The 72,089-nt window shown below is 46.5% G+C and overlaps 1 protein-coding gene across 1 annotated transcript; it reads right to left on the reverse strand.

Moving 5' to 3' along the window:
• Window positions 1-7,869: 7,869 nt before the first annotated feature.
• LOC144485344 (Fc receptor-like protein 5) lies at window positions 7,870-51,719 on the reverse strand. The gene is made up of 12 exons (XM_078203543.1): window positions 51,704-51,719; window positions 49,078-49,365; window positions 35,875-36,162; window positions 23,635-23,928; window positions 22,214-22,507; window positions 20,563-20,856; window positions 18,590-18,886; window positions 17,546-17,641; window positions 13,276-13,303; window positions 12,487-12,530; window positions 10,739-10,779; window positions 7,870-9,039 (listed from the first exon to the last, which is right to left on the reverse strand). The coding sequence occupies exons 3-12, from the start codon at window positions 36,155-36,157 to the stop codon at window positions 8,974-8,976; spliced, it is 1,737 nt and encodes a 578-aa protein (XP_078059669.1). The 5' UTR covers window positions 36,158-36,162; window positions 49,078-49,365; window positions 51,704-51,719; the 3' UTR covers window positions 7,870-8,973.
• Window positions 51,720-72,089: the final 20,370 nt, after the last annotated feature.

Raw genomic sequence — 72,089 nt, forward strand, 5'->3', positions numbered from 1 at the left:
ACATACTCTTGCAACTCGGCCAACGTTGTCTACCTGATACGCTGCAAGAAAGGATGTCCCGAGGCATGGTACATTGGGGAAACTATGCAGACGCTGCGACAACGGATGAATGAACACCGCTCGACAATCACCAGGCAAGACTGTTCTCTTCCTGTTGGGGAGCACTTCAGCGGTCACGGGCATTCGGCCTCTGATATTCGGGTAAGCGTTCTCCAAGGTGGCCTTCGCGACACACGACAGCGCAGAGTCGCTGAGCAGAAACTGATAGCCAAGTTCCGCACACACGAGGACGGCCTCAACCGGGATATTGGGTTCATGTCACACTATTTGTAACTCCTACAGTGGACCTGCAGAGTTTCACTGGCTGTCTTGTCTGGAGACAATACACATCTTTTTAGCCTGTCTTGATGCTCTCTCCACTCCCATTGTTTTGTTTCTTAAAGACTTGATTAGTTGTAAGTATTCGCATTCCAACCATTATTCATGTAAATTGAGTCTGTGTCTTTATAAGCTCTGTTTGTGAACAGAATTCCCACTCACCTGAAGAAGGGGCTAAGAGCTTCGAAAGCTTGTGTGGCTTTTGCTACCAAATAAACCTGTTGGACTTTAACCTGGTGTTGTTAAACTTCTTACTGTGTCACATGTCGGCCAGACCAGGTAAGGATGGCAGATTTCCTTCCCTCAAGGACATTAGTGAAGTAGGTGGGTTTTTACAACAATGGCCACCGTTAATTCCAAATTTTGAAGCAGTGATCTCAATTTCGATCGATCAATATCCTAATTTCTGGCCATAACTCATGACGTCCTCCATGAAATGGGAACCGTATGCCAACGTCCAGGCAGATGTTCCATGAATCACAGCTGCTGGGATCCAGTATAAATGCTCACTGGTGTGGCTATGCTCTGCCTCACCAGCCCAGCCATCTGTTTAGCTTTTCAAAATGCAATGCTGCTGAATATTGCACAGGAGGAACACCCTGTTTACCTTGTCAGGGCAGTTTGAACAGCTCAGAGCATTGCTTCATGTCACCAGGAAAGGTCAGAGATTGGAACTAAAACAGAGAAATCGTTTAACGAAAATCAGATGGATATATTGACAGTGAATCTCACTCACCTCTCACAGTGATGTTTATGGGGTCACTATCACCCGAGGTTAGGTTCCTTCCATTCACATCCGCTTCATACCGACAGGTATAATTTCCTATTTTAGAGTGATCAATATTCTTGACGGTGAAGGTGACGGAATGTGTGTCTGCAGCAGGAGACTTGACGCTGACTAATTCCATTTCTCCTTGTCTGTATAAGTAAAATGCAATGGCAGGATTGTCGCGGGGGCTGCTACAGTTAAAGGTGACATCTCCACCCTGAGCAGCAACATCAGAATCCACCCAGAAATGTGGCTGATTCAGAACTGCAATTGGAAAGAGAGAAGTGGTGACGATTGATTGCAAATTCAATGCTGAGTTCTAGGAAGCAGATTATTACTGGTCCTTTGTAATGGCCTCACGGTGGCACAGTGGTTAGCACTGTTGCCTCACAGCTCCAGGAACCAGGGTTCAACTCCGGCCTTGGGTCACTGTCTGTGTGGAGTTTGCACATTCTCTCCATGTCTGCATGGGTCTCCTCCGGGTGCTCCGTTTTCTCGCACACTCCAAAGATACGCAGGTGAGGTGGATTGGCCAGGCAACATTGCCCGTTAGTGTCACAGGGATTAGCAGGGTAAATCTGTGGGGTTATAGGATAGGGCCTTGCTGGGATTGTTGTCAGTGCAGGCACGATGGGCTAAATGGCCTCCTTCTGCACTGTGGGGATCCTATGAACACAGTAAGAGTTTTAACAACACCAGATTAACACAGTATCCTATGATGCATGGGCCCAAGATGTGCAGGTGAGGTGGATTGGTCATGCTAAATGCTAAACAGCGTCGCAGGGTCACGTGGAAAGATCAGCCACGCACTGAATGGTGGAGCAGACCCGAGGGGTCAAATGTCCTATTCCTGTTCCTAATTCTTCTGTTCTGATGAGAATGCAGTTCGGAAATGTTGGGGATTTGATTCTGAAGGAACAAAGGAACTATTACACATCGGGGGGACTTTCAGGAATTCAGCACAATCCCAATAATAAACTTTACAGCTAATGAGGTACTATTGGAATATAATCACTCTTTCAATGCGGAGACCCCAGCAGAATAAATGTACACAGCAAGATCCCATCAGCAAAAATGTGTCGTTGAGCTGATAATGTTTTAGCTCACACCCTGATGTTGATTACAGGCTGCATATTCACCCAGAAGCGCCGAGAACCAGCCCAGGAATTCAACAGAGATTGTTGAACTCGACTGTGGAGTTCCACTTCAATAGAGTGTCAGTGTGTCTCCGACAGTGCAGCGCCCCCTCAGTACTGGCACCGGGGGAAGTGTCAGCCTGGGTTATGGAGCTCAAATCCTAGAGTATATACATCTACCTCCAACACCAGGGCGGCACGGTAGCACAGTGGTTAGCACTGCTGCTTCACAGCTCCAGGGATCTGGGTTCGATTCCCGGCTTGGCTCACTGTCTGTGTGGAGTTTGCACATTCTCCTCGTGTCTGCGTGGGTTTCCTCCGGGTGCTCCGGTTTCCTCCCACAGTCCAAAGATGTGTGGGTTAGGTTGATTGGCTATGTTAAAATTGCCCCTTAGTGTCCTGGGATGCGAAGATGAGAGGGATTAGCGGGTAAAATATGTAGGGATATGGGGGTAGGGCCTGGATGGGATTGTGGTCGGTGCAGACTCGATGGGCCGAATGGCCTCTTTCTGTACTGTTGGGTTTCTATGATTTCTATGAACAGTGCAGCACTCCCTCAGTACTCACAGTGGGGTTCATTAAAAATTGTGGATGTTTAACCCACAGCGTCTGTCATGGGAGAGACATGGATACATGATCTGTCAAATTAGGTAGGTATTGAACCTGGTGGTTCCTCTCCAAGTCACTCACCACTTTGACGTGGAAATATGTTGTAATTCCTTCACTGTTACTGTGTCAAAATCCTGAAATTATCTCCCTAACAGCACTGTGGGTGTACCTGTACTTCAGGGACTGCAGTGGTTCAAGAAGTCATGATGTGGAGATGCCGGCGTTGGACTGGGGTAAACACAGTAAGAAGTTTAACAACACCAGGTTAAAGTCCAACAGGTTTATTTGGTAGCAAAAGCCACACAAGCTTTCGGAGCTCTAAGCCCCTTCAGGTGAGTGGGAATTCCCACTCACCTGAAGAAGGGGCTTAGAGCTCCGAAAGCTTGTGTGGCTTTTGCTACCAAATAAACCTGTTGGACTTTAACCTGGTGTTGTTAAACTTCTTACTGTGGTTCAAGAAGGCAGCTCACCACCACCTTCTCAAGGGTAACTAAAGATGGGTAATGAAGGCAAATGATATGTTCGCCTTCATTGCAATATCCTGTGTACATTAACATTTTTCAATCTGTCACCATTTAAACAATTCTCTGCTGTTCTGTTTCTCTGGGCAAAGTGGATAATTTCACATTTATTCACACCATACCTGTGCCTGCCATGTATTTACCCACTCATTCAACTTGGCTAATTCACCTTGAAGTCCTCCTCACTACTCACATTCCCAGCAATTTTTATTTTTATTGTAGTCTGAGCAGAAGCAGGCAGATTTTGATGAAACAGAATGATGACCTTGTGAAACTGCAATCTGTGCCTCGGAAGTGAATTCTATAATTGGTGCAGTGCTGTGTTGTGAATGGAATAACTTTAAGGTAGATTGGTCTGATCAACACTGGTGTTTGGGGATCTCAGCCACTGGTGATAAGATGAGCTCAGGTTCAGTTGTGGGTCAGGTTTCAGCGACCAAGCGGCACGGCTGCAGTTAGACACCAGCACCCTCCCTGTCTGAAAATATTCCCGTCTGCAACGCTGTAAAGATTTGATGATACGCTGCCGACATGTGGTGAAAAATGAAAAGAGACGATGGGTTTGGTGAGGGGAATCAAACAAGTGGTGATGAATGCAGTTTCACAAAATATTCTTCTTTCATCAAAGCTGCCTGCTTCATTTCTGACTCCAATAAATTTCCTCATGGGCAGTCAGCAGGCGACACTAAAGTTTGCAGTGGGAGCTGATTTGCAGAGGAACAGCGATGGCAAGAAGGTGGAGAGGTCTTGAGAAGCAACAACTTCCCAATTCCAACAGAAAGGTCCCATTGGGAATCAGGATTCAGGGAGTTCGACCTGGCTTTGTTTTGTCGAGTATTTTCTCAGTGACTATCCACGTTCATAGGTCGCAAATGTCCCAATTCTCCGACTCTAGCTTGAGGTGGGAGAGTTTTTGGGAAGATTAAACTTTTTGGGCAATTCCCAGTGGTCATCGCATTGGAATTTCAGCAGGTCTGGAAGATCTGAGTTGACATTTTTCACTGCAGTCATAAATATTGTGCAGCAATGTGATAGCTTTATTAAATGATGGAATGACACAGGGACAGGATCGATTAACACAGGTTGTTTACAATAGTTCAGATTTGACCAATGAAGCAGCCATTAGTTTCCTTTTTCAGAATTTTTGAGGTTTATTTGATGTGCTGACGGGCTGTTTAATCAATAATTAAATCAAAACGTGAAATTGACTGAAATTAAACAGCATTAGGAAGAATAATTTTCCCCATTTACATCACACATTTGTGAATTCAATCACATAAAACGTTAACAGGAGTTGAGCACAATGCTTATTGCAGAATATGCAGATGTTCCAGCCGCTGAAGGACCGGAACATTCTAATCACAGCTCAGTCTGTTACTTATTAACTAGAAATAATCCAAGATATTACAATCATTTCTCTTCCAAATGGGAAAATAACCTGTGATGGAAATTCTGTCAATTCAGGCTAGTAGATTTTGTTGACACACTGAAAAGACTGGACACTGAGACGAATAGTATTAAGATCCAAATACATTACAGCATAATTGATCTTAATTGATGCAGTGTTTGTTTTGATTTAAATTAATGCAGTGTTCTGTTGTTTTGTTTCCCCCTGGGATTCTGTGATGTTAATGTAATCCTACTTGTGATAATAAAGAAACTGAAACTGATTGGGATTATTGACAGGTCTGGTCATTGACTGGGTGAAGCTGGGTTTACACAGAATTTGCAGCTTCGATGTTGCTTTTGAGTTGAGAGAGACGAGTGCCTCCCTTTTCCCCTCTCTGCAGTCTGGAGACTGGGGCTGTCAGAGACTAGGTTTGCTCCTCTGAAGTTTTGTTGTTTTGAGGATATATCTTTCTCTGAAAAATGCTGTCTGGATCTCTGTCCAGAAGTGTTTAAAAAGCTGGAAATCTAGCCTCACGTAAGCACCTGTCGTTTCGGTGGGAACTGGTTCGACAGAAGGGGTTTATGTCTCTGGGGTGTTGCTTTAATTTGGAACAACAGAGATAGCTAACTGTTAAATCATAGAAATCATAGAAACCCTACAGGACAGAAAGAGGCCATTCGGCCCATCGAGTCTGCACCGACCACAATCCCACCCAGGCCCTACCCCCATATCCCGACATATTTACCCACTAATCCCTCCAACCTACACATCTCAAGACACTCAGGGCAATTTTTAGCATGGCCAATCAACCTAACCCGCACATCTTTGGACTGTGGGAGGAAACCGGAGCACCCGGAGGAAACCCACGCAGACACGGGGAGAATGTGCAAACTCCACACAGACAGTGACCCAAGCCGGGAATTGAACCCAGGTCCCTGGAGCTGTGAAGCAGCAGTGCTAACCACTGTGCTACCGTGCCACCCACAATGAGGATAATACTTTGCCATGTCAAAGCAATTTGATTTGTAAAAGTTATGCAAATTTTTTTGTTATATTTTAACATGTTCTCACAAAGTTTGAACAAATGAACAATGAAAATTACAGCACAGGAACAGGCCAATCGACCTCCAAGCCTGCACCGATCATGCTGCCGGACTTAACTGAAACCCCCGACCCTTCCGGGGGGTGTATCCCTCTATTCCCATCCTATTCATGTATTTGTCAAGACGACCCTTAAAAGTCACGACCGTATCCGCTTCCACTACCTCCCCCGGCAAAGAGTTCCAGGCACCCACTACTCTCTGTGTAAAAAATCTGCCTTGTACATCTCCTTTAAACCTTGCCCCTCGCACCTTAAACCTCTGCCCCCTAGTAATTGACTCTTCCACCCTGGGAAAAAGCTTCTGACTATCCACTCTGTCCATGCCTCTCATAATTTTGTCGACTTCTATCAGGTCTCCCCTCAACCTCCGTCACTCCAGTGAGAACAAACCAAGTTTCTCCAATCTCTCCTCATAGCTAATGCCCTCCAGGCCAGGCAACATCCTGGTAAATCTTTTCTGTACCCTCTCCAAAGCCTCCACATCTTTCTGGTAGTGTGGCGACCAGAATTGAACACTATATTCCAAGTTTGCTTTGATAAAAGCTTCCAATTGGGTCAACCGAATCATAACTGGAGTGAAACAACATCTGCTAATCCCAATGTTAAAATGAAATATAAAATTTAGTGTCCAACCTAACTTCATAAAATACCTGTGAGTTTCTGATGTGGTCTTCAACACAAGTCTGGCATCTTCAAACAGAATTAAGTTTCTTATGGCTTAAAACTGGAACAAAACATTTAACTCAGTTGAGTCAATTATCATTATGATGTCTTTAACTCTTATATCAATAGTTCTCCATCTGTGTGTGTGCTTCTGTGTGTATGTGTGTGAGTTTGTGTTAGAGACAGAGCATGAGTGCGTGTGAGAGTGTACGAGTGTGTTCACATGTGTGTGTGTGTGTGTTTGTGTGTGTGGGTGAGAGTGAAGTGAGTACGTGTGTACATGAGAGGGAGAGAGAGAGCATGAGTGAGTTTGGGTGCAAGAGTGTGTGTGTGTGAGTGTGTGTGTTCATAGATATGAATCCATATCCAGACGGATATGATACCTTTTATAACATTCATTTTTGTAAGTGATCGAATGCAGTTGAATTATCGCATTGTAACTGAGTTAAGAGTTTAAGTTGATGAACAATTTTCACACACAGTTCACCAATCTCAGCTGCAGGAATTGTATCTGTCGTTCAGGTTCATCTCATAACCTCGTGCTTCTAATTGGAATGTGCTTCACTTGTGTGTATTTATATCAGATGTGAGCTGTGAAAATCACTAACAGACAAATTCTCTCATTCAGAGAGATCAATTAATATTGAAATGTGGATATAAATGGACACACAGATATACAGAGATGTAAACATGTGTGTATATATAATGACCAGAACGAATGGAATAACTGAAATTGTTAATTTCAATGACATTCTGGGTTTTTATCTCCAGCTATTATTGATTAACTTTACTGTTTTGCTGGTGTTTATTTAAATAAACACTGACAATAGATTCACAAACACTGAGTCCAGAATGGTGATGAAGATGGACTCGGCCTGGGGTGGGGGTGGAGGGGGGTGTCTGGAACTTTCCTGCACTCAGGGTGTAGAGAGAGAAAATGTCTCAGCAGGTCTGACAGCATCTGTGGGGAGAGAGTCGAGCCAATGTTTTGAGTCTAGATGACCCTTTGTCAGAGCTCTAACGAAGGGTCATCCAGACTCAGCGGTGACTCTGTTCTCTCTCCACAGATGCTGTCAGACCTGCTGAGATTTTCCAGCATTTTCTGTTTTTGTTTCAGATTCCAGCATCTGCAGTATTTTGCTTCCCTCCCAATTTCACATCTCCCTTCAATGAAGAAATGTCTTCAATAAAACGGTCTAAACCCTTCTTATAAATGGTCCCAGAACTGCCCCCCCGCCACCCCCCAACCCCACCCCCCCACCCCGATAAACCTGAGTAACTAGAGCAACACCAGTACATTTCAATGTGAAACCACCATGTATTTATTGAGAAACTGAGAGAGCAGTGTTGTTTACAAACAGACTCGCAACAAATTATAAACCTATCAAAGCATCTTAAATTACTGGAACAGTAAAAAAACAGGGCTCTCCAGCAATAAACATGAGGAACAAATCCCTCAGAAATTAGAAATCTACCAAAGTGTCTTAAGTAACTGTAAGATCAAAAAAAAGGCACTTCCTGCAATAAACATGAGTAAAAAAATCATATCCAATTTCCTAATCCTGTTTCCCTCCACATCCTTTTTTCCCGTTAGCCTCAAGAGCGAAATCTAATTTCTTCTTGAAATCACGCAACGTTTTGGCCTCAACTACATTCTGTGGGAGTGAATTCCACACATTCACCACCCTCTGGGTGAAGAAATTTCTCCTCACCTCAGTTCAAAAAGGGTTACCCTCAAACTATTACCCCTAGTTCTGGACTCCCCGAACATTGGGAACTTTCTTTCTGAATCTACACTGTCTGATCCTGTTAGAATTTTATAAGTTACTACAAGATCCCCTTTCACTCTTCCAAACTCCAGTCAATATAATCCTAACCGATTTTGGTTAAAGAATTGAGGAGCGATTATTTGATGAGGAAGAGACAAATAAAGCATTTACTCTGATTGGAGAATCCATTCGGCAGAACACATAATCTTAAGCATATATAAAGACAGATTAGGAATAAAACTCGGGAAATTAGGAATTCATTGTCCCAAAAGGCTATTGATGAAGGAAGACAGTTTGCAAAAAAATGAGTTGATTCTTTTAGGTGTTGTCATCAAGGATTAGGGAGCAAAAACTGATAAAATGAAAAAAGCTACAAAAAGGCCCCATGCTGTCATTCACTAATAGCATCAGGATAGAGGGCTGAATGGCCGTAGAATCAGAATTCCCAAGGTGTTTCTTTAGCTGGAATGTGAGGTTGACTCATCGATGGGAGTGGAACCTCTCCAGCACTTTGTATCCCTCCTGTAAACAAAGCGTTTCCTTGGACCATTTTGGAAAGGGTGACAGGGCAATGGTCGTTGACTTGCTGGGACCCGGAATTCTTCCTCAGGATCAAGGGAGGTCCCCATCAGTGGTCTACAGCTTCACCTCTGCGTAGAGGGTGTTCTCCTCAACCTGGGCGATGTCTCGTCGACGCTGGCCCTGAAATGGACGGGGTGATGGGTCAGAGATTCGAGAAATTATCTTAAAAGTTGAGAAGAGTTCAGTGCTATCAGCTGATGAACGGGAGGGAGGGTACACGAGGAGGCAAAACATTCAACAGTGATTATGAACAGTTGTTGCTGGGGAGCGTGACTCAATACTAAATACTCTTAACTGGAGCAAAAGAACCTCATCCTCTGATGAGGCAACTTTCCAGCCTTCAGGATTCAACATTGGTGGCAGAGTGGCACAGTGGTTATCACTGCTGCCTCACAGCACCAGGAACCTGGATTCCATTCCTGCCTTGGCTCAGTCTGTGCAGAGTCTGCACGTTCTACCTTTGTCTCCGTGGTTTTTCTCCGGGTGCTCCAGTTTCCTCCCACAGTACGAAAGGCTGCTGAGGTGCATTGGCCATGCTAAATTCTACCTCAGCATCCTCAAACAGGTGAAGTGTGGCGACTGGGGGATTTTCACAGTGACTTCATTGCAGTGTTAATGCAAGCCTATTTGTGACACTAATAAATAAACTTTTAGCTTAAACATTGAGTTCAACAACTTCAGACTGAGCTCTCTCCTCTATCCTGACCACACCTTTAATCACATTATTTTGTACAACTGCCCCCCTCCCCCCACTCACTCCAACACCGCCCCACCCCACAGGACCATCTGTCACTTGTTTTTTCATTCTGCTTTTACACAGCTCTGACTCTCGTTATCCTATTAACACATTCAGCTATTTCACCCTTATGCTGCTAATAACATCTTATTTAGCCTATAACACTACCATTAACACACCTTCGTCTTTTCCCAGAAAGTCTTTTTTCTCCGAGTTCCCACCTTATGTCTGAACTTCTGCTCCGCTCCGACCTTCCGAACCTCTCTTAAACAGGACAACACCCACCACTTCCCCCTGCCTCCTCTCCTTAATTCTCAGGAAGTGTCATACTGACTTGAAATATTAACTCTGTCTCTCTCTCCCTCTCCACAGACTTTTTTCCAACGCTGCCTGTTTATTTATTAATGACTGTCTGCTAACGGTAACTTTTCCCAGTGATGTTATTGGCTGGGGTGTGGGATGAGTTGCTGAGTTTGGGAATAACAAGAAGGGCCTCACCAGCAGAATTTTGAGATGGTAAATGACGGTATCCAACCCTTACCCCTCCTTTCAGAACCCATTGACTTCAATGGGAAACGTCCTGGGAGAGACCAAGACCCAATCACCACGAGAACATGACAACACAGGAATATGATCAGGAGTCGGCCATTTGACCCCTCAAGCCTGCTCCTCTATTTGATAAGTTCAAAGTTTATTTATTTGCGTCCCAAGTAGGCTTACATTAACACTGCAATGAAGTTACTGTGAATATCCCCTCATCACCACACTCCGGCACCTGTTCGGCTACACTGAGGGAGAATTTAGCATGGCCATCGCACCTAACCAGCATGTCATGTACACACTCACACTCAAACACACACACTCAAACAAACCTATTCTCTTGTTCACACACTCAAACACGCACACACTCCCTCACACACACACACAATCAAACACACACATACACTCACAAACATTCTCTCTCTCACAAACACAAACGTACGCTGTCTGTCGCTCATCCACTCACTCTCCCTCTCTCTCTCCCTCTCTCTATCTGTCACATACACACGCAAACATACACACACACGGCCAATTAAAACTTACTTTGTCTCTCTTCTGCTTTGTCTGTAGGTTCAGAACGGCATCTAGAAAAAAAATAAATCAATTTGAAAACAACACATTGATGTTTGAATACTGACAATAATTCACCCTCGCCCTTTGCCCTTTGCCGCACTGCCGTACGGGGCCACCCTTCACTGGAACACTCCACTCCAACCAGAATATATCCACACAAATTCACCTCGCGACGCACAAACAATCTCACATCGATTCACAATTTCTTCTGTTCAAAGTATCTTTCTGTTATGTTCTCCATGTGAAATTCATCTGCTGTGATCACTTGTATAACACATCTCTGCTGATGGAAATTTGTCAGACTGGAATTAAAGTCAGCAAGCGGGATTGTCACTGCAGTGTCTGCACATTGCGAAGCACTGGCTTCTGAGAATAGTCACACACAACGTTTCTAAAATGTGGAGGTGGCCTATCTCTGTGTGCACACACACAGGCACAGAAAATAGGAGCAGCAGGAGGCCATTCGGCCCTTCCAGCGTGCTTCACCATTAATTATGATCATGGCTGATCATCCAACTCAATAGCCTGATTCTGCATTCCCCCATATCTTTTGATCCCCTTCGTCTCAAGACTTATATCCAACTGCTTCCTGAAAGCACAGCGTATTTTGGCCACAACTGCTTCATGTGGTAGTGAATTCCACTCTCTGCATGAAGACATTTCTCCTCATCTCTACCCTGTGGTTCTGGACACCCCCACCATTGAGAACATCCTTCCTGCATCCACCCTATCCAGTCCTGTTAGAATTTTATAGGTTTTTGTGAGATGCCCCTCTTTCTTCTGAACTCCAGTGAATACAATCCGAACTGTCTCAATCTCTCCTCATACATCAGCTTCATTGTGAGGGTCTCCCCATCCGCATTCAGCAGCTGACTATATATAAGATTGTCTGTGCTGGGTGAAGATCATCGCCTGGCATTTGTGTGGCACGAATGTTAGTTGCCACTTCTCAGCCCGAGTCTGGATATTGTCCAGATCTTGTTGCATTTGAGCAAGGACTGCTTCAGTATCTGAGGAGTTGTGAATGATGCTACACATTGTGCAGACATCAGCAAACATCCCCACTTCTGACATTATGATGGAGGGAAGGTCATTAATGAAGCAGCTAAAGATGATTGGGTCTGGGACACTATGCTGAGGGTGTCCTGCAGAGATGTCCTGGAGCTGAGATCACTGACACTATGTGCCAGGTATGACTCCAATCAATGGAGAGTTGCCCCCTGATTCCCATTGACTCCAGTTTTGCTGGGGCTCCTTGATGTCACACTCAGTTGAATGCAGCCTTGATGTCAAGGGCAGTCACTCTCACCTCACTGCTGGAGTTCAGCTCTTTTGTCCATGTTTGAACCAAGGCTGCAACGAGGTCAGGAGCTGAGTGAGCCTGGCGAAACCCAAACTGGGCGTCACTGAGCAGGTTATTGCTGAGCAGGTGCTGCTTGACAGCGCTGTCGATGGCCCCTTCCGCCACTTTACTGATGATCGAGAGTACACTGATGGGGCAGTAATTGGCTGGTTGGATTTGTCCTGTTTCTTGTGTACAGGACATACCTGGGCAGTTTTCCACATTGTCGGGTAGTCTGGTTGACACAAGGACATACGCTTATCAACCAAGTTACAAAAGCTGTAATAATTCTCCCCTCATGCTGATTCCTGAGATGCTGACAGATTCCGGAACATAAAGGATCATTCTGACTGCGGGAATGCAAAACTGAACTCACAAGTAAGGGTTTCGCTGCTGTGGTCAACAGAAGGCACTGTGTCCCTTCAAACAAGAGAAACAGTCAGTCAGTCATTTTATCTGTTGTGACCCCGGGTGTTAAATTCTGGAGACTGTTATCGAACTGACAACAGACGTGATTCCAGTGTCGAGTGTAAAATATTTCCCGATGGTACAGCCAGGTGCAATGTTCGTATTATACTGTTTCACTGAATATTTGTTACTGAGATTCAATTTAATAAAAACTTTGAAGGCTTTCAAAGCTGCACATTGATGAGTGTGTGTGTGTTCACTTTGGGTGTGAGATTGAGCGTCTGTATACTATTGAGTGTGCATGTGTTTTAAGTTTCAGTGAGAGCCTGAGTATGTTTGAGTGTCTGGGGTGAATGTATGTTTGAGTGTCTGGGGTGAGTGTGTGTTTGAGTGTCTGGGGTGAGTGTGTGTTTGAGTGTCTGGGCTGAGTGTGTGTTTGAGTGTGTGGGATGAGTGTGTGTTTGAGTGTCTGGGGTGAGTGTGTGTTTGAGAGTTTGTGTGTGCATGTGTTTGCCTCTGTGATTTTCACTGTGTTTGTTTACGGGCGTGTGAGTGTGATTGTGTTTTGTGTGTATGTATGTCTGTTAGTCTGCTTATCTACAAATAATTTACTCAGTGTGGGTTCGAGTTGGGGAACCGAGTGTCTTAAATACAAAAGATGCAATGCATCATAAGAGCACAAATTGTTCTGAACATTCAGTGATTGTGAGCATTGTGTAGAGAACAAGTCATTGAAATTTAACACTAATGGTCTCACCTGGGTTCACTGCTGCCTCCCCTCTTCCCTGGGAAACAAACACACGGGTTAGAAATCGAGAACCAGTTATTTGTCCACAAAATAGGAGCTTGAGAAATAATCAAAGAGCAGAGAGGCTCTCTGAGACTCCCAGTGGCCCATCGAACTGTGAATGGCGACTTCCTGGGTGATTGACTGGTTTACTGATTCCGAATCCTGGACTAAGTGCCTCGAATGATTAGTTAACCTCCCAACCTGAGTGGTTGCAGCTGAGGTGTCCATGGATGGTGCTGTGTGCGGCAATTATAAAGACAAATGTTTAATATTGACCACACAACAGTGTCATTGAGGGATGGGGGTGTGTGTAATGAAGGTGGAGATGTTAAAGGACAGAATTCAGAGTGTGACTGAGATCACTGTGCAGCCCAGGTTGAGCAAGTCATGGGGATCAGCATTGTGACCAGGAGGCGATAGGTGGAAGTGGCAATGGGAGAGAACAGTTCCAGGGAGGAGGAGGTCTGTTCTGCTCAGAGGTGGGAGGAATGTGCAAAGCATGAATGAAATGGAGAGTTCCGGTGAGTTAAGAATGACGATAATCCACGCTCGCACTCACACAAGAACAAGTCTGGAATATTTACAGAGTGGAAGATTGTTTGAGAGGCTTTGAACAGTAATCTTTGTGAGCAATGGGAACATTAATACAGCAGCCAATCGATCAAACACTCTCTCAATAATGCTGTCTGTGGATGTGGGGAACTGGGAAAGGAGAGAGGATTTCCTCAACACAGCAGCTTTGTTCATCAGATATAGGAGCAGAATTAGACCATTCGGCCCATCGAGTCCACTCTGCCATTTGATCATGGCTGATATGCTCCTCCTCCCCATAACCTTTCAACCCCTTATCAATTAAAATTCTGTCTAACTCCTCCTTAAATTCACTCACTGTCCCAGCATCCACCGCACTTTGGGGTCGCGAATTCCGCAGATTCACAACCCTTTGGGAGAAGTAGTTTCTCCTCAACTCTGTTTTAAATTTGCTGCCCCTTATCCTCAGACTATGACCTCTCGCCCGAGAAGGTCCCACCAGCAGAAGCATCCGCTCCACGTCTACTTTATCCATACCTTTTTATCATCTTGAATGCCTCAATTTGATCTCCCCTCATTCTTCTAAATTCCAGAGCGTGTCGGCCTAAACTGTTCAATCTCTCTTCATGCAACAAACCCCTCATCTCTGGATTCAATCTAGTGAACCTCCTCTGAACTGCCTCCAATGCCCTACATCTTTCCTCAAACACGGGGACCAAAACTGTGCACAATATTCCAGCTGCAGCCTCACCAATGCCTTGTATAGTTACAACACTGTCTCCTTACCTTTCTATTCTATTCCTTTAGCTATAAATTCAACATTCCATTTGCTTTCTTTATTATCTGCTGAAGCTGCATGCTAGTTTTTTGTGATTCCTGAACGAGGACACCCAGATCCCTCTGCACCGGAGCACCCCGAAGTCTCTCCCCATTTAGTTAATAAGTCGCCTTCCCATTTTTGCGACCAAAATGCATGACCTCACATTTCTCCACGTTAAACTCCATCTGCCACATTTTGGCCCATTCTCCTCCCCGATCTGTATCCATTTGTAAGGTTCTTATTCCCTCATTGCAACTTCCTGTTCCGCCTATTTTTGTGTCGTCTGCAAATCTGGGTATCGAGCCTTCTATCCCTGTATCCAAGTCATTGATATAGATTGTAATTAGCTGCGGCCCAAAGACTGAACCCTGTGTCACCCCAATAGTTACTTCTTGCCATCCAGAAAAAAAACATTTATCCCGTCTTTCTGTCTTCTGTCCATCAGCCGGCCACCGATCCAAGATAATAAATTACCCCGAATCCCATGTGAACTAACGTTGTGAATTAACCTTTTGTTTGGCACCTTATCCAATGCCTCCTGGAAGTCCAGATATATTACATCTACAGGATCCCATTCGTCACTTTGCTTGTTTCATCCACAAAGAACTCCAGCAAATTGTTCAAACATGATTTGCCTTTCATAAACCCATGCTGACTCTGATGGATGGTGTTTTGACTTTCCAAATGTCCTGATATTGCTTCCTTGATGATTGATTCTAACACTTTCCCAACAACAGATGTTAAACTAATTGGTCTGTAATTTCCCACCTTTTGCCTCCCTCACTTTTTGAACAAGAGAACATTCACATGATTCCAATCCACTGGAACCTTTCCTATGTCCAGGGAATTTTGGAATATGAGAACCAATGGATCCACTATCTCTACCGCCACTTCTTTTACTACCCTAGGATGTCGGCCATCAGGCCCGGGGGACTTATCTGCCCTCAATCCCAATAGTTTGCTCAGTACCTTTTCCCTATCAATGTTGATTATTCTAAGTTTTACCCTTTCTATTAACTCTGACTTGCCTGTTCCTATAGGAATGGTACGAGTGTCCTCCATCCTGAAAACTGAGGCAAAGTATTGATTTAGTATCTCTGTCATTTCAGTGTTCCCCACTATTAACTCTCCAGTTTCATCTTCCAAGGGACCAATGTTCACATTCTATTTGGTCAATGATTGACAAGAGCCATTGGCTCAGTGAATTGAAGATCAGAGAGTTGTTCCTCAGGGGATAGAGATGAAGAATTGGAGTGTGAGAAACACCTTCAGGGAAAGTGTCCATTGAGCAGTTTTGTTAGTCTAATGGAGGGGGTGAGTTTAAATGTGATGTGTGGGGTAATATCAAATAAAATGCCCATTTCATTCGATTAAACTAAATCAAATCAACTGAGAACGAATAAACATTCTGTTAATCTTTTTTTGGAAAACAATTAAACGAGGGATAAATCGGTAAATATTCTGTTAATCGTTTTGGCAAAACAATTAAACTAAATTAAATTAACTGAGGGACAAATCAAAAGGGGCAGTCCCCAAAAAGACAAAGTAGAAATGAAACTTAAAACATCAAACTAAAGTGTGATTAAAGGAGTCGATCATACACCCCAGTCCCTGCGGTGCCCAACGGGCACAGAAAGCCTCAACATTGCCCTCGAACACCGCATGCTCTCTCTCCAGGGTCACCTGGCCACAAATGTAACCGTGGCAGAGGGGCAGACAGTTGAGTCGGACGACCCCCCCCGGATGCCCGCTGCCTTGTTTATGGCAAATTCAGCCAGGCTCAGGAGCAGGTTCACGAGGAGGTCTTCCGCCTTCCCCGCCTCCTTCTGCACCGGGTGTCCGTCGATCAGGAGCGTGGGACTGAAGTGGAAACAAAACATCAACAGAAGGCTTTTCAAAGAACAAAAAAGAGTGTGCAGCCTGAGACACTCAACGTAGACATGACTCATGGACTCCACAAGATTGCAAAAAGGGAATCCTGGGGATCCCGTTAATTGGTGTAACCTTCGATTGTACAGAATTGCTGCCAGCATCACCCTCCACCTCAGATAGAGGTGGGGAGGAGGAGGTCAGCCGGGATATAGGGCGGGACATTTGAAAGAATCATTTTCTGGGCGGTGGTCTCAAGTGGGTCCACTGCCAGGAATGTTCCGCCCACCGTGAGCCCCTTTTCCAGGGTGAGGTGGATCGCCTGCTTGTCTTGAAGGAAAAGACAGCTTTGCCGTGCATTTTTGAGGCCGCTACAATGTCCGAGGGGCTGACAATCCCGGCCATTGCCTGGACACAAGCCTCGATGGCCATATTGGGGTGGGTGTAGCACTTCACCCAGAGTTTCTTGGTTACTAGTTTGAAAGTCCAAGCTTAATGTAAACCAGCTTGTTACTGCCTTGCTTTGTATTTCCTGCAATGTTCCAGATTCCATACCATCTCCTCTCTCAACAACCTGTATCAAACTATCTCTCCAAGCTCTCGCTCCATTCCTCATAACCTGATAGCTTTGTGGGGGAGGCATTCAAATGTGTTGGATCACCCTGTGTGACACTGTCACCAGCCAAGGCAAAGTTGAACCTGACTAAAATTAGCTGTATGGCTGTGGCCTGCATCACAAGCCCAGCCATCTGTTTAGCTCTTCAGAAGGCAATGCCGTTGAATATTCGATTGGCTACCTGACAGGTGATAGAGTTGATATTTCCTACTTTTCTATTGCACCCAAGTCTATTTTCGACCTACTATTCTTCAAACTTCAGCCTGAAATGGGGCTCCCCTACATCTGATGTCAGAGAGAAGAGGGTGGTTGCATTAGCCAATTGGTTCATAGTGATCATGAAGATACGACAGTTACCTTGGCATGTCTGACGACCAGTTCTTGCACTGAACCTGACCTACCTTTCCTCCAGAGGCAGAGCCCCAGCAGAGCGAGGATGAGAATCAGACCCACGGCAGAACCAATGCCAGCCACTAGGGAAGCCACAGAGCTATTTTCTGAATGAGATACAGGGAGAGAGAGCAGAACATTGTCAATGAACAGCTTCTACACGAGGTGAATAAGCTGGAACTGAATGCAGGACAGGAATTGAACCTGAAAAACTGCAGACACCAAAGTTAGCTCCAGACCAGAAGGAGAAAACAAAATAAAACAATGAGGTCGAATCATAACACCATCCAAAAGAGGAGGAGACATTTTGGCCCATCATGTCCGTGCTGTCCCATTAAATGCCCGACTCAATTAGTCCCACTCCCCCACCCATTTTTTTTGTTCCTCAACATCTGTTAACATTTCTTCCGATGAGTATTGTCAATTCTCCTTTGAGAGTTACCGAATATTCTTCCACTGTGATTTCTACAGGTGTTCCAGATCGCAGAAACCCGCTACATACAGGGAAACAAGAAACGAATATTAATCTCCATTCCGATTATTTTGTCAATTATCTTCAATCTATGTCTCCTGGTTAAAATCACCCTTGCCAGCGTACAGATCTCCTCAGAGTTGGCAAGGGAGCTGGAGTGTGGATGTGGGTCCCAATGAACCAGCTAAAGTTTGGCAGTCAGGAACTCAATTTCCATTGGTCAATGTCCTATATTTTGACCGGAATTCATGAAGTCCTTTGTGAGATGGTGACCGTGCGCCAACTACCAGGCAGATGTTTCACCAATCACAGCTGTTGGGAAGCTAGTACAGCTTTGATTCTCGATGCTCATTCATATAGCTGTGGTCCGCATCACAAGCCCAGCCATCTGTTTAGTTCTTCAGAACACAAAGCTGCTGCATACTGTACAGGTGTGGAGGGAGCACTCGGTTCACCCTGTCAGGGGAGTTTGAACTGTTCAGTTGCTCGTTAGTGTAACCAGGAAAGGTCAGAGATTGGAAGTGAAACAGGGAAACCGTTTTACGAAAATCAGATGGTTATATTGACAGTGAATCTCACTCACCTCTCACAGTGATGTTCACAGGGTCACTATCACCCGAGATTAGGTTCCTTCCATTCACATCCGCTTCATACCGACAGGTATAATTTTCTATTCCAGAGTGATCAATATTCTTGACGGTGAAGGTGACGGAATGTGTGTCTGCAGCAGGAGACTTGACGCTGACTAATTCCATTTCTCCTTGCCTGTATAAGTAAAATGCAATGGCAGGATTGTCGCGGGGGCTGCTACAGTTAAAGGTGACATCTCCACCCTGAGCAGCAGCATCAGAATCCACCCAGAAATGTGGCTTATTCAGAACTGCAATTGGAAAGAGAGAAGTGGTGACGATTGATTGTAAATTCAATGCTGAGTTGTAGGAAACAGATTATTACTGGTAATTCTAATGGTAGAACAGTGGTTATCACTCCTGCCTCACAGCACCAGGGACCTGGATTTGATTCTGGCTACAGGTGACTGTCTGTATGGAGTTTGCACGTTCTCCCCGTGTCTGCATGGGGTCCCTCTGGGTGCTCTGGTTTCCTCCCACAGTCCAAAGATGTCCAGGTTGGGGGGATTGGTCATGCTAAATGTGCGGGGTCCCGGGACCCGGGCATAAACAGTTTCCAAAGAGATTTTCTTGTTCTATAATGATAAGCAAGTCACAAGGCTAGACTGTGAACTAAATCTGTATTTATATTCCTGGGTGTGATTTTCATGTCTGTAACTTTAATCTGGAGTGAGACAATTTGATTCTGTTTCAGATTTTGGTGAAAGAATGATCAGGATTTCTGGATTTAAATAAACCCCCACTTCCAATAAAGTGAATATTGTGAGAACGATGTTTAAGAGGCTCTGATAGTCATTAGGAACTGTCAGTGTAAGATACACAGCGGGTGAATTCAGAGACCAATTTTAGAGAGGTTCTGTCAAAAGTTGTGCTCTGAGGTGAAAGTCAGTTGTGTTTAATTATTCTGCCCCAATATTACAGCAATCCTTTGTGTTACAATTCGGGCAACAGAGATTCGAGGAAGAAATTCAGGAAACATTCGAGAAATCTTTATTTCTCGTCAGTTACCCGCGAGTGTGGGAGTTACCACGTTGCTGAATTTTGATTTAACCTCCTTCCTTTGATGCTGTATCCATATCTGCATTTATAATCCACACTCATGTTTGCACTGTGTAGGTTGCACTGTTTTTTTTGTTGTAAAGGTACGGCGAGAGTACAGTGGATTATTATCTTTGAGAGAAGAAACATCTACCACCGACAGTGCAGCACTCCCTCAGTACTGGCACCGGGGGGAGTGTCGGCCTGGATTATGGAGCTCAAATCCTCGAGTATATACATCTATCTCCGACAGTGCAGCACTCCCTCAGTACTGACAGTGAGGCTCATTAAAACTTGTAGATGTTGAACCCGCAAGTCTGTCACAGGGGAGACATGGAGATCAGGTCTATCAAATTAAGTGAGAGTTGTGTCAATGCAGATAGTTTCACACAGTGTATTTATTGTAATATTCAGTGTGCAGAATGAATGTGGAAGGGTGGTTATGGCTGGATTTATTAACAGGTCCTCGCTCATTGTGATGAGGGGTCACCGACACTGTGATGTCCTCAATGCTCTCACTGGAACACTCGGGGGACACTGTGGGGTCAGGAAGGGCCTTTCCAAACAGGGCTAGAATGTGAGGCCACGGGACCATGCTCTCCCAGCTCCCTCTCCCTCAGTGACAGAACACTTCAGCTGCTGACTGTCCCCCTCACCCCCTCCTCCTGCCTTCCTCACCGGCCCCACCTCACCCCCTGTGACCACACTCTGTGAAAACGGGTGAGTTCCTGCCCAGTGTTCCAGAGACACTCTGAAGAGTTGTAGAGAGAGATGAACACTCAGTCACTGCTGCTCCCCAATGGTAACTCACATGTCACAGTCACGGCAGCCTCGATTTGGGAAATGAGTCAGAGAAAGATTCTGGGACATTCTGTTTGTTGTCACTTACCCGCGAGTGTGGGAGTTACCACGTTGCTGAATTCCGATTCCAACCTCCTTCCTTTGATGCTGTATCCATATCTGCATTTATAATCCCCTCTGATGTTTACACCGGTTACTGTGTAGGTTACACTCATGTCCCGTGTACTAATTGGTCTGGAGTGCAGTGGATTATTATCTTTATAAAAGTAGAAGGTTCGATAGTGATAATCTCCAGTCACGGTGCAGGTAATGGTAACCTTCTCTCCGACAATGTAGACCCCACTCTGCTGATCCAGAGACACCACTGGCGCTGTCAGGGGATCTGTGGTAGAGTAAATGTGAGGAACTATTAGAAATGGATCAGATGGGTCTGATGTACAGCAGCAGGTTCGAAGGTTGTTCCCTCAATAGCCAGTGATCTGTGTGGAAGGAAAGTGATTTGATCTGGATTTGAGATTCCAGTTAGGAAAGGTTGGGGATTTGATTCTGAAGGATCAAAGGAACTATTACACATCGGGGGAACTTTCAGGACTTCAGCACATCCACAAAATAAAGTTCACAGCCAGTGAGGTACTATTGCAATATAATCACTCTTTCAATGCATAGGCCCCAGCAGGTAAAAGTACACAGCAAGATCCCATCAACAAAAATGAATCACATTATCTCACACGCCAAAGAAGATTTACCCAGAGACACCGAGAACCAGCCCCGGAATTCAACAGAGCTAATCCGACTAGATTGTGGAGTTCTAGTTCCAGAGTGTTTCCACAACAGTGCAGCACTCCCTCAGTACTGACACCGGGGGAGTGTCGGCCTGGATGATGGAGCTCAAATCCTCGAGGATATACATCTACCTCCGACAGTGCAGCACTCCCTCAGTATTGACACCGGGGGGAGTGTTGGCCTGGATTATGGAGCTCAAATCCTCGAGGATATACATCTACCTCTGACAGTGCAGCGCTCCCTCAGTACTGGCACCAGGAGGAGTGTCGGCCTGTATTATGGAGCTCAAATCCGAGAGTATATACATCTACCTCTGACAGTGCAGCACTCCCTCAGTACTGACAGTGAGGCTCATTAAAATTTGTGGATGTTGAACCCGCAAGTCTGTCACCGGGAGACATGGAGATAGGGTCTATCAAATTAAGTGAGAGTTGTGTCAATGCAGATAGTTTCACACAAGTGGATTTATTGTAATATTCAGTGTGCAGAATGAATTTGGAAGGGTGGTTATGGCTGGATTTATTAACAGGCCCTCGCTCATTTTGGTGAGGGGTCACCGACACTGTGATGTCCTCAGCGCTCTCACTGGAACACTCGGGGGTCACTGTGGGGTCAGGAAGGGCCTTTCCCATCAGGGCTAGAATGTGAGGCCATGGGACCATGCTCCCCCAGCTCCCTCTCCCTCAGTGACAGAACACTTCAGCTGCTGACTGTCCCCCTCACCGCCTCCTCCTGCCTTCCTCACCGGCCCCACCTCACCCCCTGTGACCACACTCTGTGTAAACGGGTGAATTCCAGCCCAGTGTTCCAGAGACACTCTGAAGAGTTGTAGAGAGAGATGAACACTCAGTCACTGCTGCTGCCCAATGTGAACTCACATGTTACAGTCACGGCAGCCGAGATTTGGGAAATGAGTCAAAGAAAGATTCTGGAACCTTCTGTTTGTTGTCACTTACCCGCGAGTGTGGGAGTTACCACGTTGCTGAATTTCGATTCCAACCACCTTCCTTTGATGCTGTATCCGTATCTGCATTTATAATCCCCTCTGATGTTTACACTGGTTACTGTGTAGGTTCCACTCTTGTCCCGTGTACTAATTGGGCTGGAGTGCAGTGGATTATTATCTTTATAAAAGTAGAAGTTTCGATAGCGATAATCTCCAGTCACGGTGCAGGTAATGGTAACCTTCTCTCCGACAATGTAGACCCCACTCTGCTGATCCAGAGACACCACTGGCGCTGTCAGGGGATCTGTGGTAGAGTAAATGTGAGGAACTATTAGAAATGGATCAGATGGGTCTGATGTACAGCAGCAGGTTAGAAGGCTGCTCCCTCAATAGCCAGTGATCTGTGTGGAAGGAACGTGATTTGATCTGGATTTGAGATTGCAGTTGGGAAAGTTTGGGGATTTGATTCTGAAGGAACAAATGAACTATTACACATCGGGGGAACTTTCAGGAATTCAACACATCCCCAAAAATTAACTTTACAACCAATGAGGTACTATTACAACATAATCACTCTTTTAATGCAAAGACCCGAGGAGAACAAATGTACACAGCAAGATCCCATCACAAAAATGAGTCATTGAGCTGATAATGTGTTATCCCACACCCTGTGTGATGATTACGGGCTGCATATTTACCCAGAGGCACCGAGAACCAGCCCTGGAATTCAACAGAGATTGTCTGACTGGACTGTGGAGTTCCACTTCTACAGTTTGTCAGTGTGTCTCCGACAGTGCGGCGTTCCCTCAGTACTGGCACCAGAGTTCATTTAAACTTGTGGATGGTGAATCCACAACTTCTGTCACAGGAGAGACAGGGAGATAGGGTCGATCAAATTGAGTGAGGGTTGTGTCAATGCAGATAGTTTCACACAGTGTATTTATTGTAATATTCAGTGTGCTGAATGAATGTGGAAGGGTGGTTATGGCTGGATTTATTAACAGGTCCCTCGCTCATTGCGATGAGGATCACCGACACTATAATATCCTCAATGCTGTCACTGGAACACTCGGGGGTCACTGTGGGGTCAGGAAGGACCTTTCCCATCAGGGCTATAATGTGAGGCCACGGGACCATGCTCCCCCAGCTCCCTCTCTCTCAGTGACAGAACACTTCAGCTGCTGACTGTCCCCCTCACCCCCTCCTCCTGCCTTCCTCACCGGCACCACCTCACCCCCTGTGACCACACTCTGTGTAAACGGGTGAATTCCTGCCCAGTGTTCCAGAGACACTCTGAAGAGTTGTAGAGAGAGATGAACACTCAGTCACTGCTGCTCCCCAATGTTAACTCACATGTCACAGTCACGGCAGCCTCGATTTGGGAAATGAGTCAGAGAAAGATTCTGGAACATTCTGTTTGTTGTCACTTACCCGCGAGTGTGGGAGTTACCACGTTGCTGAATTCCGATTCTAACCCCCTTCCTTTGATGCTGTATCCATATCTGCATTTATAATCCCCTCTGATGTTTACATCGGTTACTGTGTAGGTTACACTCTTGTCCCGTGTACTAATTAGTCTGGAGTGCAGTGGATTATTATCTTTATAAAAGTAGAAGGTGCGATAGCGATAATCTCCAGTCACGGTGCAGGTAATGGTGACCTTCTCTCCGACAATGTAGACCCCACTCTGCTGATCCAGAGACACCACTGGCGCTGTCAGGGGATCTGTGGTAGAGTAAATGTGAGGAACTATTAGAAATGGATCAGATGGGTCTGATGTACAGCAGCAGGTTCGAAGGCTGCTCCCTCAATAGCCAGTGATCTGTGTGGAAGGAAAGTGATTTGATCTGGATTTGAGATTCCAGTTAGGAAAGGTTGGGGATTTGATTCTGAAGGAACAAAGGAACTATTACACATCGGGGGAACTTTCAGGACTTCAGCACATCCCCAAAATAAAGTTCACAGCCAGTGAGGTACTATTGCAATATAATCACTCTTTCAATGCATAGGCCCCAGCAGGTAAAAGTACACAGCAAGATCCCATCAACAAAAATGAATCACATTATCTCACACGCCACAGAGGATTTACCCAGAGATACCGAGAACCAGCCCCGGAATTCAACAGAGCTAATCTGACTAGATTGTGGAGCTCCAGATCCAGAGTGTGTCCACAACAGTGCAGAACTCCCTCAGTGCTGGCACCGGGGGGAGTGTCGGCCTGGATGATGGAGCTCAAATCCTAGAGTACATACATCTACCCCCGACAGTGCAGCACTCCCTCAGCACTGGCACCGGGGGGTGTGACGGCCTCGATTATGGAGCTCAGAGCAGTGGATTCGGAGTTGATATCCGAATCTGCTGATGTGGGAAAGAATGTTACAATTCCAAGTTAGGAGAGTTCAGGTGGAGATAATCCAACCCAAGTTGAGTGATTGGCTGCACCAGTTGGAGAGTGAAAGACAAGAGGAGGGTGGGGTGGGGGGGCTGGGTGTGGGGGTGGGGGAGGGGTGGGGGGTGGGGGTGGGGCTGTGGGTGGGGGGGGGGGGGGTGGGGGGTGATGTAATATGAACCACCCCCTGGGGGCTGTAGGAAAGGATTTGGATATTCTGTGACATATAACCTCAATGGTTGGTGTAGGTCCCTTGAGGACAATATTACATCATCAAAAACTTCGACCCAAGTGCCTTCAGTAGAGAATGCTGATTAGCTCCCCCAGTGAGAGAATACATCAGCTGCTCAGTGACTCCGCACACCCTCCTCCTCCTGCTTTACCACCGCCACCACCCACCCCAATTTTTATCCCAATTATCTCCAAACGCGGTGCAGGTAACGGTGACCGTCTCTCCCACAACATACACTCCGGTGGGTTCACTCAGGGATATACGTGGCTTTATTAGCTGCTCTGTGGGAAAACAAACGGACAGAACAGTTAGAGATGGATCGGAGGGATCTCATGTCCAGCCATTGTTAATACAAACACCATCCATTGATCTGTGTGGAGGGACAGCGCTCACATCCTGAACTGAGGTTCCACACACACACAGTTGGGAATTGTTTCCAAGCGAATGAACATTTGGAAGATGATTTCAGAAACTGGTAACACCCCAAAACAGCCCAGTGAGAGAATCCTTCATCTTCTGCCTGTGTTCCAAAGTTGAGTGGAATATTAGAATTGGTGTTGTAAAATTATTTTTAAAATTGTGAAATCAACATATTGGCTCATTCCAGAGGTGAGTGTCTCTGACAAGCCTGACAATTATTGTCCCTCTCTCATTGCCCTTTGTGAATCTGGTGGTGATCCTCTCTGATGTGAGGCTGCCCATGGAGTGTTGTTAAACGGAAAGACAATGGAAGCCCCGTCTGGACCAGAGATGATTGAAGAAGCACCGACATATTTGGCGTTTGGGTTTGTGTGGGACCCGGAGGGAACCCGTGTGTTGATGGTCTTCCTCTGCATCTGTTGTTATTGCCATCTGAATGACATACATGTTCTCTAAACACTTCATGGTCCTTGTCTCCTCTCTACCAGGGTGTGATCCTCTCGATCATGAAGCCTCTGATATCTCTATACTCGGATAATTGCTGCCTCGGGAACTCTCCCCCACTTTCCATCGCTCCACAATTGGCTCATTTAGCTGCCGGGGGCCTGAGCTCTGGAATCCCCTCCCGAAACCTCTCCGCCTGTCTCTCTCTCTCCCCCCCTCAATGATGCCCCTAAATACTGCCCCCCTTCCCCTGCACACAGATTTGGGTTGTCCACACTGACATCTCCACTCAGTGTTCAATGGATTATGTATCCCTTTGACACAGCGAGTAAGGAGTTCGCAGATTACAGGTGCTATATCAATGAAATGATGTTTCTGTGAGGATGGGACTAGTGTCGGGTGGACAACTGTGACTGTTTTTCAGGGACGGAGAGGGAGACCCTTTCTCTTGGCCGGGATGGGGCAGGAGGTGACAGAGATACAGATAGCCATTGAAAGTTTTGGACAGCTGGAGGATAGGGTAGGTGGGACAGGACAGATGTTTCTGAGATTGGACCCCAGCTGGAGTGATGCATTCGAATGATTCCAAGGTCCAATGGGGTGAATTCTGACAACGGTCTGCATGGACAGCGCTGAGTGTGGAAGAGAAACGGGTGAAATTGAATTGTTTGAGGGAAATTAATCACTTCATGCAGCATTCTGGGAGACTCTGTGTTCTTTCATCTCACCCTGGAGAAACAGTCAGCAAAATCTCAGAATTAGAAATCACCTTTTCAAGGGCGATGTTGGCAAGAAATTCCTCACACGAGGAGCAGTCTAGATCAGCTCAAACATTCCTCATTTCACAGCTGAGGTTCGGTCAGTTGTAAATTGCAGACTCGGGGGTGAAAGGTTTTTGTTATTTTATATTGTTAGAGGAAAGGTCATCAGGGTGTGTGAAATTAGAGAAGATTTAGATCTCTCACACTCCAACTGGACAGCAGAACAGACACAAGGACGTCCAATGGCAACTTTGGATATCCTCAGAAACATTCGGAGTTGTAACTGCAAATTTGGAATGAATGTTCCCATTCAATAGAACATTGGCCGTGGCCAGTGGGAATGCCGGATTGTTCCTGAGTTATCTTCCCCAGAGTGTGTTAATGGATGGAGCGCCAACAACAAGAATAAGTCTTTTCCCAAGGCATTGACAATCTAGGCCCACGTCACCAGTGTCAGTGTTACAACGCGATGGGTTACTACAATCAAACCCATCACCATATGAAAAAAAAAATTGGTTTAACACGATCGGAATTAATAATTCAATGTCATGATATTAGAGAGAAATGTGGACACTTTGAGAGAATCTCCCCTGAACAGGAAAAGCCGTTGAAACTGGAGACTATGAATGAGTGAAATGAAAACCACGGACAGGACAGATGTTACTGAGATTGGACCCCAGCTGGAGTGGTGCATGAGAATGATTCCAGGGTCCAATGGGGTGAATTCTGACAATTGTCTGCATGATGTGGAGATGCCGGTGTTGGACTGGGGTGAACACAGTAAGAGTGTTAACAACACCAGGTTAAACTCCAACAGGTTTATTTGGCTACAAATACCATTAGCTTTCAAAAATGAAGGAGCAGCGCTCCGAAAGCGAATGGTATTTGCTAACAAATAAACCTGTTGGACTTCACCCTGGTGTTGTTAAAACTCTTACTACAACAGTCTGCATGGACAGTGCTGAGTGTGGAAGAGAAACGGGTGAAATGGAATTGTTTGAGGGAAATTAATTACTTGATGCAGCATTCTGGGAGACTCTGTGTTCTTTCATCTCACCCTGGAGAAACAGTCAGCAAAATCTCAGAATTAGAAATCACCCTTTCAAGGGCGATGCTGGCAAGAAATTCCTCACTCGAGGAGCAGTCTAGATCAGCTCAAACATTCCTCAAATCACAGCTGAGGTTCGGTCGGTTGTAAATTGCAGACTCGGGGATTTTATATTGTTGGAGGAATGGTCATCAGGGTGTGTGAAATTAGAGAAGATTTAGATCTCTCACACTCCAACTTGACAGCAGAACAGACACAAGGACGTCCAATGGCAACTTTGAATATCCTCAGAAACATTTGAATTTGTAACTGCAAATTTGGAATGAATGTTCCCATTCAATAGAACATTGGCTGTGGCCAGTGGGAATGCCGGATTGTTCCTGAGTTATCTTCCCCAGAGTGTGTTAATGGATGGAGCGCCAACAACAAGAATCAGGCATTTCCCATGGCATTAACAATCTAGGCCCACGGCACCAGCGTCAGTGTTACAACACGATGGGTTACAACAATCAAACCCATCACCATATGAGATAAAAAAACAACTGATTGAACACAATAGGAATTAATAATTCAATGTCATGATATTAGAGAGAAATGTGGACACTTACTTTGAGAGAATCTCCCCTGAACAGCAAAAGCCGCTGAAACGAGAGACTATGAATGAGTGAAATGAAAACCGAGACCTTTCCCAGAATTCCAGAATCACAGGTTGTTACAATATTCCTCAAAGAGGGTCTTTCCTCACAGTGAACTCCCATCTCCAATCGTTTGAGGATCTTTGTAATTAAACCCACTCCCCCTCACTTTCTCAATATCCAATCTTTTCTCTAGGCAGGTAATTAGTTACCAACTATCATAGAATCATACTGAGCTGAAGAGGCCCATCGGCCCATCGAGCCTGCACCAGCACACGAGAACCACCTGACCTCCCACCTAATCCCATTGACCAGCACTTGTCCCATCGCCCTGAATGTTATGACGTACCAAGTGCTCATCCAGGTATTTGTTTGATGGATGTGAGGCAACCCACCTATACCACCCTCCCAGGCAGCGCATTCCAGACCACCATCATCCTCTGGGGAAAACTATTTTTCCTCACATCCCCCCGAAACCTCCTGGTGAATCTCTTGGGCACCCCCTCCAGTGCAATCACATCCTTCCTGTTATGTGGTGACCAGAACTGCACACAGAACTCCAACTGTGGCCTCACCAAAGTTTAATACACATCCAACATGGCTTCCCTGCTTTGTCATCTATTCCTCAACTGATAAAAGTAAGTGTCCCATATGCCTTTTTCACCAGCCTACGAACATGCCTTTCCAACTTCAGAGATCTGTGGACAAGCACACCGAGATCCCGTTGTTCCAGAGAAATTCTGGGTGTCAAGCTGTTCATTAAAAACTTCCTTGTCAAATTCCCTGTCTCCCGCAACTGGAATCGATTTTGGATCATGTGATGGATCAGAATCCTTCATGATTTAGAGAACTTTAGACACAGCTCCTGTGTGTGTGTGTGTGTGTGTGTGTGTGTGTGTGTGTGTGAGACTCTGTGTTCTTATCTCTGTCTGTTGCTTCCTGTCAGTGTGTCTCTCAGTCTTTCTGTCTGTGTCTGTGTGTCTGTCTGTGTCTGGGAGCACCATTATGGACTGGATTCAAACTTTGGGCTGTTAAACTGAACAAAATGAGGGTGAGATGATGAAATGTTGACCACAAACAGCAGCTGCTGTGATGTGTTTACTGAAGGACATTAGTCTCCACTCTCTGCACAGATCTCAATCTCAATGATCATAAAATCCGACAGTGCAGAAGGAGGCCATTCAGCCCATCGTGTCTGCACCGACCACAATTCCAACCGTACCCCCACATATTTACCCTGCTAATCCCTGAGGGTCAATTTATCATGGCCAATTTCTGGACTGTGGGAGGAAACCGGAGCACACGGAGGAAACCCACGCAGACACGGGGAAAATGTGCAAACTCCACACAGCCAGTGACCGGAGGCTGGAATTGAACCCAGGACCCTGGCGCTGTGAGGCAGCAGTGCTAACCACTGTGACGCCCCGAGATGTGACCAGCTCCAGGAGACTACAGGAGAAAGTGCCATTTAAATAATGAGAACTGAACATTGTGTCAATTCAGGGTAACAGGAAATAGTTTACAAACTGTCAGAGACGTCACAATGAACCAATTGTGGGAGAAAATTAAACATCAATAGATTTCCAAATCAATCTGGGTGCATCTTAGTCACAGTCAGTGTTTAGAAATATAGAAGATAGGAGCAGGAGGAGGCCATTCGGCCCCTCGAGCCTCCTCCACCATTCATTACGATAATGGGGGATCATCCAAATCAATAGCCTAATCCTGCTTTCTCCCCATAACCTTTGATCCAGTTCAACCCAAGTGCTGTATCGAGCCGCCTCTTGAATCAACTCCTTCCTGAGGCAATGAGTTCCACAGGCTCACCACACTGTGGGTGAAGAAATGTCTCCTCATCGCCTTCCTAAATGGTCGACCCCAAATCCTCAGACGGTGACCCCTGGCTCTGGACTCCCCCACCATCGAGAACATCCTCTCTGCATCTACCCTGTCTCGGCCTGTTGGAATTTTATAAATCTCTGTGAGATTCCCCCATCTGTCTGAATTCCAGCGAAAACAATCGTAACCTAGACAACCTCTCCTCATACATCAGTCCTGCCATCCCTGCAATAAGCTTGGAAAACCTTCGCTGCACTTCGTTACAAAGGTTTGTAACGGAAACCTGTGGTTTCAGCTCAGAAACACATCACTGAGAACAAATATAAAGTTAATCCTTGACAGAGAAAACAATGGATGAGGGAAGATGTGTTTAAATACACTGATAAAAAAGGTATTGTGAGAATGTCTACCGAATATTTTGAAGAAATTCAGGATTAAAATCTTGGATAAATGACCACCAATGATGGTGGACTGACAGACTGCATCGCCCTGCCCTCACTTATACATACACATCCAGAACTGCACTCGTCCAGTTAAATTCAAGCTATTTCAAATCGAAATAATGATGAAATATCCCACACAAATCTCAGAATATGTTAATGAGCAGACACGTTGCATCGTCACGAAATGTTGAGGATTCGGGCACGATTAAACAGTCTAAAAACAGACAGAAAATTATTTAATGGGAAAATGAAAAGTGTTCGAGGAGCTAAAGTGAGCAGTGGATTCTTGGGGTGTGGGTGGGTGGAGAGAGAGAGACAGAGACAGAGAGAGAGGGAGGGACAGAGAGGGAGGGATCGAGCCATAGAGAATGGGAGAGAGACAGAGGGAGATGCAGAGAGAGCAATGAATCGTAACTGAGGCAATAAGCAGGTCCCCCATTCTCTTGCTGAATGAAGGGCTGAATGGCCTGCTCCAGCTCCTATTTGTAATGACCTGATGATCTTACGATCTTGGGTAAGTATTTAAAAATGTACGGGCAGGGTGACATTGTGAATTAATGTTGAAAACGTGGTTGGAAATTATTCCATTTAAAGTTACAGGAGCGAGATATACATGTACTAAAGAGGACTAAAGTGTGGATTTGCGAATATTAAACTGGGACTGTGAATAGCCGAACAACTGGTGTCAAGGATCGGTTAAGCCCGAGACGCTACATTAGATTTTCCCTACCTCCTTTCTCCTCGAACCAAATAAAAGGCACTGTGAGGAGGACACGCAAACTAAAAGTAAGGTAAGGTTCTCATTCCATGAACTTTCTTAAGTGTACAAGGGCAGAGATGGCAGTCTGGGCAGTGATATGTTCCTCCTGCCAGGTGCGGGAGGTCAGGGAGCTTTCTAGCGTCCCTGATGACAATGTCTTTGGAAAGTATGACCAGCTGCAGCTGCTCATAGACCGCGTGGTTCAGTTGGAGCAGCAGCTGGACACATTGCAGAGCATACAGGGGTCAGAGAGTGTGACAGACACTAGTTTCCGGGAGGTGGTCATACCACAGGTTCAGAGAGGTAGATGGGGGACTGTCAGGAGAGGCAGGCAGGTAAGGCAGGATTTTCCTGTGGTTATTCCCCTTTCAAACAGGAATACCGTTTTGGATATGTTGGAGGGGGGACAGCTACTCAATGGAAGATACCAGCAGCAGCCAGGCTTGTGGCACCACAACTGGTTCTGTTGTAGAGCAGGGTCGGGATCAGTGCAAGCGAGTGATATTAGTAGGAGACTTGATAGTCAGGGCTGTGTTGCCTCACTGGTGCCAGGGTCCTGCATGTCACTAAGCGGGTCCACGGCATCCTGAAACAGGAGGGTAAACAGACAGATGTCATTGTCCACATTGGCACGAATGACATCGGCAAGAAGAGGTCCTGCAAAGACAATTCAGGGAGTTAGGGAGGGAGCAAAAAAGCAGGACATCGAGGGTAATAATCTCAGGATTACTCCCCGTGCCACGTGCTAGTGAGGCTTGGAGCAGGGAGATCACACAGTTCAACATGTGGCTAAAGAGCTGGTGTGGGGGGAGGGGGGTTTAGATATATGGATCACTGGGATGTCTTCTGGGCAATGTGGGACCTGCACAAGAAGGACGGTTGTACCTGAACTGGAGGGGCACCAATATCCTGGGTGGGAGGTTTGCTAGTGCTCTTCGGGAGGGATTAAACTAGTGTAGCGGGGGGTGTGCTTGGGGGTGGGGCGGGGTGGTGCGGGGGCGGTGGTGTGAGGTTGGATCTCGAACAGCAGGCCAGTAAGTGTCAGGACTGGGAATAAAAGTGAGACTGAGATAAACATAGCGCAGAGTAAGACCAGGCAGAGGGAAGTCGCGGGGCCTGGTGCAACTGGAGGTCTTGCTGCATTTGCTTCAATGCAAGAAGGTAAGAGAGGTGAACTGAGAGCCTGGGTTACTGCATGGAATTATGATGTAATTGCAATTACGGAGACATGGTTAAAGGAGGGACAGGACTGGCAGCTTAACATTCCCGGATATCATTATTTTAGACGGGACAGAGGGGGAAACAAAAGGCTTCGGGGAGTTACATTGATGATTAGGGAACACATCACAGCTGTGTTGAGGGAGGACACATTGGAGAGATCTTGGAGTGAGGCTGAAGTTAGGAATAAAAAGGGTGAGATCACAATGTTGACAGTGTACTACAGATCTCCCAACAATCTGCAGGAGACAGAGGAGCATTTGTGTCGTCAAATCCTGAAAAGGTGTGAAAAAAGCAGGGTAGGTATGGTGGGTGACTTTAACTTCCCCCATATTGACTGGGAATCGCTTACAACCAGGGGCTCGGATGGAGAGCAATTTGATAGTTGTGTCCAGGAGGGCTTTTTGATACAACATGTAGATAATTCAACCAGGGAGTGGGCCATACTAGACTTGGGATTGGGGAATGAGCCAGGCCAGGGGATCGATGTTTCAGGAGGGGAGCATTTTGCGCTGAGCAACCATAATTCCATAGGTTTTCGGGAAGCCATGGATAAGAGTAAGAGTGTCCCTCGGGTGAGGGTGCTTAATTGGGAGAGGGACAATAACATCCAAATTAGACAGGATCTGGGGAATGTGGATTGGGAGTGACTATTTCAGGGCAAACATGCCTGACATGTGGGAGGCTTTTAAAGGCCAGTTGATTGAAATGCAGGGTAGGAATATTCCCCCAAAATGATGGATACAAATGGCAGGATTCAGGAACCATGGATGACAAGGGAAATTTTAATCTGAGACCCAAGGAAAAAGGAAGCACACGATACATCCAGGCATCTAAAAACTGACAAAGCCCTCGAGGAGCACAGTGAAAGTTGGAAGGAGCTTAAACGTGGAATTAGGAGGGCGAAAAGGGGGCCATGAAATGTCTTTAGCAAACAGGGTCAAGAAGACTCCCAAGGATTTTTATGCAAATATTAGGAGCAAGAGGGGAGCAAGAGAAAGAGTAGGCCCACTCGAGGATAATGGAGGGAAGTTTTGCGTGGAACCACAGGAAGTGGGTGAGATCTTTAATGAGTACTTTGTATCAGTGTTCACCAAGGAGAAGGACATGAGGGAGGTTGAGGTCAGGGATTGGTATGTGAACGCTCTTGAGAACATCAATATATCAAAGAAGGATATCATGGGGATAAAGGGATCAAGGGATATGGGGGGAAGGCGGTATCATGATGTTGAATTTGATGATCAGCCGTTATCATAATGAACGGTGCAGCAGGCTTGAAGGGCCGAATGGCCTACTCCTGCTCCTACGTTCCTGTATCCCAAAGAACTGGAGACAAACTAATTCTGTGCTGAGTCTTTGAAATGTCAATCTAATTATTCAATCCTGGACTATGTTGGTCCCACAGCCCCGACAGTTCAGGGGCACAAAGTGATTTTGTGACCGAGTGAATCTTTGACTGAAAGAGAGATGAAAATAGTTGGGGTTCCGTGTGAGGCATCGATATGGGGCTTGTGTACAGATAATGTCCAGTACAAGTGGTGGAGTTCCATTCTGGAGTGGATGGAGCTGTGAACGGTGACAATTTAGATGGTTAAAGGTGGAGATTGACAGATCAGTTCTGAGGAGAGCAGGAAGCTGATGTCCTGTTTCTAATAAAAGGCTTTAGTCTCCGCCCACTTGTACAAGTCACAGCTCAGAGATGTGCTCATCTCTCACACAATGAGTGGGGAATAGAGTCGGTACGAGTTCCCAGATCTGGAAGTTGACAGCATTACAGACAACTCGCTCGCTCGCTCCCTCCCTCACTCACTGTCACTCAAACTCTCACACACACACAATCACACACACAAAATCAAACAACCACAATGATCACAAAACATCTGAAATGCTGTTGCAACATTGAAATGGAATAAAAACAGAATGATCTGAGCAATGGAGAATGTCCAGCACTGAGGGGAATATTAATAGTGGCGAGGTGTTATAATGGAAAGCAGTGGTTACAACTTGCAAGAGGTTCAGTTCAAAGAAAGAGGAACTCAGACAGCAAGAAGCAGAGGGTCAGATTGAAACTAGTGAAAGATAAATTCACTGGAATATCCACTGAATGTCGATTCTGTCTTTTCCATCAGTTTAAATGGTGGGACAGACCCTATCAGACAGAAACAGCCCCCGGGATCTCTCCCCTTCCCTCCCATCTTTCACCCGGCAGCGGAATGACATTAACCAAATATCTGCTGCCCCCCACCCCCTCTGGCCGCCGCCCTTGTCCTAATTCAAAACAAGTCCCATTCACCACCCCCCCCATAACTACTCCCCCCACCGCCCCCCCCGCCACAAACCACCCCCCCTCCCCCCCCCCCCCCCCCCCCCCCTTCTCACAGAAGTCCCCCGGCACCATCCCCATTGGACTGAACAAAAGCTGCATTTGAAAAAATGTTCAAACATGTTCTCCAAACTCTCCATGGTCCTCGACTCCTCTCTGTCTGTGTGTGATCCTCGAGATTATGAACCCTCTGATATCTCTACACCCGGATAATTGCTGCCTCGGGAACGCTCTCCCACTTTCCATCGCTCCACAATGGGCTCCTTCAGCTGCCTGGGGGCCTGAGCTCTGGAATCCCCTCCCTCAACCTCTCTGCCTGTCCCTCTCTCCCCCCTCAATTACGCTCCTAAAAACCTCCCTCCCTCCACACAGATTTGGGTCGTCCACACTCACATCACCACTCAGTGTTCAGTGGATTATGGTTCCCTTTGATATGACCGGTGAGGGGTTACTGCATTACAGGCGCTATATCAATAAAATAATGTTTTTGTGAGGATGGGACTGGTGTTGAGGGGACAGCAGTCACTGTGTTTCAGGAACAGAGAGGCAGTTCATTGCTGTTGGATGGGGGGTCGGAGGTGACAGAGAAACAGGTCGCCAGTGAAAGTTTTAGACAGCTGGAGGATGGGTTCGGTGGGACAGGGCTGATGTGTCTGAGATTGGACTCCAGCTGCTCCCTCCTCATGAGGGTGGTGGGAGACACTTTCACTTCATCAGCTATTGGATTCCAACACCCGGGGGAGGCGGGGAGTGAGGAGGGTGGGGGGTGGTGGGGGGGGGCGGGGGGGTGGTGGGGTGGTGGTTGTTGGGGCAGTGACCCCGGCATCAAACATTTCGTGAACCAATCCTGGTCAGACTGTGCCATCATGTGGCAATGATCAAAACCTGCCTCCCAGTTACAGGACCCTTCATCTGCGGACTGGGCCCTTCACACCTCCCCCTGCCTCAATGCCCTGGTCACCTCTGACCCTTAACCACAGGCCAAGAATATCGGCCCCAAACCCTCAGGAGTTGAGGAATGACCGGGAAGATTACTCAGTTACACTCCTCCCTCCTCATATCTAACCTTCCATTTTCTGACAGTGGATAATACCTGATTTGTGAAAGTCAGAATGACTTTGAACAGATATGTTCACAAGTTCCGTTCCCAGTCCCTCACCTGCTATTGTCACCCTCACAGATTCACTCAATGGGGAAGATGACTGATCACTCTGACACCGATAAACACACTGATAACGGCCTCTTTGGTTCAAAGCAGTAAACGAGAATCTTGCAGAGTTGTCCCGTGTGGAAACTGGAGGAAGATTGGAAGGTTGATCATTCTTGTAAATGCTGAAGGTTTTACCGGAACAATGTGTCTCCACATTGCAGGTGAGGATGACATTCTCTGTTTCTAGATACACTCCAGTCGGTTGATCCAGTGATATCTGCGGCTTTGGCATGTCCCCTGTGTTGGAAGGAATGGAAATCTCTGTTAGGAATGGATCTCCAGGGTTTCATGTACAGAGGGAATGAGCTAACTTACTAACCATTGTACTGGTGTTGAAGGGAGATGTTTGCATCGGGAACTGAGGATGAAGAAAAGGGAGTTTTCGGATGAGTTCTTGAAGAAACAGTGAGATATTGGAATTTACACAATGGATTTCAGTAACTCAGCTCATTAGAAAACGATCCACAGCTAACGGTGTAAATGTGAAGTGTAACTCGTTATTTAATGTAGAAAGTCAAATCACAACACTGAATAAAATAAACCAGCTGGGATTCCCACTCCAAAGTGAGATGTTTAATCAGTAATTGTCCCCTGGGTTACAAGAGAAAGAAGGATATGGTTTAATTTGCGGTCAGTATTTCTGTTCAGTGCAGCTGATTTGAACATTTGATTTAAAGGGGTGAAGATTTCCTTTAATCTGTGTCTTTTCAAACAATGGAGTCGCTTTGGTGAAATCAATATATTGGCTCATTCCAGAGGTGAGTGTCTCTGACAGGCCTGACAATTATTGTCCCTCTCTCATTGCCCTTTGTGAATCTGGTGGTGATCCTCTCTGATGTGAGGCTGTCCATGGAGTGTTGTTAAACGGAAAGCCAATGGAAGCCCCGTCTGGACCCAGAGATTATTGAAGAAGCACCGACATATTTGGCGTTTGGGTTTGTGTGAGACCCGGAGGGAACCCGTGTGTTGATGGTCTTCCTATGCATCTGCTGTTTTTGTCCATGTTAATGAATTCACTCCCCCCACATCCCTTCCTCCACTCCTCCCTATAAACTCATTCCCCAGTCACGACCTTGAGCCGGCTCTGTCTGAGGGGTGGCAGAGGCATTTCACAATCTTAGCAACCGGTCAGACCCTGAGTGACCTTCTGACCCCCTCACCTCCACCGCCTCTCAGTCCACCAATGTCCATCTCGCTGACATTGCCTGACTCCAGCCCCATTTCTCGCTCTGCCTCCAGATTTGTGTCTTCCAACTCTCCCATCCGTCACCCAACATCGGAATGACATGAACCAAATACCTGCTGGTTCCCCGCCTTGTCCTACTTCAAACCAAGTCCCATTCATCCTCCCCGCTCCTGTTCTTGCAGAACAACATAATCCCCCAGCCCCTCTCCCACCCCCGCCACAGAATCCCCTCTCCATTGAATAAAGGCTGGATTTGAAAAATAAATCATACATATTCGCCATGGTCCTCACCTACTCTCTGTCTCTGTGCAGTTCTCGAGCTCATCAAGCCTCTCACAGCTCTTGTGATGATAAAGTGTCTTCAAGAAAGGTTTTTGAGTAACGTTGCTGTGCAGGATTTTTCTCAACAGGCAGTTCGAAAAGCCCGGTGAGGGGTTACTGCAAATAATGTGAGGATGGCGCAAGTGTTTGATGGACACCTGTGACTGATGTTCAGGAACAGGGAGGGAGCTCATTGCTGTTGGACACGTGAGGGAGTGGGAGGAGGTGACAGAGAAACAGATAGCCGTTGAAAGCTCTGGACAGCTGGAGGATGGGGTGGGTGGGACAGGACAGATGTTTCTGAGATTGGACCCCAGCTGGAGTGATGCATTAGAATGATTCCAGGGTCCAATGGGGTGAATTCTGACAACAGTCTGCATTGACAGCGCTGAGTGTGGAAGAGAAACGGGTGAAATGGAATTGTTTGAGGGAAATTAATTACTTGATGCAGCATTCTGGGAGACTCTGTGTTCTTTCATCTCACCCTGGAGAACAGGCAGCAAAATCTTAGAATTAGAAATCACCCTTTCAAGGGCAATGTTGGCAAGAAATTCCTCACACGAGGAGCAGTCCCGATCTGCTCAAACATTCCTCAAATCACAGCTGAGGTTCGGTCAGTTGTAAATTGCAGACTCGGGGTGAAAGGTTTTTGTTATTTTATGTTGTTAGCGGAAAGGTCATCAGGGTGTGTAAAATTAGAGAAGATTTAGATCTCTCACACTCCAACTGGACAGCAGAACAGACACAAGGACGTCCAATGGCAACTTTGGATATCCTCAGAAACATTCGGATTTGCAACTGCAAATTTGGAATGAATTTTCCCATTCAATAGAACATTGGCTGTGGCCAGTGGGAATGCCGGATTGTTCCTGAGTTATCTTCCCCAGAGTGTGTTAATGGATGGAGCGCCAACAACAAGAATAAGGCTTTTCCCATGGCATTAACAATCTAGGCCCACGGCACCAGCGTCAGTGTTACAACACGATGGGTTACAACAGTCAAACCCATCACCATATGAGATAAAAAACAACTGATTGAACACAATAGGAATTAATAATTCAATGTCATGATATTAGAGAGAAATGTGGACACTTACTTTGAGAGAATCTCCCCTGAACAGCAAAAGCCGCTGAAACGAGAGACTATGAATGAGTGAAATGAAAACCGAGACCTTTCCCAGAATTCCAGAATCACAGGTTGTTACAATATTCCTCAAAGAGGGTCTTTCCTCACAGTGAACTCCCATCTCCAATCGTTTGAGGATCTTTGTAATTAAACCCACTCCCCCTCACTTTCCCAATATCCAATCTTTTCTCCAGGCAGGTAATTAGTTACCAACTATCATAGAATCATACTGAGCTGAGGAGGCCCATCGGCCCATCGAGTCTGCACCAGCACGCGAGATCCACCTGACTTCCCACCTAATCCCATTTACCAGCACTTGGCCCATCGCCCTGAATGTTATGACGTGCCAAGTGCTCATCCAGGTATTTGTTTGATGGATGTGAGGCAACCCACCTATCCCACCCTCCCAGGCAGCGCATTCCAGACCACCATCATCCTCTGGGGAAAACTATTTTTCCTCACATCCCCCCGAAACCTCCTGGTGAATCTCCTGGGCACCCTCTCCAGTGCAATCACATCCTTCCTATTATGTGGTGACCAGAACTGCACACAGAACTCCAACTGTGGCCGCACCAAAGTTTAATACAAATCCAACATGGCTTCCCTGCTTTGTCATCTGTTCCTCGACTGATAAAAGGAAGTGTCCCATATGCCTTTTTCACCAGCCTACTAACATGCCTTTCCACCTTCAGAGATCTGTGGACAAGCACACCGAGATCCCGTTGTTCCAGAGAAATTCTGAGTGTCAAGCTGTTCATTGAAAATTTCCTTGTCAAATTCCCTGTCTCCCGCAACTGGAATCGATTTTGGATCATGTGATGGATCAGAATCCTTCATGATTTAGAGAACTTTACACACAGCTCCTGTGTGTGTGTGTGTGTGTGTGTGTGTGTGTGTGTGTGTGTGTGTGTGTGTGTGTGTGTGTGTGTGTGTGTGTGTGTGTGTGTGTGAGACTCTGTGTTCTTATCTCTGTCTGTTGCTTCCTGTCAGTGTGTCTCTCAGTCTTTCTGTCTGTGTCTGTGTGTCTGTCTGTGTCTGGGAGCACCATTATGGACTGGATTCAAACTTTGGGCTGTTAAGCTGAACAAAACGAGGGTGAGATGATGAAATGTTGACCACAAACAGCAGCTGCTGTGATGTGTTTACTGAAGGACATTAGTCTCCACTCTCGACACAGATCTCAATCTCAATGATCATAAAATCCGACAGTGCAGAAGGAGGCCATTCAGCCCATCGTGTCTGCACCGACCACAATTCCAACCGTACCCCCACATATTTACCCTGCTAATCCCTGAGGGTCAATTTATCATGGCCAATCTCTGGACTGTGGGAGGAAACCGGAGCACACGGAGGAAACCCACGCAGACACAGGGAAAACGTGCAAACTCCACACAGCCAGTGACCGGAGGCTGGAATTGAACCCAGGACCCTGGCGCTGTGAGGCAGCAGTGCTAACCACTGTGACGCCCCGAGATGTGACCAGCTCCAGGAGACTACAGGAGAAAGTGCCATTTAAATAATGAGACCTGAATATTGTGTCAATTCAGGGGAACAGGAAATAGTTTACAAACTGTCAGAGACGTCACAATGAACCAATTGTGGGAGAAAATTAAATATCAATAGATTTCCAAATCAATCTGGGTGCATCTTAGTCGCAGTCAGTGTTTAGAAATATAGAAGATAGGAGCAGGAGGAGGCCATTCGGCCCTTCGAGCCTCCTCCACCATTCATTACGATAATGGGGGATCATCCAAATCAATAACCTAATCCTGCTTTCTCCCCATAACCTCTGATCCAGTTCGCCCCAAGTGCTGTATCGAGCCGCCTCTTGAATCAACTCCTTCCTGAGGCAATGAGTTCCACAGGCTCACCACACTGTGGGTGAAGAAATGTCTCCTAATCTCTGTCCTAAATGGTTGACCCCAAATCCTCAGACAGTGATCCCTGGTTTGGACTCCCCCACCATCGAGAACATCCTCTCTGCATCTACCCTGTCTCAGCCTGTTGGAATTTTATAATTCTCTGTGAGATTCCCCTCATCTGTCTGAACTCCAGTGTAAACAATCGTAACCTAGACAACCTCTCCTCATACATCAGTCCTGCCATCCCTGCAATGAGCTTGGAAAACCTTCGCTGCACTTCGTTACAAAGGTTTGTAACGGAAACCTGTGGTTTCAGCTCAGAAACACATCACTGAGAACAAATATAAAGTTACCCCTTGACTGAGAAAGCAATGGATGAGGGAAGATGTGTTTAAATACACTGAGATAAAAGATATTGTGAGAATGTCTACCTAATATTTTGAAGAAATTCAGGATTAAAATCTTGGATAAACGACCACCAATGATGGTGGACTGACAGACTGCATCGCCCTGCCCTCACTTATCCAGACACATCCAGAACTGCACTCGTCCAGTTAAATTCAAGCTATTTCAAATTGAAATAATGATGAAATATCCCACACAAATCTCAGAATATGTTAATGAGCAGACACGTTGCATCATCACTATATGTTGAGGATTCGAGCACGATGAAACAGTCTAAAAACAGACAGGAAATTATTTAATGGGAAAATGAAAAGTGTTCGAGGAGTTAAAGTGAGCAGTGGATTCTTGGGGTGCGGGTGGGTGGAGAGAGAGAGACAGAGACAGAGAGAGAGGGAGGGACAGAGAGGGAGGGATCGAGCCATAGAGAATGGGAGAGAGACAGAGAGAGACAGAGGGAGATGCAGAGAGACAGAGGGAGGGACAGAGAGAGCAATGAATCATAACTGAGGCAATAAGCAGGTCCCTCATTCTCTTGCTGAATGAAGGGCTGAATGGCCTGCTCCAGCTCCTATTTGTAATGACCTGATGAACTTACGATCTTGGGGAAGTATTTAAAAATGTACGGGCAGGGTGACTTTGTGAATAAATGTTGAAAACGTGGTTGGAAATTATTCCATTTAAAGTTACAGGGGCGAGATGTACATGTACTAAAGAAGATTAAAGTGTGGCTTTGTGAATATTAAACTGGGACTGTGAATAGCCGAACAACTGGTGTCAAGCCCGAGACGCTACATTAGTTTTTCCCCACCTCCTTTCTCCTCGAACCAAATGAAAGGCACAGTGAGGAGACACGCAAAGTAAAAGCAAGGTAAGGTTCTCATTCCATTAACTTTCTTAAGTGTACAAGGGCAGAGATGGCAGTCTGGGCAGTGATATGTTCCTCCTGCCAGATGCGGGAGGTCAGGGAGCTTTCTAGCGTCCCTGATGACAATGTCTTTGGAAAGCATGGCCAGCTGCAGCTCTGCATAGACCGCGTGGTTCAGTTGGAGCAGCAGCTGGACACATTGCAGAGCATACAGGGGTCAGAGAGTGTGACAGACACTAGTTTCCGGGAGGTGGTCATACCACAGGTTCAGACAGGTAGATGGGTGACCATCAGGAGAGGCAGGCAGGTAAGGCAGGATTTTCCTGTGGTTATTCCCCATTTCAAACAGGAATACCGTTTTGGATATGTTGGAGGGGGGACAGCTACTCAATGGAAGATACCAGCAGCAGCCAGGCTTGTGGCACCACAACTGGTTCTGTTGTAGAGCAGGGTGGGGATCAGTGCAAGCGAGTGATATTAGTAGAAGACTCGATAGTCAGGGGTGTGTTGCCTCCCTGGTGCCAGGGTCCTGCATGTCACTAAGCGGGTCCACGGCATCTTGAAACAGGAGGGTAAACAGACAGATGTCATTGTCCACATTGGCACGAATGACATCGGCAAGAAGAGGTCCTGCAAAGACAATTCAGCGAGTTAGGTAGGGAGCAAAAATGCAGGACATCGAGGGTAATAATCTCAGGATTACTCCCCGTGCCACGTGCTAGTGAGGCTTGGAGCAGGGAGATCACACAGTTCAACATGTGGCTAAAGAGCTGGTGTGGGGGGAGGGGGTGTTTAGATATATGGATCAAAGAACAAAGAACAATACAGCACAGGAACAGGCCCTTCAGCCCTCCAAGCCCGCGCCGCTCCCCGGTCCAGGATTGAATCCTGAATCCAGGATCCCCGCCCAATTTTCCAGCCTATCTACATCCTAATATCCTATCCACCGAGCTGTCCCTCACAGCTACGATGCTTTGTTCATCACAACCTATTAACTCACCCCCACCCCCCCATTCCAGACCATGTGATCTCCAGGGAGAGGCGAAAACCCAGAGTGAAAACCCCAGGGCCAATATGGGGAAAACAAAATCTGGGAAATTCCTCTCCGACCCCCTGTGGCGATCGAAACGAGTCCAGGAGATCACACTGGCCCTGATCAGAAAATGCTTCCCAACCCTATTCATTTCCACTTCTGCTTTACGAACACCATCTGAATTCCCTGCCCCCGAGACAGGTTCCCAACTATCCGCAGTCTCGCTCTGTACTGGCACCAGCAAGATGATCATAGAATGAATCCTTGAAACGAGAAACAAAGAACAATTAGCCCGCGCCGCTCCCTGGTCCAAACTAGACCACTCTTTTGTATCCCTCCATTCCCACTCCGTTCATATAGCTGTCGAGATAAGTCTTAAACGTTCCCAGTGTGTCAGCCTCCACCACCTTGCCCGGCAACACATTCCAGGCCCCCACGACACTCTGTGGGTAAAATATGTCCTTCTGATATCTGTGTTAAACCTCCCCCCCTTCACCTTGAACCTATGACCCCTCGTGAACGTCACCACCGACCCGGGGAAAAGCTTCCCACCGTTCACCCTATCTATGCCTTTCATTATTTTATACACCTCTATTAAGTCTCCCCACATCCTCCGTCTTTCCAAGGAGAACAACCCCAGTTTCCCCAATCTCTCCTCATAACCAAGCCCCTCCATACCAGGCAACATCCTGGTAAACCTCCTCTGTACTCTCTCCAAAGCCTCCACGTCCTTCTGGTAGTGTGGCGACCAGAACTGGATGCAGTATTCCAAATGCGGCCGAACCAACGTTCTATACATCTGCAACATCAGACCCCAACTTTTATACTCTATGCCCCGTCCTATAAAGGCAAGCATGCCATATGCCTTCTTCACCACCTTCTCCACCTGTGACGTCACCTTCAAAGATCTGTGGACTTGCACACCCAGGTCCCTCTGCGTCTCTACACCCTTTATGGTTCTTCCATTTATCGTGTAGCTCCTCCCTACATTATTCCCACCAAAATGCATCACTTCGCATTTATCAGGATTGAACTCCATCTGCCATTTCTTTGCCCAAATTTCCAGCCTATCTATATCCTTCTGTAGCCTCTGACAATGTTCCTCACTATCTGCAAGTCCTGCCAGTTTTGTGTCGTCCGCAAACTTACTGATCACCCCAGTTACTCCTTCTTCCAGATCATTTATATAAATCACAAACAGCAGAGGTCCCAATACAGAGCCCTGCGGAACACCACTAGTCACAGGCCTCCAGCCGGAAAAAGACCCTTCCACTACCACCCTCTGTCTTCTATGACCAAGCCAGTTCTCCACCCATCTAGCCACCTCCCTCTTTATCCCATGAGATCCAACCTTTTTCACTAGCCTACCATGAGGGACTTTGTCAAACGCTTTACTAAAGTCCATATAGACAACATCCACGGCCCTTCCTTCGTCAACCATTCTGGTCACTTCTTCAAAAAACACCACCAGGTTAGTGAGGCATGACCTCCCTCTCACAAAACCATGCTGACTATCGTTCATGAGTTTATTCCTTTCTAAATGCGCATACATCCTATCTCTAAGAATCTTCTCCAACAACTTCCCCACCACGGACGTCAAGCTCACCGGCCTATAATTACCCGGGTTATCCTTCCTACCCTTCTTAAATAACGGGACCACATTAGCTATCCTCCAATACTCTGGGACCTCACCTGCGTCCAGTGACGAGACAAAGATTTGCGTCAGAGGCCCAACGATCACTGGGATGTCTTCTGGGCAATGTGGGACCTGTACAAGAAGGATGGTTGTACCTGAACTGGAGGGGCACCAATATCCTGGGCGGGAGGTTTGCTCGTGCTCTTTGGGAGGGTTTGAACTAGTGTAGCGGTTGGTCTGTTGGGGTTGGGGCGGCGGGGGGGCCGGGGGGGCGGTGTGAGGTTGTAACTGGAACAGCAGGCCAGTAAGTGTAAGGACTGGGAATAAAAGTGAGACTGAGATAAACATAGCACAGAGTAAGACCAGGCAGAGGGAAGTCGCGGGGCCTGGTGCAACTGGAGGTCTCGCTGCATTTGCTTCAATGCAAGAAGGTAAGAGAGGTGAAGACCATAAGACCATAAGACATAGGAGCGGAAGTAAGGCCATTCGGCCCATCGAGTCCACTCCACCATTCAATCATGGTTGATTTCAACTCCATTTACCCGCTCTCTCCCCATAGCCCTTTATTCCTCGAGAAATCAAGAATTTATCAATTTCTGTCTTGAAGACGCTCAACGTCTCGGCCTCCACAGCCCTCTGTGGCAATGAATTCCACAGACCCACCACTCTCTGGCTGAAGAAATTTCTCCTCATCTCTGTTCTAAAGTGACTCCCTTTTATTCTAAGGCAGTGCCCCCGCGTCCTAGTCTCCCCTGTTAATGGAAACAACTTCCCTACGTCCATCCTATCTAAGCCGTTCATTATCTTGTAAGTTTCTATCAGATCTCCCCTCAACCTCCTAAACTCCAATGAATATAATCCCACGATCCTCAGACGTTCATCGTATGTCAGGCCTACCATTCCTGGGATCATCCGTGTGAATCTCCGCTGGACCCGCTCCAGTGCCAGTATGTCCTTCCTGAGGTGTGGGGCCCAAAATTGCTCACAGTACTCCAAATGGGGCCTAACCAGTGCTTTATAAAGCCTCAGAAGTACATCCCTGCTTTTGTATTCCAAGCCTCTTGAGATAAATGACAACATTACATTTGCTTTCTTAATTACGGACTCAACCTGCAAGTTTACCTTTAGAGAATCCTGGACTAGGACTCCCAAGTCCCTTTGCACTTTAGCATTATGAATTTTGTCACCGTGAACTGAGAGCCTGGATCACTGCATGGAATTATGATGTAATTGTAATTACAGAGACATGTTTAAAGGAGGGACAGGACTGGCAGCTTAACATTCCCGGATATCGTTATTTTAGGTGGGACAGAGGGGGAAACAAAAGGCTTCGGGGAGTTGCATTGGTGATTAGGGAACACATCACAGCTGTGTTGAGGGAGGACACATTGGAGGGATCTTGTAGTGAGGCTGGAGTTAGGAATAAGAAAGGTGAGATCACAATGTTGAGAGTGTACTATAGATCTCCCAACATTCTGCAGGAGACAGAGGAGCATTTGTGTCGTCAAATCCTGAAAAGGTGTGAAAAAAGCAGGGTAGTTATGGTGGGTGACTTTCACTTCCCCGATATTGACTGGGAATCGCTTACAACCAGGGGCTCGGATGGAGAGCAATTTGATAGATGTGTCCAGGAGGGCTTTTTGATACAATATGTAGATAATTCAACCAGGGAGGGGGCCATACTAGACTTGGTATTGGGGAATGAGCCAGGCCAGGGGATCGATGTTTCAGTGGGGGAGCATTTTGGGCTGAGCAACCATAATTCCATACGTTTTCGGGTAGCCATGGATAAGGGCAAGAGTGGCCCTCGGGTGAGGGGGCTTAATTGGGAGAGGGACAATAATATCCAAATTAGACAGGAAATGGGGAATGTGGATTGGGAGTGGCTATTTCAGGGCAAACAAGCCTGACATGTGGGAGGCTTTTAAAGGCCAGTTGATTGAAATGCAGGGCAGGAATATTCCTGCAAAAATGATGCATAAAAATGGCAGGATTCAGGAACCATGGATGACAAGGGAAATTTTAAGCTTTGACAACAGGAAAAAGGAAGCACACGATACATCCAGGCATCTAAAAACTGACGAAGCCCTCGAGGAGCACAGTGAAAGTAGGAAGGAACTTAAATGTGGAATTAGGAGGGCTAAAAGGGGCCATGAAATGTCTTCAGCAAACAGGGTCAAGAAGAATCCCAAGGATTTTTATGCATATATTAGGAGCAAGGGGGCAGCAAGAGAAAGAGTAGGCCCACTCGAGGATAATGGAGGGAAGTTTTGCGTGGAACCACAGGAAGTGAGTGAGATCTTTAATGAGTACTTTGTATCAGTATTCACCAAGGAGAAGGACATGAGGGAGGTTGAGGTCAGGGACAGATGTGTGAAGACTCTTGAGAACATCAATATATCAAAGAAGGACATCTTGGGGTAAAGGGATCAAGGGATATGGGGGGAAGGCGGTATCATGATGTTGAATTTGATGATCAGCCGTTATCATCATGAATGGTGCAGCAGGCTTGAAGGGCCGAATGGCCTACTCCTGCTCCTACGTTCCTGTATCCCAAAGAACTGGAGACAAACTAATTCTGTGCTGAGTCTTTGAAATGTCAATCCAATTATTCAATCCGAGATTATGTTGGTCCCCACCGCCCCTACAGTTCAGGGGCACAAAGTAATTTTGTGACTGAGTGAATCTTTGACAGAAAGACAGATGAAAATGGTTGGGGTTCAGTGTGAGGCATCGATATGGGACTTGTGTACAGATAATATCCAGTACAAGTGGTGGAGTTCCATTCTGGAGTGGATGGAGCTGTGAACGGTGACAATTTAGATGGTTAAAGGTGGAGATTGACAGATCAGTTCTGAGGAGAGCAGGAAGCTGACGCCCTGTTTCTAACAAAAGGCTTTAGTCTCCGCCCACTTGGACAAGTCACAGCTCAGAGATGTGCTCATCTCTCACACAATGAGTGGGGAATGGAGTCGGTCCGAGTTCCCAGATCTGGAGGTTGACAGAATTATAGACAGCTCACTCACTCACTCGCTCACTGTCACTCTCACAGACACACACTCTTAAACACACAAACTCTCTCACTCTCACACACACACATACAATCAAACAAGCACAATTATCACAAAACGTCTGAAATGCAGTTGCAACATTGAAATGGAATAAAAACAGAATGATCTAAGCAATGGAGAATGTCCAGCACTGAGGGGAATATTAATAGTAGCGAGGTGTTATAACGGAAAGCAGTGGTTACACCTTGCAAGAGCTTCAGTTCAAAGAAAGAGGAACTCAGACAGCAAGAAGCAGAGGGTCAGATTGAAACGAGTGAAAGATATATTCACTGGAATATCCACTGAGTGTCGATTCTGTCTTTTCCATCAGTTTAAATGGTGGGACAGACCCTATCAGACAGAAACAGCCCCCGGGATCTCTCCCCTTCCCTCCCATCTTTCACCCGGCAGCGGAATGACATTAACCAAATATCTGCTGCCCCCCACCCCCTCTGGCCGCCGCCCTTGTCCTAATTCAAGCCAAGTCCCATTCACCGCCCCCCCCCACACCCCTCACTCCCTCCCTCCGCCCCCCCCCCCCCCCCCCCCCCCGCCCCCCTTCTCACAGAAGAACATAATCCCCCGGCACCATCCACATTAGACTGAACAAAAGCTGCATTTGAAAAAATGTTCAAACATGTTCTCCAAACTCTCCATGGTCCTCGACTCCTCTCTATCTGTGTGTGATCCTCTAGATTATGAACCCTCTGATATCTCTACACCCGGATAATTGCTGCCTCGGGAACTCTCCCTCACTTTCCATCGCTCCACAATGGGCTCCTTCAGCTGCCTGGGGGCCTGAGCTCTGGAATCCCCTCCCTGAACCTCTCCGCCTGTCTCTCTCTCCCCCTCAATGACGCTCCTAAACACCTCCCTCCCTCCACACAGATTTGGGTCGTCTACACTCACATCTCCACTCAGTGTTCAGTGGATAATGGCTCCCTTTGATACGACCGGTGAGGGTTTACTGAGTTACAGGCGCTATATCAATAAAATAATGTTTTTGTGAGGATGGGACTGGTGTTGAGGGGACAGCAGTCACTGTGTTTCAGGAACAGAGAGCAGTTCATTGCTGTCGGAGGTGACAGAGAAACAGGTAGCCATTGAAAGTTTTGACAGCTGGAGGATGGGTTCGGTGGGACAGGGCTGATGTGTCTGAGATTAGACCCGAGCTGCTCCCTCCTCATTAGGGCGGTGGGAGACACTTTCCTACATCAGCGATTGGATTCCGACACCCGGGGGAGGCGGGGGGTGGGGAGGGCGGGGGGGGCGGTGGGGGTTGCGGGGGAGTGGTGATGGTTGTTGGGGGCGGTGATCCCGGCATCAAACATTTCGGTAACCAATCCTGGTCAGACTGTGCCACCATGCGGCAATGATCACAACCTGCCGCCCAGTTACAGGACCCTTCATCTGCGGACTGGGTCCTTCACACCTCCCCCTGCCTCAATCCCCTGGTCACCTCTAACCCTTAACCACAGGCCAAGAATTCAGGCCCCAAACCCTCATGGATTCTGTCAGGAGTTAAGGAATGACTGGGAAGATTATTCAGTTACATTCCTCCCTCCTCATATCTAACCTTCCATTTTGTGACAGTGGATAATACATGATTTGTGAAAGTCACAATGACTTTGAACAGATATGTTAACAATCTCCGTTCCCAGTCCCTCACCTGCTATTGTCACCGTCACAGATTCACTCCATGGGGAAGGTGACTGATCACTCTGACACCAATAATAACACTGATAACGGCCTCCTTGGTTCAAAGCAGCAAACGAGAATCTTGCAGAGTTGTCCCGTGTGGAATCTAGATGAATATTAGGATCTTGATGATCCTTGTAAATGTAGAAGGTTTTATCCGAACAATGTGTCTCCACAGTGCAGGTGAGGGTGACATTCTCTGTTTCTAGATACACTCCAGTCGGTCGGTCCAGTGATATCTGCGGCTTTGGCAAGTCCCCTGTGTTGGGAGGAATGGAAATCTCTGTTAGGAATGGATCTCCAGGGTTTCATGTACAGAGGGAATGAGCTAACTCACTAACCATTGTACTGGTGTTGAAGGGAGATGTTTGTATCGGGAACTGAGGATGAAGGAAAGGGAGTTTTCGGGATGTGTTCTCGAAGAAACAGTGAGATATTGGAATTTACACAATGGATTTCAGTAACTCAGCTCATTAGAAAACTATCCACAGCCAACGGTGTAAATGTGAAGTGTAACTCGTTATTTAATGTAGACAATCAAATCACAACACTAAATAAAATAAACCAGCTGGGATTCCCATTCCAAAGTGAGATGTTGAAGCAGTAATTGTACCCTGGGTTACAAGAGAGAGAAGGATATGGTTTAATTTGCAGTCAATATTTTTGTTCAGTGCAGCTGATTTGAACATTTGATTTAAAGGGGTGAAGATTTCCTTTAATCTGTGTCTTTTCAAACAATGGAGTCGCTTTGGTGAAATCAACATATTGGCTCATTCCAGAGGTGAGTGTCTCTGACAAGCCTGACAATTATTGTCCCTCTCTCATTGCCCTTTGTGAATCTGGTGGTGATCCTCTCTGATGTGAGGCTGTCCATGGAGTGTTGTTAAACGGAAAGCCAATGGAAGTCCTGTCTGGACCCAGAGATTATTGAAGAAGCACCGACATATTTGGCGTTTGGGTTTGTGTGAGACCCGGAGGGAACCCGTGTGTGGATGATCTTCCTATGCATCTGCTGTTATTGTCCATGTTAATGAATTCACTCCCCCCACACCTCTCCCTCTCATTCCCCAGTCATGACCTTGCGGCGGCTCTGTCTGAGGGGTGGCAGAGGCATTTCACAATCTTTACATCCGCTCAGACCCTGAGTGACCTTCTGACCCCCTCACCTCCACCGCCTCTCAGTCCACCAATGTCCATCTCCCTGACATTGCCTGACTCCAGCCCCATTCCTCGCTCTGCCTCCAGACTTGTGTCTTCCAACTCTCCCATCCGTCACCTGGCTTCGGAATGACATGAACCAAATATCTGCTGGTTCCCCGCCTTGTCCTACTTCAAACCAAGTCCCATTCATCCACCACGCTCCTGTTCTTGCAGAACAGCATAATCCCCAAGTCCCTCTCCCACCCCCGCCACAATGTCCCCCCTCCATTGAATAAAGGCTGGATTTGAAAAACAAATCATACATATTCCCCAAACTCTCCATGGTCCTCACCTCCTCTCTGTCTCTGTGCAGTTCTCTAGATCATTAAACCTCTGATAGCTCTTGTGATGATAAATTGCATTCAAGAAATGTTTTTGAGTAATGTTGCTGTGCAGGATTTTTCTCAACAGGCAGTTCGAAAAGCCCGGTGAGAGGTTACTGCAAATAATGTGAGGATGGCACTGGTGTTTGATGGACACCTCTGAATGATTTTCAGGAACAGGGAGGGAGTTCATTGCTGTTGGACACATGAGGGAGTGGGAGGAGTTGACAGAGAAACAGATAGCCGTTTACTGCTCTAGACAACTGGAGGATGGGGTGGGTGGGACAGGACAGATGTTTCTGAGATTGGACCCCAGCTGAAGTGATGCATTAGGTGAATTCTGACAACAGTCTGCATGGACAGCGCTGAGTGTGGAAGAGAAACGGGTGAAATGGAATTGTTTGAGGGAAATTAATTACTTGATGCAGCATTCTGGGAGACTCTGTGTTCTTTCATCTCACCCTGGAGAAACAGTCAGCAAAATCTCAGAATTAGAAATCACCCTTTCAAGGGCAATGCTGGCAAGAAATTCCTCACACGAGGAGCAGTCTAGATCAGCTCAAACATTCCTCAATCACAGCTGAGGTTCGGTCGGTTGTAAATTGCAGACTCGGGGTTGAAAGGTTTTTGTTATTTTATATTGTTAGAGGAAAGGTCATCAGGGTGTGTAAAATTAGAGAAGATTTAGATCACTACACTCCAACTGGACAGCAGAACAGACACAAGGACGTCCAATGGCAATTTTGGATATCCTCAGAAACATTCGGAGCTGTAACTGCAAATTTGGAATGAATTTTCCCATTCAATAGAACATTGGCTGTGGCCAGTGGGAATGCCGGATTGTTCCTGAGTTATCTTCCCCAGAGTGTGTTAATGGATGGAGCGCCAACAACAAGAATAAGGCCTTTCCCTGGCATGAACAATCTAGGCCCCCGTCACCAGCTTCAGTGTTACAACACGATGGGTTACTACAATCAAACCCATCACCATACCAAAAAAACAAACCGATTGGTTTAACACGATAGGAATTAATAATTCAATGTCATGATATTCGAGAGAAATGTGGACACTTACATTGAGAGAATCTTCCCTGAACAGCAAAAGCCGCTGAAACGAGAGAAAATGAATGAGTGAAATGAAAACTGAGACTTTTCCCAGAATTCCAGAATCACAGGTTGTTACAATATTCCCCAAAGAGGGTCTTTCCTCACAGTGAACTCCCATCTCCAATCGTTTGAGGATCTTTGTAATTAATCCCACTCCCCCTCACTTTCCCAATATCCAATCTTTTCTCCAGGTAGGTAATGATCGGATTTTGTTTCGAGTGTTCCTATCAGAACTGCTTCTGTCGACATTTCACGATGGGCATTTCAGATCACAACAACTTGCTGTGTGAATAGAAATGTGTCCCTCTCGTGTCCCCATTTGGGTTGGTCACCAGTTACATCATATTGTGTGTGCTCTGGTCACTGACTCTCATAGAATCATGGGAGCATACAGTGCTGAAGAGGCCCTTCAGCCCATCGTGTCTGTTCCAACACCGGAAAAAATACCAGATCTCCCACCTTATCCCATTTCCCATATCCCTGAATGTTTTGACATGCCAAGTGCTCATTCAGATACTTTTTAAAGAATGTGAGACAACTCGCATCCATCACCCGCCCAGGCAGCGCATTCCAGACTGTCGCCACCTCTGGGTAAAAAATAGTTTTTTCTCACATCACTCCCAAACTTCCTGCCCCTCAACTTGAATCTAAGTCCCCTCGTGACTGACCCTTTAACTAAGGGGAACAGGTGCTCCTTACCCACTCAGTCCGTATCTCCGATAATCTTGTGCACCTCGATTAGGTCATCCCTCAGTCTTCTCCAGCTCAAAGGAAAACAACACAAGCCTCCCCAACCTCTCTTGTTAACTTAAATGTTCCATCCCACGCAGTATCCTGGTGAATCTACTCTGCACCCCCTCCAGTGAAATCATATCCTTCCTATAATATGGCGACCAGAAATGCACACAGTACTCTCGCTGTGACATCACCAAAGTTCTTTATAACTGCACCATGATCGATTTGTAACCCATTCCTCGATTGATAAAGACAAATGTCCCATATGTCTTTTTCACCATGTGACTAACATGCCCTTTCGCTTTCAGAACAAACACGCCAAGGTCACTTTGTTCCACAGAACCTCCGAGTGTCCTCCCTTTCATTGAACACTTCCTTGTCAAATTCCTTGTCTCCCGTAACGGGAATCGATTACAGCTCATGTGATGGATCAGAATCCATCATGATTTGGAGAACTTTAGTCAAAGCTCCTCTGAAGCGGCTCTGTTTGAAGGAGAACAAGCCCAGTGGTTCCAGCTCTGGAGTGTGGGGCTCGGAGTCAGAGACAAGACTCTGGGGTCAGCACCTTCAGGAGTGAAGCTCAGAAACATTTCTCCACAGGAAAATGGTGCTCTCAGATTGGAACTCTCTGCTGCAAATTACAATTGTTCCTTTGGAAAATCGTTCATTTCAAATCTCAGATTGAGAGGTTATGTTTTAATGAACTGTATATTACATCTGGAGCTGAGACGTACAAACAAAGTTGGTGAAAGATCAGTTAGATTGAGAGAGTTTTCCAGCATAGAAAGAGGCCCTTCAGCCCATCTTGTCTGTTCCAGCCATCAAGAACACATCCATTATAATCGCATTTCCCAGCACTTGCTCCGTAGTAGTGTGTGCTGTGGCTGTGCAAGTGCTCATCTTAAGACTTCTTAATTGTTGTGAGAGGTTCCGCCTCTACCGAACTTTCAGGCAGTGAGTTCCAGATTCCCACCACCCTCTCGGCGAAAAATATTTCCCTCAAATCCCTCTAAATCTCCTGCCCCTTGCTTAAATCAATGCACTCCCCCCTCCCCCCGTTTATTGGCTCTCCGAAGGGAAAGTAACCTTCCCTATATCCCTCATATTTCAGTGCCTGTTCTGTCTGTGTCTATGTGTCTGTCTCAGTCTGTGTTTGCTTGTTTCTGCGTGTCTGGGCCTGCCTCTTTCTGTGTGAGTGTGTGTGTGTGTGTGTGTGTGTGTGTCTGTCTGTGTGTGTCTATGTTGTGGTAGTTTGTGTGTGTTTCTCTTTTTTTTTCGTGCCTTACTGGCAGTCACTTTGTATGTGTCTCTGTCTGTCTCAGTCAGTGTGTTTCTGTGTGTCTGTCTCTGTGTGCAGATCTCTGTGTGTCTGTCTCTATCTGTGTGTCTGTTCCTGTTTGCTGGTCTGAGTGCTTTTTGCCGTATTTGTAACACTCTGTGCATATGTCTCTGTGTTTGTACTTGTGTGTGTGTGTGTGTGTGTGGGTGTGTTTGTGCCTTGTCTGTCTCTGTGTACATGTCTGTTTGTATGTCTGTCTGTCTCTCTCCCTCTGTATGTGCCTGTCCTTGTCTTTGTGGCAGTCTCTGGATATTTGCCTGTCTCTGTGTGTCTGTGTTTCTTTGTGGGAGTCTCTGTGTGCCTTTGTTGCGGTCTTTGTGTATGTATCTATCATTGTGTGTGTCACTGTGTGCTTCTGTGTGTCACTGTATCCTTATCTCTATCTGTCCCTGTGTGTGTCTCTCACTCTGTCTGTCTTTTTGCAGACTCTGCATGTGTATGTCTGTGTGTCTTTCACTGTGTGTCTGTGTCTGCCTATTGTGTGTCTGTCTCTATGTCCTTTGCTCTGCCTGTCCCTTCTAGTCTTTGTCTCTCAGCCTGTGTCTGTGTCTCTGTGCCTGCCTCTGTCTGGGAGCACGATTATGGAATGGATTCACACTTTGGGCTGTTAAACTGAACAAAACGAGGGTGAGATGATGAAATATTGACCACAAACAGCAGCTGCTGTGATGTGTTTACTGAAGGACATTAGTCTCCACTCTCGACACAGATCGCAATCTCAATGATGTGACCAACTCCAGGAGACAACAGGAGAGAGTGCCGTCTAAATAATGAGAACTGAATCTTGGTTCGATTCAGGAGAATAGTTTACAAACTCTCAGCAACGTCACAATAAACCGATAGTGGGAGAAAATTAAATATCAATAGATTTCCAAATCAATCTGGGTGTATTTTAGTCACAGTCAGTGTTTGTAACGGAAACCTGTGGTTTCAGCTCAGAAACACATCACTGAGGACAAATATAAAGTTAACCCTTGACAGAGAAAGCAATGGATCAGGGAAGATGTGTTTAAATACACTGAGAGAAAAGACCATCCAATTAAATTCAAACTATTTCAAATTGTAACTAGTTATTAAATATCCCGCACAAATCTCAGAATATGTGAAGGAGCAGACACCTTGCATCATCATTATGTGTTGAGGATTCGAGCTCCATAAAACAGGATAAAAACAGAGTGAAAATTATTTAACGGTAAATTAAAAGTAAGCAATAGCTAAAGTGACCAGTTGTTCCTTCGAATGGAGCGAGAGATAGAGGGAGAGGCAGACAGACGGAGAGAGACAGAGAGGGAGGGACAGGGAGGAATAAAGTGAAAGATCAAGACGGACAGAGACAGTGAGAGAGTGAGAGAAAGAGAGAGAGCAAGAGAGTTGGGTTAAACATGACAGCAGCACCCTATTATAGAAAGGATATTATTAAACTAGAAAGAGTGCAGAAAAGATTTACTAGGATGCTACTGGGACTTGATGGTTTGAGTTATAAGGAGAGGCTGGAAAGACTGGGACTTTTTTCTCTGGAGCGCAGGAGGCTGACGGGTAAGCTTATAGAGGTCTATAAAATAATGAGGCCCACAGATCAGCTAGATAGTCAATATCTTTTCCCAAAGGTAAGGGAGTCTAAAACTAGAGGGCATAGGTTTAAGCTGAGATGGGAGAGATACAAAAGTGTCCAGAGGGGCAATTTTTTCACACAGAGGGTGATGAGTGAGTGGAAAAAGCTTCCAGAAATAGTAGTAGACGCGGGGACAATTTTGTCTTTTAAAAAGCAATTAGATAGTTACATGGGTAAAATGGGTAAAGAGGGATATGGGCCAAATACTGGCAATTGGAATTAGCATAGGGGTTTTTAAAAAAGCGGCATGGACAAGTTGGGCCGAAGGGCCTGTTTCCATGCTGTAAACCTCTATGACTCTATGACAGCAAAGGGCGTTGCAACAGAAATAAAGTAGTTTCAACTCGAAGAGGCTTCAGTTGAAAGAAAGAGGAACTCAGCCGCTGCCAGGAAGGACAGTGACTCAGAACTAAGAGAATAGCCCAAATATATTTCACAGAATATTACAGAACTGTGCTCAAATGTTGTCCCACATTTGAACTTCCCATTTCTGCTGAAGGCTCTCATTCACGAATCCACCCCATCGATGGTGAGTATCCCACCCCATTAACCCCCTGATCCATAGCGAGGGACTTCGATCATGGGGAGAGACTGGAGGAGCTGGTGTGATTTGTATTAGATACGGGAAGATTCACCGACTATTCCTTAGCTTGGCAGCGAGGACAGAAAATTGTTTTAAGAGAAGTGGGCTGAGTCGGGAGAGATGGGATGAGTCGGGAGAGATGGGAGGAGTCGGGAGAGATGGGAGGAGTCGGGAGAGATGGGAGGAGTCGGGAGAGATGGGAGGAGTCGGGAGAGATGGGAGGAGTCGGGAGAGATTCAATGAGTCGAGAGAGATTGGATGCGTCGGGATAGATTGGATCCGTCGGGATAGATGGGATGAGTGGGGCGAGATGGGGAGAAATCTTCAGGAAAGTGATCAACATGTTTAATGGAGATTATTAAGGAAGTTTGAGAAAGTGGTAAGCGGTGTCAGAGAAAGGTCACAGCGGAACACTGTGCTTTCAGCTCAGAGGCTTCACAGAGAGAGAAAGGAGATTGTAAACCCCGATTGGATGGACAGGGCATCAGAACCCAGAGTGGGGTTAAACATATAACAAGAAAATGCACTGCCAGAAACTGCTGAAATGTACTAAACCTTGTAATTATGGAATTCCTTTCACACCACCAGAGATACAATCAAAATATTATAGAGCCATGGTAAGGCAGCATCTGGAGCATTGTCTACAGTTATGGATTTACTCATATGACAGACCTGCCATCCCAAGAATCAGCTCAGTAAACCTTCACTGCATTCCCTCTATAGCAAGGACATCCTTCCTCAAACAGAAACTATGTAAAGTTAAAGTGCTTGGGTTTGCAGGTAGAGCCTTGAGATGCACAGAAAGCTGCTTAGCAGATTGGAAGAAAAGAGTTGGCATCAATGGATCTTTTTCTGATTGGCAAGCAGTGACTAGTGGGGTATCATAAGGATCTGAGCCAGGACCCCAACTGTTCACATTATATATTAATGATTTGGAAGAGGGAACAAAATGTATCATCCCCAAATTTGCAGATGATACAAAGCTGGGTGGGAGGGTGAGCTGTGAGGAGGATGCAGAGATGCTTCAGTGTGATTTGGACAGGCTGAGTGTGTGGACATCTGCGTGGCAGATGCAGTATAATGTGGATAAATGTGAGGTTATCCACTTTGGTAGCAATAATAGGAAGGCAGATTATTATATGAATGGGTGTAAACTGAGAGAGGTGGTTACTCAGTGAGACCTGAGTGGCCCAGTGCATTAGTTGCTGAAAGTAAGTGTGCAGGTACAGCAGGCAGTAAAGAAGGCAAATGGTATGTTGGCCTTCATAGCGAGAGAATCTGAGTACAGGGATAGGGATGTTTTACTGCAAATGAATAGTTCATTGGTGCGGCCACACCTGGGGTATTGTGTACAGTTTTGGTGTCCTTATCTGAGGGAGGATGCCCTTGCTGTAGAGGGAATACAGTGAAGGTTTACCAGACTGATTCCTGGGATGGCAGGTCTGTCATATGAGGACTGATTAAGTCGGTTAAGACTATATTCATGGGAGATTAGAAGAGTGAGAGGTGATCTCATAGAAACTTAGAATATTCTAACAGGGTTAGACAGGGTAACTTCAGAAAGAATGTTTAAGCTGGTGATGAAGTCCAGAACTAGGGGTCATAGTTCGAGGATAAGAGGTGAGGAGAAAATCCTTCACCCTGAGAGTGGTTAATGTGTGGAATTGACTACCACAGAAAGTATTTGAGGTCAAAACATTGTGTGATTTCAAGAAGAAATTAGATATAGCACTTAAAGTCCATTATTAAAGATGATATCGGGGAGTATTTGGAAGTGCATGATAAAATAGGACTGAGTCAGCATGGCTTCGTCAAGGGGAGGTCATGTCTGCCAAATCTGATAGAGTTCTTTGAGGAGGTAACAAGGAAGTTAGATGAAGGAGAACCAGTGGAATTGATTTACTTAGATTTCAAAAAGGCCTTTGACAAGGTGCCGCACAGGAGACTGTTAAATAAGTTAAGAGCCCATGGTGTGAAGGGTAAGATCCTGGCATTGATGGAGGATTGGCTGACTTCCAGAAGGCAGAGAGTGGAGATAAAGGGGTCTTTTTCAGGATGGCAGATGGTGACTAGTGGAGTGCCTCAGGGGTCGGTGCTGGGACCACAAACTTTTCACAATATACATTAACGATTTGGAAGAAGGATCTGAAGGTACTGTTGCTAAGTTTGCAGATGCTACAAAGATATCATAGGGACAGGTAGTATTGAGGAAGCAGGGGGCTGCAGAAGGACTGGGGCAGGTTAGGAGAGTGGGAAAAGAAGTGGCAGATGGAATACAATGTGGAAAAGTGTGAGGTTATGCACATTGGAGTGAGGAATGGAAGCATAGACTATTTTATAAATGGTGAAATGCTCCAGAAATCAGAAACACAAAGGGACTTTTGAGCCCTTGTTCAAGATTCTCTTAAGGTTAATGTGCAGGTTCAGTCGGCAGTTAGGAAGGCAAATGCATGTCAGCATTCATGTCGAGAGGGCTATAATACAAGAGCAGGGATGTAATTCTGAGGCTGTATAAAGCTCTGGTCAGGCCCCATTTGGAGTATTGTGAGCAGTTTTGGACCCCGTAACCCAGGAAGCATGTGCTGGCCTTGGAAAGGGTCCAGAGGAGGTTCACAAGAATGACCCCTGGAATGAAGAGCTTGTCGTATGAGGAACGGTTCAGGACACTGGGTCTGTACTCGTTGGAGTTTGGAAGGATGAGGGGGGATCTTATTGAAACTTACAGGATACCGCATAGGCCTGGAGAGTGAATGTGGAGAAGACAGAGAGTGGGGACAAAGTGGATGTTTTCAGGATGGGAGCTGATGACCAGGGTTCGGTGCTGGGACCACAACATTTCACAATATACATTAACGATTTGAAAGAAGGAACTGAAGGTATTGTTGCTAAGTTTGCAGATGCTACGAAGATATGTAGAGGGACAGGTGGTATTGAGGAAGCAGGGGGCTGCAGAAGGACTTGGACAGGTTATGAGAGTGGGCAATGGAGTAGCAGCTGGAATACAATGTGTTGGGGGATCTTATTGAAACTTAAAGGATACTGCGAGGCCTGGATAGAGTGGACGTGGAGAGGATGTTTCCACTCGTCGGAAAAATTAGAACCAGAGGACACAACCTCAGGCTAAAGGGACGATCCTTTAAAACAGAGATGAGGAGGAATTTCTTCAGCCAGAGAGTGGTGAATCTGTGGAACTCTGCCACAGGAGGCTGTGGAGGCCGGGTCATTAAGTGCCTTAAGACAGAGATAGATACGTTCTTGATTAATAAGGGGATGAGCGGTTAAGGGGAAAAGACAGGTGAATGGGGATGAGAAAAATATCAGCCATGATTGAATGGCGGAGCAGACTCGATGGGCCGAGTGGCCTAATTCTGTTCCAATGTCTGATGGTCATATGGCCTCATGGTCTTATGGTCTTGGGGCGAAAGGGATCAAGGGATATGAGGGGAAGGCGGTATCACTGTATTGAATTTGATGATCAGCCATTATCGAAATGAATGGCGCAGCAGGCTCGAAGGGCCGAATGGCCTACTCCTGCTCCTACGTTCCTGTATCCCAGAGAACTGGAGACAAACCAATTCTGTGCTGAGTCTTTGAAATGTCAATCCAATTGTTCAATCCTAGATTGTGTTGGCTCCACAGCCCTGACAGTTCAGGGGGAACAGAGTAATTCTGTGGCTGAGTGTGGTGAACCATCGTTGGTTCCCACTGTGGGATTGTTCTAATGTTGTTGTTGGGCTAGGGTGTTCACACTGTGGGATTGTTCTAATGTTGTTGTTGGGCTAGGGTGGGATTGATACACCTGTGGTTGTTACTGTTGTGGCACATCCCAGTCGGGCTCCGCCTCCTGGGATAGGTATAAGACCCCCTGCTCGGGCGGGACCTCTTCAGTCTGGGATAGTGTGTTAAAGTTCTGATAGTTCCATTGTTAGTTAATAAAAGCCTTCTTTTACCAAAGCTTTGTGCCTTGTGTCCAATTGATGCGCATCACTGAGGGAATTATTGACTGAAAGACAGATAAAACTAGTTGTGGTGCAGTGTGAGGTACAGATATGGGGCTTGTGTACAGATAATGTCCAGCACAAGTGGTGGAGTTCCATTCTGGAGTGGAGGGAGCTGTGAACAGTGACAATTTAGATGAAAGTAGGAAGTTGGAAGGTGGGGCCCTGTTTCTAATGAAAGGCTTCTGTCTCCACTCTTTTACAAGTCACATCTGAGAGATGAGCACAATGAGTGGAGAAGTGGAGTCGATCCGAGATCCCTGACTCAATTATAGACAGCACACTCACTCACACTGACACACACACACTCACAGTCTCTCTTACACACACTCTCAAACTCTCTCTCTCACACACACTCTCTCTCACACACACTCTGACACACAGAATGCTTCAAATTCAATTGCAATATTGAAATGGAAGAAAAACAGAATGATCTAAGCAATGGAGAATGTCCAGCACTGAGGGGAATATTAATAGTAGCGAGTTGTTATAACGGAAAGCAGTGGTTACACCTTGCAGGAGCTTCAGTTCAAAGAAAGAGGAACTCAGACAGCAAGAAGCAGAGGGTCAGATTGAAACTAGCAAAAGACATATTCACTGGAATATCCACTGAGTGTCGATTCTGTCTTTTCCATCGGTTTAAATGGTGGGACAGACCCTATCAGACAGAAACAGACCCCGGGATCTCTCCATTTCAGTAAAATTCACTCTGCCTCACAGTCAATCAGTGAATCAGCCTGGAACCTGTTCCCAAGGCAGCAGCTTCTCACTGCTCTCCTTGTTCAAATGGACACAGTCAGTATTTGAGCTCAGACCCTGGTTCACGGTGAAAATTCTGATTTCAGAAGGTGCAAATACCCGACCTCGACACCGTGGATCTCCGGGGATCTCTGGGAGATCCACTCCAGATTTAACAAGGGGATCAGGGGAGATCTCAATCAGCAACTCTTACTGAAATCCCAAAACTGTCCAGCAAACTGACTCCAGGATCACTGCCCTCAACATGACTCAAAGTGAATCCAACACAGGCAAATCTCCACCCTCACCATCCACCCCAACACACCCCATCCCAAACTAGCTTTAGTCCCTGGAGCTAACTGAGATCAGACACCTCCCGGGTTCATTCCCACTCTCCCCTCTGCCATTCCCACACTCGGATACCACACAGACCAGACGTACGACAGTGTTGCACAGAGGCCGGGTGCAGGACTCACCAAAGAGCAGTAACAAGGCGCCCGTCTCCATCTCCGAGTCGCAGCTACATCGAGATGTGAGAGCTGGAAGGGACGGAGACTGTGTCTCGTCATCCGAGACTCAGAGCTTCAAACCAGGAAGCTTTGAATGAGAGAGGAAAGAGAGTCTGGGAGGAAGTGGGGTGGTCACCACAGTTACAGCAGCAGCACTGAGCTTTGTACAATACAGAGTTAAAACAGGGTCGGGGAGGGTTACAAGGTCCAAAATGCTAATCTTTATAAGTTATACAATGATCGGATAGTGAGAAAGGTCTGGCCATCTTGATACTGGTCAATCTGGTTTCACTGGAGGTGTACACGGTCTGCGTGTTCAGGAAGTGTACACTGTCTGGGTTCACAGGAGGTGTACACAATCTCGGTGTACAGGAGATGCAGACTGTTTGTGTATACAGGAGTTGTACACAGTCTGGATATACAAGAGATGTACACAGTCTGGATGTACAGGAGGTGTACACAGTCTTGGTCCACAGGAGGTGTACACAGTCTGGGTGTACAGGAGGTGTACACAGTCGGTGTATAGGAGGGACACACAGTCTGGATGTACAGAATGTGTACACAGCCTTGGCGAACAGGAGATCTTAGATTCAAGAATCATACAGCGCAGGAGACGCCTTTCAGCCCATCGGGTCTGCACTGGCACATTAGAAACACCTGAACTCCCACCCAATCCAACACGCCAGCACTTGGCCCATAGCCTGAATGTTATGATCACCCAAGTATTGATCCAGGTACTTTTTAAAGGATGTGTTGTAACCCGCCTTTCCCATCCACCTGGGCAGCGCATTCCAGACATTCACCACCCTCTGGGTAAAAGGGATTTTCCTCACATCCTCCCTCAACCTTCTGCCCCTCACCTTGAACCTATATCCCCTCGTAACTGACCCTTCATGAAGGGAACAGCTGCTCCCTTTCCATCCTCTCCACGCCCCTCAAAGACTTGTACACCTCGATCAGGACACCCCTCAGTCTTCTCTGCTCCAACGAAGACAACCCAAGCCTATCCAACCTCTCTTTGTAACTTAAATGTTCCACCCCAGGCAGCATCCTGGTGAATCTCCTCTGCACCCCCTCCAGTGCAATCACATCCTTCCGATAATGTGGCGACGAGAACTGCACAGAGTAATCTAGCTGTAGCCTCAACAAAGATCTGTTCAACTCCAACATTATTTCCCTGTGTTTGCAATCTGTGCCTCATTGGTTAAAGGCAGGTGTCCGAGAGGTCTTTTCACCACTCTACTAACATGCCTTTCCGCTTTCAGAGATCTGTGACAAACATGTCAGGGTCCCTTTGATCCACAGAATTTTCTCGTGTCCTGCCTTTCATCGAATACTTCATTGTCATTACTTCTTCCAAAGTGTATCACCACACACTTTTCAGGGTTAAATTCCATCTGCCACTTCGCTGCCCTTTGACCATTCCATCTATTTTGTATTGCAGCCCAACACACTCTGGCCTACTTACGATTTCGAAGCCATAGCGTGAAGGGGATTCAATTGTAAGGGGAATAGACAGGCATTTCTGTGGCCGCGAAAGAGACTCCAGGATGGTCTGTTGCCTCCCTGGTGCTTGGGTTAAGGATGTCTCGGAGCAGCTGCAGGACATTCTGAAGGGGGAGGGCGAACAGCCAGTGGTCGGAGTACACGTTGGTACAAGTGACATAGGTAAAAAAAAGGGATGAGGTCCTAAAAGCAGAATACAGGGAGCTAGGAAGAAAGTTAAGAAATCGGACCTCAAAGGTAGTGATCTCAGGATTACAACCAGTGCCACGTGCCAGTCAGAGTAGAAATGAGAGGATATATCGGATAAATACATAGCTGAAGAGATGGTGTCAGGGGGACCAGTTCTGGGGGAGGTGGGACCTGTACAAATTGGATGGGTTACACCTGGGCAGGACTGGGACTGATGTCCTCGGGGGAGTGTTTGCTAGAGCGGTTGGGGAGGGTTTAAAATAATATGCCAGGGGGATGGGAACGTATGTGAGGGGTCTGACAAGGAGGGAGCAAGGACAAAATATGGGGAGAAGGTTCCAACTACATTAAAAATCAGGAAAAAAGTTAAAAGGAAGGAGAACTCAGGAGATGTTATTAATGGAAGTGTTAGAATTCAAAAAGAAGGTACAAAAACTAGCATCAGGGCACTTTATCTGAATGCTCGTAGCATTCGAAACAAGGTAAATGAGTTGACAGCACAAATCATTGCGAACGAGTATGATTTGGTGGCCATTACAGAGACATGGTTGCAGGATGGTCACAACTGGGAGTTGAACATCCAGGGGTGTCAGACTGCTCGGAGGGACCGACAGGAAGGTAAGGGAGGTGGTGTAGCTCTGATATTTAAGGATGATATCAGGGCGGTAGTGAGAAATGATATAGGTTCTATGGAAAAAAGTGTTGAATCCATTTGGGTGGAAATTAGAAATATTAAGGAGAAAAAGTCACTGATAGGCGAAGTCTATAGGCCACCAAATAATGACATCATGGTGAGGTGAGAAATAAACAAAGAAATAACTGATGCGTGTAAAACTGGTACAGCAATTATCATGGGGGATTTTAATCTACAGATCAATTGGTCAAACCAGGTTGGTCAAGGCAGACTTGAGGTTGAGTTCATAGAATGTATCCGCGATAGCTTCCTTGAATAGTGTGTAATGGAACCGACAAGGGAGCAAGCTATCCTAGATCTGGTCCTGTGTAATGCGATGGGAATAATTAATGATCTTGCAGTTAGGGATCCTCTTGGAAGAAGCGATCACAGTATGGTTGAATTTAAAATACAGATGGAGCGTGAGAAGGTAAAATCCAATACCAGTGTCTTGTGCTTAAACAAAGGAGACTATAAAGGGATGAGGGAGGCATTGGCTCAGTAGACTGGGAGCAAAAACTTTATGGCAGGACAATTGAGGAACAGTGGAGGACTTTCAAAGCGATCTTTCACAGTGCTCAGCAAAAGTATATACCAGTGATAAGGAAGGACTGTAGAAAAATAGATAATCAGTCATGGATATCTAAGGAAATAAAGGAGGGTATCAAACTGAAAGAAAATACATACAAAGTGGCAAAGAATAGTGAGAACCTAGAGGATTGGGAAATCTTTAAAGGTCAGCAGAAAGCCACGAAAAAAGCTATAAAGAAAGGTAAGATGGATTATGAGAGTAAGCTAGCTCAGAATATAAAAACAGATCACAAACGTTTCCACAAATATATAAAACAAAAAAGAATGGCGAAAGTAAACACTGGTCCTTTAGAGGACGAGAAGGGGGATGTAATAACTGGAAATGAGAAAATGGCTGAGGCATTGAACAGGTATTTTGTGTCGGTCTTGTGGTGATCTAAACAGAGCCTAGTTTTAAGGCTGATAAAATTGGATATCTTAAATTAAAGAATTGGGCATATTGAAATCAAACACAGTCAAACCTCAGGCAGGCCAATTGTACAATACACAAATGTGTCTGGGCCTGGCCCATCAACCACCCATCAAAGGTCATTACACTCTACTTGAGACTTAGCAGGAGATCATGGCACCTCATTGAAATGCGTCGGCCTATTGTTAGAAGCCCAGATCGGGCCAGATTTTCTGTCACCAAGAGTTCCTGTAGATACCTTATCTGATAACAAGTTCAACAACATGGAGATGGACACCTGGGGGGCGGACCCTGGTGTCCTGTCAGACAGACATCAAGAAACCCACTGGGTATTGGAACCCCCTCCTGGGACCTCATTGGCCGGAAGCCAGAGAAGTTTCTGGAAAGGCAAGCAGGCTGGGGATAAAGGGACACACTCAGAGGCACACGGCAGCGAAGACTCGACGAGGGAGGCAGTTGTGACCATTCGGAAGACTGACCAGAGAAGGAAGAAGCGGCCATCGAGACTCACCTTCGTGACGACAGACCAGAGGGACTCAGAGAATCGGGCCTGCAGTTTAACCAAGCCACCTTTACAGGTAGTATACTTGAATCTGGGGTATCCTCTTGTTTTATGTGGGTAATTTAAGGGTTAATAGTGTTATTATTAATAAACTTGTTGAACCTTTACTTGTGTTTGTCCTTTGTCCACCTTGCAAATAAGGGCACTGGGGTAAAACCTTGGAGTAAGTAAACTGGTTGAAAGTATCTGAGAATTAACAGGTACAACAGTGGCACCCCAGATGGGACTTCGATAAGAAGTAATATGTTGCTCCGAAGTCGAACCTTCAACCCGGTATTCTCCAACACTCCGTCTGAGCCTGAATGAAGAGGGCAGATGCCCCACGTGACGGCCAGTCTTAAGTGAGTGAAAGACTAATACAGATGGCCCATTGGGCCATAAACCCGGTGTCTGCAACACAAGGTGGACAAACTGTGTAGTTAGAACTAGAACAGTCTAGGGGATTTGGGTAAAATCTACAGGAGGGAATTTAGTGAAAACCGGATCCCTACCCCGATCCCTTACCTATACTCAAGTGACGAATCCTAAAAGGAAATAATCATGGCCAGTCATGCTGCATGGGAGGACCTCTGGGATTGGGGTTCAAATGTCCAAATCCACCCACGGGTCCGCATTCTGTCACAACTGGCCGTAATAGGAATCCTACTTATGATAGTGTACCTAACCATCCTCACATTTAAGTTCGCCCGATGGGGAGAGGAAGTTAAACGTAAATGCAGCAACATACAGGCTTCAGTAAAAGTCTTGCACCAAGCAGGAAAAGTAAATACAGCCCGCGCAACAGACCACTCCAAATGCCTGCGCGAGATTGAAGATTTAAAAGCACAACTAGCCATAGAAAGGGGTGTAATGTGTGCATACACGACTGAAACAGGGGATAGTGACCCAGGGGTAAAGTGGGGGGATTTAGAAGAGGATGCTGCCATTATGCAACAGCTAGCGTCACTGCCGACTGGGGACCCCCACCTCCCTTCCCGGTAGTGGAACCAACGGCACCACCTAATCCAGCCCCCATCTGAGGAAACTCAGTCTCAGCTCCTAGTCCCTGTAGCTTTCCCAAAAAGCCCAGTCACTAATCCGGTTCCTGTGCAGATGAATCCGGTCACCACCCAATGACAGGACTGACAGAACCACAATGTGACTTATGTAACTCCATACACCATGACACAGCTCACTGACATAGCTAAAGTGATTGGAGTAGTTGAACCCTCCGGGGATCCACATGCTCTCTTTGACCAGGTCACCCAATATCGTGTTTTAAACGGCCTAGACGAGGCAGAAGAGGTTAAACTTATTCTGTTGTGTTTAAGTCCTGCCATCCGTTCCGCCCTACCCGAACCCCAGAACGTGGCCGGGGGAACCCTACCAGAAATGAAGGCGACCGTTCTGGCCGCCATAGGCTACAATAGGGATGACCCGGTACAAGGCTTAAACAACTGCCAACAAAAGATAGGGGAGCACCCGACAGCCTATGCTGGCCGACTATGGAACCAATTTGTTGCGGTTTTTGGCCAATTAAATCGAGTCCAATTAAATGCACACCACCGGCCCATATGGATCCGGACCCTGATAGCACACGCCACCGAGGGGAGTCAGAAAGCCTGTGAGAATTTTGACCCTGATGATAATACACACACAGAAGCCTGAGCCATCCGCAAAATGACTCGTGTGTGGGAACGGGAAGTCAGACAAACAGACACCCCCAAGCCCACAAAACACAGATTGATGAACCCGATCCACACAGACCTGGCCCCAGTTTGGCGTAACGAAGGGGGAGGTGGAAACAGGAGACAGGGAAACTCAGGGCACTCACCCCCTTATACCCCTGCCAATCATCGATACAGAAAACCGCAGCCCCACGCAGAACCCCGATATATTCCCAACCCCAGGTACAGGGAACAAGATAAAACCAATCCCAGATATGCACCCCCACAAGCACAGTGTTATAACTGTGGGCAACCCAACCATTTTGCCCGGGACTGTAGGGCACCACCAAATTTCAGGGGACCAGCAAACCACGCGCACCCATACACTATTGCTGATCGCCGACACAGGGAACCACAAGGCCGCACAGGACATAGGCCCAACCCCCGACACCGAGAACGATATAGAGCTGAGGCCAGAGGCCCACGCCCACAAGCACAATGTTATACCTGCGGGCAACCCAACCATTTCGCCCGGAACTGTAGGGCACCACCCAACTACCCCACACGACCATCTCAACGGTTCCCCGACGATGGACCCCGACCCATGCCCCTTGAAGGACCGGCCCGACAAGCAGCTATAACCCCCACATTCCTGGCAGACAACCTAACCTACGGCGGGGAGCCCCATGAATGCCAGGTTCCGGCAATAAAAGACCCCAAGGGGCCATTTTTGCCAAAACAAAAGGGGGGAGGAGCCAGGGGAATCAGCCAAAACCAGGCTCAGGACAGTTTAAAAATTTTTGTAGATGGGTCATCCATGGTGGAAGAGGGAAACAGGAGGACAGGATGCAGGATATACGTGGAAGACCAATAAGGCCAGCCCCTCGGTATACAAGGTCATGGTAGACCACAAGAAAGCTGGGTGGTATCATGTGAACCAAATGAAGGCATTCGGCTCCCAGCAAAAGTTTCACCAATACCCTGTCACCCTGGAAGGAGTCTTTGAGTCACAAGGAAGCCCCAACCCTCACCCCACAGCACCGGACCTAAACCACGGTCCACAACCTGTACCCCAGGTTATCAACCCCCACCCAGTATCCCCAGGAACAGCACACACAACCTCGGTCCCCGCCCCAATTTACAGGGCTTCAGGAATAAAACCCTGGCCCAGGGGACCCCGGCAGAAAGGATGGGGGACCCGCAAACCTTACCCCCTGTGACGCCCCTGTTACCGGGACTCCCAGAACCGTTTGACCCGGCGCTCACTCCCAGAGGTGGTAATGCAGTGGGTACCTGGCAGCCAAAGCCCGCCCACATAGGTTCCCTCCACTAAGAAAGAACCAGGACATCACAGTCCAGATTGTAAATAGCTTTATCCATCCACTCCTCGCATCACCCAATTGAAAAGAGTTTCTTATCTGCCCACGTTATCCTGTGTCATAATCTTCCGACACACCACAGTTTGGTTGTGGGATGAAGAATCTGTTGTTATACTGTGCCATAGTCCTCCAACAACAAGGACACAGGCCACATACCCAACATTTTATTTTCACGCTCTGCAAACTCCTTACCCCACTCAACCCCATCAACACTGATTGCCGACCAACCCTTCGTATGACACTATTGGGCCTTTATTATTCCTTTACTTATTTCTTTGTTTTTTTTTAGAAAAAAGAGTCATACGACATTCTAGTAAAGAAAAGGAAAAGAGAATCAGGTATTAATAAGAATTAACAGGTGCTACCTTGATCTTCCCCAGAATGAACTACATACTTCACTGTTATCTGGGACTCCTCGTCTCAGACCGAACCACAGACACCACATCAAACAAAGACCAGAAGATCAGCTTACGATACCCCGGATGTATGTGGTTCACCCCACGCCCAAAGGAAGTACACTCGTCAGAGGTCAACCTTTTGGCACCCCTTAGAAACTTTCTGGAAGGGGACTGCAGAACAATATCTAAAGAACGTAAACTCTTGCAGAATAAAAGACTTGTTTTAGATGCAGCAAAAGCAAGACTGAAGAAGGCAAAGGTCTCAGAGGCCCATTCAGCAGCAGAACAGGAAATGCGAATTACACAAAGTGAATTTGATCGCCAGGCAGAGATCACAAGACTTTCTCTTGAAGGAATTAGCAGCACACATACTCATCACCTTCGTTACCTGCATGACTATGTTGATGCCCAGTTGACATACTACGCTCAGTGTTACCAGTATATGGTTGATTTACAGAAGCAACTTGGAAGTTTTCCAACCACGTTTTCTTCCAACAACAATCAGACTGCTCCGGCTTACTGTTTATTGCTTTGTTTTGTATCTACTCGATTGACGTATTGTTTCTTATTGTTTTTTTAAAATTATTTTGCTTCATTTAAATTTGTTGGTACTATTGTGGGTTAGGGATGATACTGTCAACCCCAGATTCGGGGTACTTGCTTGTTGAGATGGTTTGGTGAGAATTGTGTGATCCGGTTCACTGACACTCATTGGATCAAGAGGAGGGAATGTGGTGATATAAACAGGGCCTAGTTTTAAGGCTGATAAAATTGGATATCCTAAATTAAAGAATTGGGCATATTGAAATCAAACACAGTCACACCTCAGGCAGGCCAATTATACAAATACACAAACGTGTCTGGACCTGACCCACCAACCACCCATCAAAGGTCATTACACTCTGCTTGAGACTTAGCAGGAGATCATGGCACCTCATTGAAATGCATCGGCCTATTGTTAGAAGCGCAGATCGGGCCAGACTTTCTGTCACCAAGAGATCCTGTAGATACCTTATCTGATAACAAGTTCAACAACATGGAGATGGACACCGGGGGGCGGGGGGGGGGGCGGGGGGGTGGACCCTGGTGTCCTGTCAGGCAGACATCAAGAAACCCACTGGGTATTGGAACCCCCTCCTGGGACCTCATTGGCCGGAAAAGAAGTTTCTGGAAAGGCAAGCAGGCTGGGGGATAAAGGGACACATTTTCAGACACACTGCAGCGAAGACTCGACAGGGGAGACGGCCGTGACCATTCGGAAGACTGACCAGAGAAGGAAGGAAGGAAGAAGCGGCCATCGAGACTCACCGTCATGACGACGGACCAGAGGGACTCAGAGAATCGGGCCTGCAGTTCAACCAAACCATCTTTACGGGTAGTAGACTTGAATCTGCTGGGGTATCCTCTTGTTTTATGTGGGTAATTTAAGGGTTAATAGTGTTATTATTAATAAACTTGTTGAACCTTTACTTGTGTTTGTCCTTTGTCCATCTTGCAAATAAGGGCACCGGGTAAAACCTTGGAGTAAGCAAACTGGTCGAAAGTATCTGAGAATTAACAGGTACAACAGTTTCATTGGTCAGAACATTGAATACAGGAGTTGGGATGTCTTGTTGATGAAGTTGCACAAGACATTGGTAAGGCCACACTTGGAACACTGTGTGCAGTTCTGGTCACCCTATTATAGAAAGGATATTATTAAACCAGAAAGAGTGCAGAAAAGATTTACTCGAATGCTACCAGGACTTGATTGTTTGCGTTATAAGGAGAGGTGGATAGACTGGGATTTTTTTCTCCGGAGTGCAGGAGACTTCGGGGTGATCTGATGGAGGTCTATAAAATAATGAGGGACATCGGTCAGCTAGATAGTCAACATCTTTTCCCAAAGGTAGGGGAATCTAAAACTAGAGGGCATAGATTTAAGGTGAGAGGGAGAAACAAAAGGTTGAAAAAAGGGGCGGCATGGACAAGTTGGGCTGAAGGGCCTGTTTCCATGCTGGAAACCTCTATGACCCGATGACCCCTGTGCCTCAAACACTGGGAACCATCTCCCTTCCCCCCCTCTCTGTCTCGATCCCTCAATGTCTGGACCACCCCAATCCATCCCCCCTCTCAGCATGCCCTCCAAGGGGAAAAAGCCTCTGATTTTTCAACTTAACCCTTTCTCTGAACCACCTCATCTCTGGAGCGCTTCTTGCCCAATCTCCGTGCAACCTGCCTGAAACCTTCACACCCTCCCTGGGGTGACCTGTCCAGAATTGGAACACCAGACTCAAGTTGAGTTTCGAACCTGGTTGGCGAGTTGTCCAAACTCCTCGGCGCTTTGTAGGTGGGGATAGGATAACAGTTCAAGATTTTGAACTCAGACTGTGTGTTGTGAGACACCGAAGGCACAAAGGCGGGCTCAGGAGGTGTCCATGTTTTGGGAGTGGACTCTAACGGTTGTCTCAATTTAAAACTACAACAATGGATCTTACTTTGCTGAAGGGAACAGTCGCTCCAATCCATGGCGCAGCCTTCACTGAGCTCCTGTTCCTGGCAATGGTGCGCCTTCTCCACATTTGAAGCCAGTTCAGTCTTTCTTCATGTGGATAAGTGAAGAGATGCAAGAGGAAGGTGTGAGGGATGTTGGAGTCCTGCCTGGTACATAGGAAGATGGTTGTGGTTGTGGAGAGTCAGTCATCTCATCTCCAGGACATCTCTGCAGGAGTCCCTCAGGATAGTGTCCTCGGCCCAACAATCTTCAGCTGCTTCATCAATGACCTTCCCTCTGTCATAAGGTCAGAAGTGGGGATGTTCACCGATGATTGCACAATGTTCAGCACCATTCGCAACTCCTCAGATACTGAAGCAGTCCATGTCCAAATGCAGCAAGACCTGTACAATATCCAGGCTTGGGCTGACAAGAGGCAAGTAACATTCACACCACACAAGTGCCAGGCAATGACTATCTCCAACAAGAGAGGATCTAACCATCTCCCCCTTGACATTCAATGGCATTACCGTCACAGAATCCCCCACTATCAACATCCTGGCAGTTACCATTGACCAGACACTGAACCAGACCCAGCCATATAAATACTGTGGCTACCAGAGCAGGTCAGAGGCTGGGAATCCTGCGGAGAGTAACTCACCTCCTGACTCCCCCCAAAGCCTGTCCACCATCTACACGGACACAAGTCAGGAGTGTGATGGAATACTCTCCACTTGCCTGGATGAGTGCGGCTCCCAACAACACTCGAGAAGCTCGACACCATCCAGGACAAAGCAGCCCCCGCTCGATCGACACGCTAACCCCCACCTTCAACACTCACTCCCTCCACCACCGACACACAGAGGCAGCCGTGTGTACCATCTACAAGATGCACTGCAGCGACTCACCAAGGCTCCTTCAACAGCACCTTCCGAACCCGCCACCTCTACCACCTAAAGGACAAGGACAGCAGACACATGGGAAACACCACCACCTGCAAGCTCCCCCTCCGAG

The sequence above is a fragment of the Mustelus asterias genome, unplaced genomic scaffold (genome assembly GCF_964213995.1).
Source record: "Mustelus asterias unplaced genomic scaffold, sMusAst1.hap1.1 HAP1_SCAFFOLD_188, whole genome shotgun sequence".
NCBI classification, from domain to species: Eukaryota; Metazoa; Chordata; class Chondrichthyes; order Carcharhiniformes; family Triakidae; genus Mustelus; species Mustelus asterias.

What these genes read in the sequence shown, in the direction of transcription:
- LOC144485344 (XM_078203543.1), bottom strand. Translation starts at nt 36,157, where the DNA reads ATGCCAAAGCCGCAGATATCACTGGATCAACCGACTGGAGTGTATCTA. An exon ending in GGTAACTCCCACACTCGCGG is followed by an intron (nt 22,508 to 23,634) that starts GTAAGTGACAAC and finishes ACTCTACCACAG; the next exon opens with ATCCCCTGACAGCGCCAGTG. An exon ending in GGTAACTCCCACACTCGCGG is followed by an intron (nt 20,857 to 22,213) that starts GTAAGTGACAAC and finishes ACTCTACCACAG; the next exon opens with ATCCCCTGACAGCGCCAGTG.